The sequence below is a fragment of the Quercus lobata genome, chromosome 8 (assembly GCF_001633185.2).
Source record: "Quercus lobata isolate SW786 chromosome 8, ValleyOak3.0 Primary Assembly, whole genome shotgun sequence".
Classification (NCBI taxonomy): Eukaryota; Viridiplantae; Streptophyta; class Magnoliopsida; order Fagales; family Fagaceae; genus Quercus; species Quercus lobata.
The window spans coordinates 9,411,929-9,474,932 of NC_044911.1; the positions used below are offsets into that span (position 1 = coordinate 9,411,929).

The window sequence follows — 63,004 nt, forward strand, 5'->3', positions numbered from 1 at the left end:
GGTCCTTCCCAATTAGGTCCCAACTTTCCCCAAGATGGGTTCTTAGCAGCACCCATAACTTTCCTCAACACTAGGTCCCCTGGTGCTAGTGGTCTCAACTTCACATTGGCATCATATCCCTACTTGAGCTTCTGGTGATAATAGGCCGACTGGATCACTGCCTTTTCTCTTCGTTCATCGATCAGATCTAGGCTCTTCCCTAGTAGTTCATCATTACTGCTTGGAGTGAAGGAGCTCATCCTCAGCGTTAGGAAGCTTGCCTCTAGAGGGATAACAGCCTCGGCCCCATAGGTCATGGCAAAAGATGTCTCCCCTGTTGAGCGCCGTGGTGTAGTCCGATAAGTTCATAAGACATGTGGCAGCTCTTCTACCCATCTTCCTTTGGCGTCATCCAGTCTCTTCTTAAGCCCATTGACTATAACCTTATTGACAGCCTCAGCCTGTCCATTTCCCTGAGGATAAGCTGGAGTTGAGTACCTGTTTGTGATCCCCAGTCCGCAGCAGTATCTTCTGAAGGCTTTGCTGTCAAATTGGAGTCCATTATCTGAAATGAGGGTACGAGGGACCCCAAATCGTGTAACAATGTTTCTCTAGATGAATTTCTTAGCATCCACATCTCTGATGTTGGCCAATGGCTCAACTTCGACCCATTTGGTGATGTAATTTGTGCCGACCAACAAATATCTCTTATTTCCTGCTGCCTTGGGGAAAGAGCCTACAATATCCAAGCCCCACTAGGCGAACGGCCATGGACTGGACAAAGGATTGAGGACCCCTCCTGGCTAATGAATATTTGGGGCAAACCTTTGGCACTGGTCACATTTCTTAACATATTCTAGGGCTTCCTTCTGCATCCCTAGCCACCAATATCCCTGAGTAATGGCTCAGTGCGACAGAGATCTTCCTCCTATGTGACTCCCACAAATCCCTTCGTGCAGCTCTTCAAGTAGTAATTCTGATGCTTCAAGGTGAATACACAATAAATACGACCTAGAATAGAAGCGCTTATACAATTTGTGGTCCTCGGACAACCAGAACCGAGGAGCGTTTCTTTGTATTTTTTTCAGCCTCTAACTTCTCCTCGGACAGGGTATCATCTTTGAGGAACCTCACTATAGGGTCCATCTAGCTAGGACCCACTCTAACCTCATGGATATGGACCATGCCTTTTGCAACCTCATTTGCTTTATCCAGATGCTCAACAAGAATAATTCGAGGCAGACCCCCTACCGAGGAGGTAGCAAGTGTGGCCAATGAATTTACATGGGTGTTTCCACTTCTAGAGACGTGTGACAAGTTGAAAAGATCGAAGTCTGACTGCAAGCGTTTGACCTAGCTTAAGTACTCTTGTCCTCACATCTCTAGCTTCCAACTCTCCCTTTACTTGGCCCACTACCAATCTCGAGTCCGAGAATATCTCTAGTGTTTTTCCTCCCATTTTCTGCACCATGGTCATTCCTTATAACAAGGTCTCATACTCGGCTTCGTTATTCGTGGCCGAGAACCCAAGTCTCAGGGATTTCTATATGATAGTCTTCTCAGGAGATACTAGGACTAGCCCCACTCCGGACCCCCTTTGATTTGCTATGCCATCAACGTACACCTTCCAACATGGGGGTCCTGGCATAGAGATTACCCCAACCGATTTTCCATCCATGTTTCGCTCCTCTGCTACTACTTCTACTGGTGGTTTAGTAAATTCGGCCACCAAGTCAGTTAGGACCTGGCCCTTTATGGAGGTCTGAGGCATGTACTTGATGTCAAAAGCTCTCAAAATTGTGTTCTATATGGCAATCCTTCCAGTGTAATCAGCAGTCCGAAGTACGGACTTCAAGGGTAGTTGGGTTAAAACAACCACTGTAGAGAATTGGAAATAATAGGGAAGTTTTCGCGTAGCATGGACCACAGCTAGTATGGCTTTTTCCAAGGGTAAGTATCTGACCTCAGCTTCATGCAGCGACTTGCTCACGTAATAGACTGGCTTTTGAAGGCCATTGTCATCTCGTATTAGCACCAAGCTCACAACATGAGGGGCCACAGCAATATATGCGTATAGGACTTCATCGGCCTCAAGACTGGACATGATAGGTGGCCGGGATAGGTATTCCTTGAGTTGCTGGAAGGCCACAATACATTCCTCAAACCACTCAAATTCTTTCCACTTGTTGATCAAGAGATAGAATGGTCTGCATCTATCCGCCGACCTGGAAATGAATCAATTCAGGGCTGCGATCATTCCAGTAAGCTTTTGGACCTCCTTGGCGTTTTGCGGTGGTTTTAAATCATTAATAACCTTGATCTGGTCAGGTTTAACCTCAATTCCCCTATGAGTAACCATGTAGCCTAAAAATTTGTCTGATCCCAAGCTAAATGAGCATTTGGAAGCATTTAGGCGCAGCTTATGCTTCCTTAAGACATCAAAGGTGCTGCCGAGGTCTCCTAAATGCTTGGACACCACTTTACTCTTCATCACCATATCATCAACATAGATTTCGATGCTCTTGCCCAACTGCGGCTTGAATATTCTTGTCATCATCCTTTGATAAGTGGACCCTGTGTTCTTCAGACCGAACGGCATTACCTTGTAGTGGTAGTTCCCAGTAGGTGTCACAAAGGTTGTCTTCTCCTAATCCTCCAGGGCTAGTGGTATTTGATGATAGCCTTGAAAGGCATCTAAGAAGCTTATCCGAGGATGGCCCGCTGTTGCATCCACCAGTTGGTCTATCCGAGGCATGGGGAATGGGTCTTTCGGGCATGCTTTGTTTAGGTCCGTGAAGTCTACACAAACCCGCCATTTTCCACTTTTCTTCTTAACCACCACGATATTGGCCAGCCATCAGGGTAAAAAACCTCTTTGATAGCCTCTGCACGCTTAAACTTCACCACTTCATCCCTAATCGCATCTGCATGCTCTCTTGATGGGCGACGAGGTAGCTGCTTCTTGGGAGTGATGGACGAGTTGACATTGAGATGGTGACAGATGAAGGCTGGATCAATCCCTGGAGCATCGCAGGCATCCCATGCAAATACGTCAATATTTCTTTTGAGAAACTCAATCAACTCCTCCTTCTCCTGAAGAGGCAGCTAAGCCCCTACCTAAAAGAACCTCTCCGGGTCACCACCAATGACCACCTTCTCTAGATCTTCGCATTTTGCCTCCTCGGGAGCTGTATCAGGAGGCGACACTGGGGCCTTTGATTGCTATAAGTTCTTTTCAGAAAAGGTCGAGGACTCCGCATCGAGCCTATGCGAAATGGCAGCCACCACACACTGCCTTGCCGTGGATTGGCAGCCACGGATTTCAAGAACCTGGTCCCCTAACGGAAATTTCACCTTCTGATGCAATGAGGAGGCAACAGCCCCTAAGGTATGGAGCCAGGGTTTGTCGACGATGGCTGTATAGGGAGAGTAGGTGTCCACCACGATAAAGTTCACCTCCATTATATCTAGGGCGGTCTGGATGGGTAGCCTAATCATGCTCTTTGGAATAACAAGCTTCCCGTCGAAGCTCATCAAAGGAGAGTTATAAGGCGTCAAATCTTCCGGTTTTAATCTCAGCCCCTTGTAGAGGTCGGGGTACATAACCTCGGCTCCACTGCCACCATCCACCATCACTCTTTTCACATCGTAGTCCCCGATTCTGAGAGTGATCAACAGCGCATTGTCATAGGATTAGGTGGTTCCGATCTTGTCTTCTTCTGAAAAACTCAAGATTGGATGAAAATTCATTCTGGCCCTCTTCGGCTCTGGCTAGGACTCCTCGTCAGGCCGCTGGGCCACAAATAACACTCTTGAAGGGCGCGTGCCTGTTCTTCCTGGCGCAGCCAAGATTACATTGATCGTCCTTACGAGTGGCCTTAGGGCAGTATCTCTCTAGGGTTCCTGATGGGTCTGGCCTTGATGACCACTGGGATGATGCAGAGGGTGCTTTAACTTTCCTTCTCGAACTAGTTGGTCCAGATAGTTCTAGAGGTTCCTGCAGTTCTCCGTGGTATATCTGTGGTCCTGGTGGTATTGGCAATAAAAGTTCTGATTGCGCCTCGTAGACTCTCCCGCCATCGTATTCGGCCACTTAAAGTATGGCTCATTCTTGATTTTCTCCAACACCCGATGTACTGGTTCTCAGAATACAGTATTGTCAGTCTGTGTGTTGGTTACTCCGGATTGCCCTACGAAATCTCTCCTCGGGCGATTGCTGTTATATCGGTTCGACCTAAAATCCCTCCTCTCCTAAGGGATAACCTTCTCTTTTCCCTTATCTTGCAGCTGGTCTTTCTCTACTCGCTTATACTTATCGATCCGATCCATCAGTTGGCACACACTGGTGGCAGACTTGCCAGTCAGAGACTTCCTCAAGTTATGCTCGGCTGGGAGACTATTTTTGAAGGTGCTGATAGTGACATCATCAAAATTGTCATCCATTTCATTATATATCTCCCAATATCTGTCCGAGTAGGCCTTTAGAGTTTGTCCATCATGCATGGATAACGACAATAAAGCACTCAAGGGCCAAGGAGCTCTGCTGTTTGTAACAAAACGGGAGCCAAAGGCTTGGGTTAGCTGCCTATACGAATCTATGGAATTTGTCTTTAAGCCATTGAACCACCTCATCACCACTGGTCCCAAGCTAGATGGGAAAACCTTGCACATCAGCGCCTCGTTTTTAGAGTGGACGGCCATCCTTTGGTTAAACTGGCTCACGTGCTCCACGGGGTCTATTTTGCCATTATAAATGGCAAAGGTTGGCTGCTGGAATCGTCGAAGAAGTGTAGCCCCTTCTATATGGCGTGTGAAAGGTGATTTGGAGAGTTGATCTAGTGCCCTGCTCGTGGCATTGTTTCCCAAGCCCCGAGGAGATGGGCTTTTACGTTTATGCCTCCGGTAGTGCTCTTTTTCATGAGAAAAGGTCTTGCTTGGGGGAGTTCTCAATCTTCGCCTATAGTCATCATCGCTTTCATCATCGCTTTCATCATCGAAGGGCATGTCAGGGCTAGAATGAGATTGCCTTCGTTGTGCATGGCGCAGCTTTCTCTTCAAATTGTCTATCTCTCGCTGCATGGCCTGCTTATCATTCTATCTCTGGGATACGTGACTCCTAACTTCTTCTGGTTGCATGGCCCGGTTGTTATTTTGTCTCTGGAGCACGTGACTGCCCACACGAGAATAACTTCAGCTAATTTGAGTGGTGTGCACACTTCCCTCTCGAAACCTTCCATTCTCTTCATTTCGATCACGCTCAGGGTTGGGAAAGTTACCCTATTGTTGGGATCTAGCCGGTTCAAGCTGATGGGAGCCTGCTTGATGAGAACCTAATCCTACCATGCTTGATTGTTGCCTTTTTCTAACACACAAATTCTTTCCCATAGACAACGCCAATAGTAGGGACTAGGTTTGAGCACTTCTTCTATTAGATGTGTGGACTCAGGCCCAACTAGCCAAATATAATAAATTTGTAGAGAATGGGTTTAAAAACTAGGCCTTAGTGAGGGTTACAACAACTAGACATGGTTATGAATGGATCGAATAACAAGGACGTGGATTGAAGTGTGAAATTCTGTCCTCAGCCCTCATCCGAGGAGCTTGTTGTTCTTATTATTTCTTCGATGCTTGGTTACAAAGGTTTCAAATATCATACAAATTGCTCCTGTATTCTCTCTTTCTCATTGCCGCCCCTTTTTCTAGAAGATTTGTCACATTATATATTCCCTTCCAGTCGATCTTGGTCCTCCATCTGTTGATCATGCAGGTCACTACTCTAGTGTTTGTCCCATCAGCCACCTTCCCAAACCTTCTGTGAGTTGCAGCAACCAAGACAGCACTGTTCAGGGGTCATTTCCTCATTAATGCGGCCAGAACGTTAGTTGTGGGCATTTAATGCGGAGGTGATAGTTTCTCCTTGAATTGCTCTTACATCATGCTCTCATGGCTGTCCTACTATACTTATCCTTCTTCTTGGGATGCTCTGGGAGGCTGCTTTCGATGGCGTGCCGTTCTTCCCTTCTAGGATTTGGGTTGGCCGAGAACAAGATTGTCCTCGGCGATGTTTCTAGGCAATTTGGGCTTTCTTCGTTCGTCCTCGGGCATTTCTTCCTCCTCAGCGTGGGCCTTGGGCTTAGTGTAAAGTGGGTCGAGGTTGTCAAATTCTTTGACCCCACAATACTATAATAGTGTCTACTTCAAATTTGATTATAGGTTCTGTCATGTCATATGATAACATATGTTTCTTTACACACACACACACACACACACACACACACACACATATATATATGTGTGTGTGTGTGTGTGTGTGTGTGTGCGTGTGTGTGTGTCCTTCTAAACAAATAACTTTGTCACATTTGCTAATAACTGTGAGGATACTAATTGTTTTCCTAAAAAAAAAAAAGCTCGTTTTCTTAAGATTTGGGCCCTCGTAGGTGTGATTACTCAGTTGGACATATGTTACCTATTAGATCGAGGGTTTTATAATGAAATCGCCACTTATTTTGTTTAAAATGAAAAATAAGAAAACGTTCATAAAATACATGATTATTGAATAACTTTAAAGATTACATCATAAAGAAGAAAATTACATAGTTTTGGTTGTGGATACCATCTAGGAAGAAATAAAGATTACAACGCTTTGATCCCTAGTTCCAACCTAGAAAAAGGGAAAATTGCAATACTCCAATTCTAAGTTTTGAGATCGGTTAGCATACAACACGGTTTTTGGGATTAGTTTGAGATTATTCTCACTTATTTCTAAGCAAACAACATCGTTTTCAGTTTAGTTTAGTTTAGTTTTTTTTTTTTTTTTTTTTTTTGTCCAAGAGTTGAGTGATGTGGCAATTTGTGATATTGTATTTGGCACTTAACAGGAGGACTGCTAGGCTGCTAGCAGAGATGGACACTTTTGAAAATAGATCCAAAAAAAAAAAAAAAAAAACCTAAACGTTAAGGGTCAAAAATGTACTTCAGCCAATAAATTGGTGTTGAAATTTAAAATATGGCCTTGTGAACTTTTGATGTCCTCCAAGATGGTTTCGCTGTTACTTCTTGTGTACCAGTAATTTCCTTTAGAAGGGTAGCCACCTTCATTTACTCCACCATTATTAGCATAATTGTTTTGTATCCTTGTCTGTTGTCCCCATGCTGTGTATAAAGGCTTTCCTGATGGTTAAAAGGGTTGCGGTGTCTTTTCCTCTAGGATGCCAGGAATAACGTTTTGATGGATTTGCATGTCTTGTCATTTATGACAAAAATACAGCAAGAGTGTATATGACAGTATATAATTTAGCGTAGTGTATATGACAGTGTATAGTTTAGCGTATGCAACATAATTAACATTAGATGACTTGTGAAAGAATGTAAAATTTTGAGGGCAAGTAAAAAATAGAAATTTTCAGTTTGACACTTGCTTCAACTTTCTCTGAGAGCAAGTAATTGTCCTAGCCTAAAAAAACAAAAAAGGAAAAAGAAAGAAAAACAGACACGTGAAGATAAGTATTCCCTTCTACCCAATTAAAACATTATCTGAGCTTAATTGGCTGGATAACATTCGAAGAGGAGAGTTGTCTGAAAGGGGGAATCTTCTGCTACACTGCTGCTTTGCAACTCGGAGTTTTACAATGTTGTGCATCCAATTCCATGCTCAATTGCTTCCCTTACAATCACAGCTCAAACACAAGAAACATCCAAGGACACCTCAGCTGCTTTGGCTCTCTAGCTGTGAAGCTACCCAGTTTTTTCCACACAGGCCAAACAACTTTTCTCTACTGGCTCCGAGGACCAACGCCATCCCCTATTCTCTTCTTCTTGGTGTCTCGTCCGAAGCCGAGCCCGCTGACATAAAGGGCCAGCTCCAAATCATCAGGTTGGTCCTTTTCACTCTCCAATGCCCTCAGCTCATGAGAGTGTAGTGTTCCACCAAGATTCAGATTAGTGCATTTCAATTACAATTGTTCACTCTTTCTTTCATGTATCTGTCACAGTGCGGTAATTCTCTCTGCATTATTCATAGCAAATATCCTCTTGCCGATATTCATCTCGAAGGATTTAAGCTTTGACATGGAAAATGAAGAGCAGAAGGGTAAGTGATAATTCCAATTAAGATGATATCACCAGCACAACTAGCAGTCAAGCAAGCTCAGAGACTAAGGTGAGCGCAAGAGGTTAAAAAAGAGGGGCATTCTTTCATGTGATATCATCATTATAACTGTGATTGTAATAATAATACTTTCGCTCCAAAACATCTGTTCATGATTTACAACTCTCCAAATTTACATTCATATTACTTGTAGACACATTTTTAAATACATGGGATCCTATACGACATCCCAATCTCACAAAACTCAATTAACAAGTTGAACTAACTTTCAAGGACTCGAAAGAGCCATTCCATTTTCTCATTCCTTCTGTGTAATCAAACAAGAAATTCTTTCAAATGTTGCTAATGGTATCTAAAGTAGCAGGTTTTTCAAAATAATTTACAGTTACCTGCAATATCAAAGCATGATGCTTAATCTGGACCACTCCCCCACCCCCCCCCCCCCCCCACCCCAAAAAAAAAAGGTATTACTAAACAACCATCCAATCATTTTCAACTGGATGAAGAGGTTCAGCAGGGGGAGCAGTTTCTGGCTTAGGAGGCTTCTTAGAAAATAAAGATGACTTGGTGTCAAAGAAATTTGAGAATGGTTGGCGACCTGGGTTCTCTTCTACATCCTTCTGATTGTTTGAAGCTAGTTTTCTTGAGTGTTTATCCTTGCCACCAAAGTTGAAGCCAAGTCTCTTAAATCGACGTTTTAATTCACCTGTGGTGGCAGTTGTTTCATCTGGCTGCTTCATCATTGTTAGGACTTCGTCTGGATTGAGTAACATTGTCTCCACTGTATCATATACCTAGAGTAGGATTTCAACAGATCAGCTTCAAGCAACTTCCTCACTATCATTCCTTTGTTTTCATAAGGTTCATATGAATTTTATAAATGGGTCACAGAAAGCACACCAACATACAAAATTTTACATTCATGCACAAGTCATCTACACACTATGCTTTATGGGATATGGCTAATGCATAAATGGAATAAAACTCTTAACTAATAAATGAAGTTGTAATTAAAATTTTCAAATGCAATAACATATTATATTTTGAGTTTTGAGGAGTATAGGAGAAAATGATGGAGCAGATTGTGTTTATACACACACGTTCTCAATAACATGTATGCTTGCATGTAATGAGAATATTTTGTTTATCACAACATTAAATGTAAGTCTATGACCTTTTTATTACTTGTTGGCAAAGTTATATTTCACAATAATCACTCTTGTATATAGTTGTTTGTAGATTCGCTCCCCTCTTGTATATAGTTGTTGTTTTCTTTTTCCTTTTTTGTAACCTTTGGCTGCTTTTTTTTTTTTTTTTGGTGCATAATGCAGACCTTTTATAATACTTTTTCTTTTACCTATCAAAAAAAATACACTAATTATTGCATAAAATCCACTTTTGCATTTCTGTAGTGCCATTTATAGAGCTGTCCACTAAAATACCATGGAAAGCACAAATGGTTTTCACTTCTGTGACACATCCTAGACCTATATGATCAGTCATCATTCTGCTGTCAAATGACACTTATAATGGCTAATAAAAGTTTCTGGTCCAACCAAATTATTTCACATATATCAGTGTCTTGCAGTCTTATAAAACCTACCTGGCAAAGGTCATCAACTTTCTCACTCCAGAATCTGCCTTGACAAGTGGCAACAACATAGTCTTTACACTCATAGAACAGCTTTGACAAATTATTATTAGTTGACAGCATAGATTCGGCCATTACAAATCCCAAACCAAGCTGAATATTTCAGAATAAAAGACATGATTAGCACAGCATAAAAGTGATAAATGAAGGTTGAATTTGCAAAACGTGCATAAGAATAAATTGCTACCACTAATCTTGTTAATAATGTAGAGATGCTTATACCAAATTGCAGGATCATAGATCTGCTCAAACAAAATCAAGATGAAATATATATTTTATGGAAGGATGGTCCTCGACCAGACAATAACAGGTGAATTGCCAATTATTCCTTCCTTTTTAAAAAAAAGAAAGGGAAAAACAAATATCTATATCCAAATTTAGCCAGGTACATCAGTATTAATTTAAACAGTCCTAATTTCTTGACATGAATGATGATATAAAATCTTGATATCTGAAATTGTAACTAATACATTTAATACATCTGGTATCCAAGAATGAAGACTTCTCAGTTTTCCTACAGAGCTCTAGTTTGAAGTATATGGTTTGGTTGAATGATTTTCCAGTAAATAAATATATGAAAAACTATTATATAGACACAATATGAATAACAGTTAAACTGGAAAAAGCAATCCTGCATCATCAAATAAAGAACTTACTAAAGAAACAAACAGTTGCTCAAAAAGCTCAGAGGGTGGCATGTCCTCTAAAACATTCAGTATACCTTCCCTACAGAACCAATGTACAATGTTTTCTAGTCAAATAGCTATCTTTATAAAGGAATAAATCTAGACTAATAATATTAGTGATGTTCTTCCAACTTACACAGCCAAATCCTCCTCAAAGATGGGTGTTTGTTTGACAGCTGGTATTGCTTTAGCTGTTTCCCACAGCTCACGCCATAAATTACCTATAAGAATAACGAAATACCAATAAAGCAGCAGCTTGTAAAACTTCTAGATGCCAGTATGAATTATAAGGTACAGACTCATTACAAGAACAATAACAAACTTAGTTTTCCATTTGCCTAGTGCATTCTACAGGGCACATGCTACACAAATTCAAGACAAGCAAAAGTTACAAAACCAGAACTATAGCATGCCCCACAATTTTCTAAGCCTTTCAGATGCTAATAAACTCTCATAAATTGCAACTACAAACTATATGCTCACATCACCAATAAATAAATAATCTATTTACAGTTCTCACACTCCAAAAAGGCATATTTAAACCTTAAGCCCTGAAGACCAGGTTACAGACTGACTACAGTTTAATTCATCTGACTATAATGCAGCACGTCCCATTCATCACCTACCCACAAGCTACCCATGTCAAAGAATCTTTATAAAACATGTACACCAATGAAGGAAAAGTTTCCCACACATCTGGTTTGATTCCTTAGCAGACTAGTCTGCTCGAACAGAAGTGATAAGATGCCATTCAAGTAATTCAAGGCTTTGAAAAAATCCTTTTAATAGCACAAGGCAACACCCATAACAGCCCATGCAGATCCATTCTGATGCCACATGGTCTGCACTCAATACCCATCAAATTGATAAGTTAGAGAACAACCCACAAAAGGAGAATAACATAGTTCGCAAAACACGTAGGGGGTAGGGTCAAGCAGGTGATGGCTACAAAGCACACAATATACACCCGATGTCATTATCCATTGTATAAACATAAAATATACATATCATATATATCATCCATCACAATGATAATCAAATTAGTCTCGTAACATCTTTTTAGGAATTTCACTCACACATAGCAAGTGTTGCCATTAAAACTAAATCAACGACAAGGAAAATAAAGTAAAACATTTTCTTAAGAAGCAAAACAAATCCACACCCTGCTCATATGTATTTATTTTCCTGAAACAAAGCTTAAAAAAACTAATCTGCTGCTCGTATGTATTTAATTTCCTGGAACAAAGCCAAAAAAAAAAAAAAAAACCCCAATGCAGCAAAAATAATATAGCAATGGATGACGGAGAATGATTTCCACCTTCTTTTTGCATTCGACTACTTAGTTGACCTTTTGTGGACGATATGTCAACACCAGCTGAAGTCTCTTGACCCTCCGTAATTGGCTCAGTTTCTAACCAATCAGGAGGGGAGTGCCATCTTACGAAATCTTCCAAAATACAACCAGGATTTGCAGCCTGACACATGATAATTAACATAATCTAGTTAAATTAAACATTAGACAACATTCTTACTAAATTTAAGCGTCCAGTGTATAGAAAAATTGAAGAGACTTTCTACGTCATAGAACTTAACCTTGAAAGCCTGCATGTCAGAGAGGAGTTGAGAACACCCAGCACCAACACTGATGAATGATGATAAAAGGTAAGGAAATTTGTCAAAGAATGCCAAAAAGAATAAGAATAAATGTACTTTAAACAAGATAAAATCATACTGAGCATTTTTAATATAAGTAGTCATGAGGAGAAAATAATTAGCAAAACAAAAGGTCGTTTCTTTTTTATTCGTAAGTTACACACACGCACATCTGGTGGGTCTTGAACCCACCACCTCACCCTCCATCTTGCTTTTACAAGAAAGGGGTGCCCTTTGAGCTAGAGCTCATTGCCAAAACAAAAGGTCCATATATGACTAGCCTTTATTAAATATACAGCATCTTATAGGAGTGCCACCAAGAATTAATAAAGTATTTTTTTTTTATATGTAAATGATATTATGATCTAAATGATAATAATATGCATAAATTGACTTCTCTTCAGCCACATTTATGTATTTCACTTCTGCAGTTAAAATAACATTTTTTAAACGTTTGAATCACAAGGAAAAAGCTTGGGAACCTATACACACATTTACGTGTGTGCAGACAGTAAGCCTTTTTCTAATTAAAAAAATATTAGCTGCCTTAATCCTGTGACAGGTTGAATTTGAAAACAACAATCAAATACTGCCAGCAGAGATGAAGAAAAACATGTTTGCATAGCTTTTCAAATGAAGAAAAGCTATTTAAGGCCCACTGAACATAAAGAATATAGCTCCAAGGCCCCGGCTCAGGGGATAATGGGGTGAGGTGGAATGAATGAATGCAGGTCAAGCATATGAAAGGCACAGAGATGATACTTGTATTTAACAGATTACATTCACAAAGGCTACATATCTAAAGGGTACATATAAGGACCATTTAAACAATAATTAAAAAAAAAAAGGCTCAAAACATGAATACAACTGAATGAGTTAGATGAAATTCCTAGTATACTAACCTGCCTGTTCGAAGCACAAATTCCTCAGTTTCTTTGATAAGATCTTCTGTAAGCAAAGGTGCTTCCTACATTTATCAGTACATAAAGATCTCAGGTACAGGAGTATACAATGGGAGTTATTTTTTAGCATAAATTATTAACCAGACCTGGGTCACTGGGGAGTACACAGGTTCACCAGTTTCCAACATTGTAAGATTACTGCATGGACAATCAGCACCTAGTCGAAGGACAAGCTCTCCAGTGCTTATTCTAGCATACAAAATAGGGCTTGAAGGAAGCATGTCTTTAGAAGAAGCTGATTCTGCAGCATCTGTAGTGACCTCCCTCATGACGGAGTCTAATGATTCAGTGGCAATAGCCTGACGCCTTTTCCGGGAAACACAGCAATTAATAACTTGCAACTGCTGATACAATAGACAGGAATTTAGATCCGGAATCTCATCCATAGGAATTCCAGCCACATATTGCCCTTCAGACCAAACTCTTCTCAGCTACATATGCAATAGAATTCAGAACATATGTTATCTGAAGATTAATGATAAAGAAGCATTAATGCATCCTATTCCAATGTATCAAAGCGATGCTATATTGCTATCTCAAAAACTAGTGATAATATACCAAAAACTATGCTCTAGGTGAAAACAGAATAAGAATATTACTTAACAGGAGAAACTTGCACCGATATGTACTGAAAGTGATCATTAACTTTGTAAATATCACTAGAACATGTGCAGTTTTTATTTTCCTTTCCAAAGATGATGGATGAATTTTAATTTAAGATGACAAATTTCACTGCATTGACAACATATCTTTCCACACATGCACCTCGTATACCTCAAAGAAAAGATTCAAAAAACCAGATCCCAATGAATTGTAAAGCATGTATAATATTTATTCTTAAATAGAAACTGTTTTGAAAAGACCAGAAAATTCAAGTTCTGTGAAACTGACTTACTTCCGCAACAACCCTGCTCCAAAACAGCACCATTTTCCGCAGGGTTTTGAAGCTTCCAATAACTTCAGCTAGCTTAACAACAAGGCTTTCAGCAGGAGCACCATGAATATCTCTTGGCAAAGATGTTACTGTGGTTGCCTCTGAATCATAGCTGATCTTCCTTCTGAGAAAATTTCCCTCTGCAAATATCTTGCATATATTACAACAGAAGTGAAAGATCATCACAGGAAAATGCAAAAAAAATAAAAGATAAAAAGTTCATCCAACAGGAAGATTCTGCAACCAGGTCACAAAAAATGTGCACATACCTGCATCAAACAGTGAATTAATCAAAGACAGAACTTTCTCATTATCACCATAATCAAATGTAAGCTTCTCCTCCTTTTCACGAAGCACTAACGACTTGACTGCAGAGAGACTGAGGCCAGCCCTCTCCCTGACAGGTGAAGAACTTGCAGATGATGCCAGACAGTCTTTCAATGACTTCAACTTCTTTCCAGCCCTGTGCAAGATGTGCAAAGGTTGTAGGGAAGCAAGTTCAAAAAACACCGGGAACAAAGAAATGAAATCTCATAATCATCTGTTGAACTATTTTCCAAGCGCTTGGACCACAGATAAAATTTAACTTTTAGAAATTTTATAGTGTCACTTCTAGCATATTATGGTAACTAAAGATTACAGCAATGCATGCACTGCATGTACCCACAGAGTGGGTGGAGGGGGGGGGGGGGGGGGGGGGGGGGGGGGGGGGGGGGTGTGTGAGGGTTGTTTTGAATTGCAAAATGTATTTTCTTCCTCCACAAAAGGGAAAGCCAAAGTTAACAGCAAAAAAAATAGAGGCAAAAAATTTGAACAACAAAAACTTACTCAACAGCTACAGCCAGTTGCTTAATGACAGACGATGGAGGAATACTCTCTGTGCTGACAGCAACAAAACCTTCTACCGTGGGTATCACTTCTGCACTCTAGAAAGAATATCAAATTCCACTTCTCAGTATGAAAATAAATTCCATCCTTAAAAGCAAACAGACATGAAAATGCCATGGACCTTTATTAACAATAACAATTTAGCAATCCCAACCTTTCAGGCTATTAAGTATGTAGAAAGACTATGATTGTGCATTTCTTCATCATCTATCAAAGTACCATATATTGAAGCCCACAGAAACTGTTACTGGCTTCACTTTTATCATTCAAAAGATATTAAATTCACTAGAAAAAGGAGGGGGCAAAAGCCTTCAAAGGATCTGCATTTTTCCTTATGCAGGCAAGGATTAAAGAATGCTCCAAGAACTTCAAAAAATTTCCCTAATAAGTGTGATTCATTTCTATGAACACTCCACCCATACACATGCAGGACAGGTATGAGGGTAATAGTTTTATTTTTCATACATGCCAAAGATTTAGTTATGCATCTTGATCAATCCAACTATTCTTCATTGTCAAAACTGCTTATAGAACTCAAACATATTCTTGATGTTAAATTAAGAGCTTTAGAAAATATTTATGTCATGACAGTATTGGCTTGTATAAATTTTCCCCATTTTTCCATTCTGTTATCTTGCTCTGCCCACACAATTTAGTCCCAGTTTATTATGCCAATTCTTTATTTCATTCTAACAATAAGTAAGTTGTAACACCACTTTGGCAAACTTTCTTACATATTTTATATGTAGCAAAATAGAGTAACCCCACAGACAGGAACCATATGAAGCTGGTTCAACTTCATGCGTAAAACAGTACACATACACAAAGAATGAAGCATATAGATTTTCAAGCATATAGAAAGATACCTTAGCTTCAAGATCATTTTTCATGTTCAGCAGGTACAGATTTTCATCATAAAATGGAACAGACATGGCTGGGTTTTCGACTTTTTCAGTATCTTCAAAGCTTTTCCTCCCAAATTTAATGCTCCTGAGTCTATCCTGCCAATCCTGCTTCGTCCCTATCGGTGCAGGTCTCCACCTCAAGTTCTTCGATTCATTGGAAACCTATACATTATTATTATCCCATCAAAACAATAATAGCAAGTTTTCAACGACCCAATAAATTAAAGAAATTTAAGCATCCTATGAAAGTTCAAATTTTTTTTTTTTTTCATACTATGATTGATTGTAAAAATTTCTTTCGCACACTAAATGGATGCCAAAATTACACACACACAAACATCAATAAATTAAGCAGATTGTGAATGATCAGATAAATTAAGAACATTTAAGCATCCTAAGTAAGATCAAATAATTTTTTTCAGGCTGTGATTGATTGTTAAAATTTCTTTCACGCATTGATTGTATGTTAAACACACACACACACACAACTAATTGCAAAACAACAATTAAGCTTAATCGAGATCAGCACTCCATTTTCTGTTATTTCTACCCCCAAAAAAAAAAAATGCACACAAATCCCGTAGTTTCCTGTAGCTTATTTGTTGAAAGGTGAGACACATATCAACAAGGTAGCTTAATTTCAAGAAAGCTAATTTATTTGGCAAAAAGTTATTCCGCTTCTTTTCTTATTTTCCTCGCGTTTCTTGGGAACCAAACAAAAAAAAATAAAAAAATCGTCATGAATGCATCCACATTCAGTCAAAAACCACAAAACGCATCAAGTTTTTGAACATTTTGATCCTACATTTCCAATTCAGACCGAAACAAAACCAAATCAAATCCAATTCGAAATCTCCTCAGATTGCCAATTCAAACTAACAAAAAAAAAAAAAAAAAGATTTACCTTGGTTTCGCGCTCGTTGCTTGGAGATTCATCGTCCGATTGGCTTGTCGAATTCTTCGGTAATTGTTTATCAGAATCTTCTCGAATTAAAAAAAACGCACAATAAACATTAATAAATAGTAAAAATAGAAATGAAAACTTGTGAAGCATATTCAAAGCAAAAAAAAAAGAGTGGTACCTCGATCGGGTTTAAAATCAGAGAAAACACGCTCCGCTTTCGCAGCAGCAGAATGAAAGGCGGTCCTCGCTTTTGAAACAAAGGACAAAGGTGCCTCCATTTTGCTAAGCTACGCTTGGGATGCGTACGTTACAATAAATAAAATTTTGTGTCAGGTATACGGTAATTTAATATCAAAGCATGTTTGTACAGAAATTTTTGAGAATTTTGAGCTATCACAAAGAGAGTCTCTCTCTCTCTCTCTCTGTTTTTCTGTCTGTCTGTCTGTGCGTTTTGAAAGAAATAAAGAGAGAGATGAGTGGAAGAAATGCCGGAAGGTAGGTAAGTATTTATATTAGCGTTATGTTGCTTGCTGTGTGCCGTTTGCTGTTTGATGTTGCTGTTGCTGTTGGTGGTGCGTGGTGGACCTGTTATGCTATCTCTTAATTTGAAGTTTTCTAATCTCTACTTGTTGTGGCGACCTATATCTTAATTTTAGACTTGGTTCTACCCTTCTCATAACTTCTCCAACCAAGACTCTACCCAAAAATAAAATAGTAATTTGGATAGCATTTTAATCTAAATCCTTTTTCGAGAGGACTAATTAGAGTTTTCGAGATTTTATAGTTGAACTAATTGGAACCTTAAAAAAAATAAAAAATAAAATAAAATTGTCAAGGCCTAATGATAAAATCATAAAGCTTCCTTTAAAGAAATAATAATAATAATACCGATAAAGTTGGTTACAAATTTAGTTATAGCTCAACGCTATAATTTCACTTAATATCTTTTTTATTGAACGTGAATTTTTACAAATCTACCATTGGATTGCATTTTCTTCTTATATCCTCAATGCTTACAACATTTCCAAAATATTAAAAGTCAATAGTTGTGTCATCATTCAATTGTTTAAATTGTAAGTTTTTATATTATAAAATTATGCATGAAAAATAAGTTTATGGATCATATAGTATACAATATCTGATTGACACAAAATTTGATATGTATGTTAATAGAATAAAGAACATGTAATCCAACAATTAAATTTTCAAATTATGTAGTTATGTTAATTTGTTCAATAGAAGTTGTAACCTTAAGCTATAACAAAATTTATAGCCAAACTTTTTACTAATAATATTAGAAGGGAAATGTTATCCAATGCCCTAATTTAGAAATATTTTTAAGGGAAAATGATAAAGCAATTAATTTTGTTGACAACTTTTTATATTTTCAATAAACGTAGTATCAAAACTTTTCTATTATAGTTTATTAACAATTGCCTTAAGGGTATCCCGTTAACATTACCCATATTAGGAATACAACTTTTTTTATAAAAAAATTTAGTGTCGATACATCTCTAATTTCACAAATGGCTTGAGTAGCCAATTGTGAATAGTGAGTCCATATAAATAAAAATAATAATAATGAACGAAAAAGTATCCTCTAATCACCATAGACGACTTCAACGTGTAAAACTTGGTACAAGATTGAATGTGTCCTTAGATTTCACAAAAATATTAATGATTGAGTAAACATGCACGGTCATCAGAACTCCTACGTACTTCTGTTATCCAGATTTGAAGTTTTCTATTTGTAGTGGCGAATTAGAGAGTTAGAGTTAGAGGTTGTTGGGACTAAGAATTTTTAGAATTAGTAAAAGCTTCGGTATCTATATGACTCTCTCAAGCGTCGTGAGAAGAGTCTGTTTAATTTTGAAAGCTATACTTTGAGAAAGTCGTCTCAATTGTTCATTTGACGTTTTCTTTTTTAAAAAGTAATTAACTTCATCAACATTGTGACTGTGAGGAGCTATGGTAAGAAAATAGAAAATAATAATTCACCAAAAGGCTTAAAAGGATCAAAATCCCTTTAAATTATTGTAGCGGTGCCATAAGTTTGCGAAAGCTACTTTTTTGGATATAATAATATAATATTTTGGGAAATGGTTCTTGTAAAGGTCACTTTCTAGGAAAACTATTAAACTGGTTAAGACGGCTACTAATTCCATAATAAGATCTTAATAGAATTTTAAGAGATCTATGAATAGAAATATAAATGGATAAAGATCCATAAGAGAATGAAATTGAAAGTTTTTTTTTGAGGTAAGAATGAAATAGAAAGTTAAAATATAATAATAATAATAATAATTTTTACCAAAAAAATAATAATAATAATAATATGTCTATAGGTAGAAATATAACCATATGTGATCAGATTTATTATTAAAAAAAAAAAAAAAAAAAACTAATAATGGACTCAACCTGGTGACAAGATGCCATGCCCTTCAAATCCCAAACAAAATATTGATACACAAAAGTTGGACATTGATAAAATTATTATAAAAAATAAAAAATAAAAACTTGTAATGCTTTAAGGCCCATTTGGTAAGAGATTTTTAATAATGTTGTTGTTGTTTTATGAAAATACTGAAAAGTGTGTAGAAATACGTGTAATGTTGTTTAAACATTGAAAACTGTTGTTTAAATAACAGTAACAAACATCGCCTTATTAGGCTGCATATATTCAAACCCTATTTAGCAAAAAAATACACATATATTAGCTTCATAATATCCGTGTGGAGAGACCATCCTCAATCACCAATTTAACAATTCTTTGCAATTAAGAACAAAATTAAATGCTAAGGACTTTGTATCTAAATTGACACATCTTCATGCATAAATTATTTGAAAGTTTAAGGGGAAATAGTTTGAACTGCAAGGTTAATGCATCTTGCAATAATCTCAAAAAAATAAACATTAGACAAAATATGAACAATCTTGGAGAGTCCATGCTGAATAGCCCATCATTCAACCTAGATGCTGTTAATGCAACCTATGTGGCTATGTATAAAAGAACATCCTTTAATAGTCGAATTGAACCTCCAATAAGCTTGGAGGAACTTCTAACTATACATAGAAATTCTCAATAGATGTCCAAATGTTTCCTATTATATATCCTCAATGATTTTCCCAAAAGTTAGACAAATCTTGCTCTGAATGACTTGGACGTGTGGAAGATTTCCAAATGAGTCACCTTCAACTTTTTCAAGACCAAAGTCTTTGTATCTCTACGATTTCTGCAAACAAAAGTGCTACCTCAATTTCAGTCCCAGTCCCCACCATCTTGAGTCTTTTCATTACCACTGATCGCTGCTATAAATGCTCCTTTCTCATCTGCTAATTATGCTAGACCCCACCACCGCCTTAATTTTTTTTTTTTTGGGGACAGTGGTAATAATATTTTATTACCAAAATTTCAAGTAAATTATTGATTATTAAGATGGTTAATTTTAGGTAGAACAATTTTATTAAATTTTTAAGAAAATTAAAAGATAATTCATTACAGTATTGTACTAAAATTTTAATTATCTACCTTTTTTCAGTACTTTAGAGTTAAGATATTCTTTTAATTTTTTAGGAACTATTTTATTTTTATTTTTTTCTTAATAAAACAAAAATGGGGATTAGTTAAGTTATGCCAGCTTTTAGGCAAAGCACTCAGGTTAAAACCCATAGGCTAATTTTTATGGGAGATTCTGGCATTTTACCCTTAATTTAAAAAAAAAAAAATTGGCAATATGCCCCTGTTTGCAAACTATATAGGAGTGTGTCCCTATTTCGATACTTGATTATCCTAAAATCGAGTTCAATTAAATACTCGATTTGTAGAAAATCGATTAATGCCCGATCAAACTTAAAAAAAATTAAAAAAAAAAAAAAATTTCCATGGAATTCGAGTTTCAGAAAATCGAGTTCCATGCAAAAAAAATTTTATAAGTGTGATTACCCCATATTCAGGGATCCCTATAATGGCGTTTTTAAGCCCTATAGTGACGTTTTAAAACCCTATAGCAGCGTTTTCCTGCAAATTTTTTTATAAGTGTGATTGGCCCATATTCAGGGTGCCCTATAATGGCGTTTTTCAGCCCTATAGTGACGTTTTAAGTCCCTATAGCAGCGTTTTCCTGCAAAAAATTTTGTAAGTGTAAATCGCCCTGTTCTGGGTGCCCTATAGTGGCGTTTTTAGGCCCTACAGTGACGTTTTAGATCCCTATAGCGGCGTTTTCCTGCAAAAAATTTTGTAAGTGTAAATCGCCTTGTTCTGGGTGCCCTATAGTGGCGTTTTTAGGCCCTATAGTGACGTTTTAGATCCCTATAGCGGCGTTTTCCTGCAAAAAAAAATTTTTTAGTCCAATGCAGGTTCAATGGGCCCTATAGTGGTGTTTTTAAGCCCTATAGTGAGCGGCGTTTTGGAACTCGACTTCCCTAAAATCGAGTTTTATGCTCTTTTTTTTTTTTTTTAGTTTTATTCGATATAACTCGATTTTCTATGAATCGAGTATTTCATTGAAACTCGATTTTATGGTAATCGAGTATTGAAATAGGGGCATATCCCTATATAGTTTCGAAATAGGGGCATATTGCTAATTTTTTTAAAAATTAAGGGCAAAAGGCTAGAATCTCCAATTTTTATGGATGTCTACTAACGAAAGACTACTAGTAGTGGAATTCGAATCTAAGTGAATTAAATGAAATGCCCGAGCCTTACCAACTGTACCATTTCCATTGGTGTATCTATTTAATTGTTCGTGTTTGTACAGTGTATTTCTTTTATTTACATAAGCATCGCACTGCAATTTATGTATAATTTGTCACTTTCATCATAGTTGACTTTTGACTTTTGACCATTGGTAAAGAGATTTGTGACATTAATGATATTTAATTTATCAACTTAGAGACGAATTGATGTTGCTATCTGAAATTAAAAATAAAATAAAAAAAATGTTACCATCTAGCATAAATAAACTAGGAATAGTTGCTATAAGAGGACATTATCTCATAGTTAAACACGCCACGTCAGGTTGGGCTAAAAGTTTGGCTAAAAAAGAAATCCAAAAATCTGTTTCTCAAAAAAAAAAAAAAAAAATCTCATTCATATCCTCACATCGTACTTTGTTCTCTATGAACCCCCTAAAACTTAATGGTCTGTTTGAATTGAAGGAGAAGGAGAGAAAGTAAAGTAGAATAGAGTAATTTTAACACAAAATTAGCTTATTTTTAGCTAACTCTACTCTATTCCCCTTCACTCTCCCTCCTTCCCTCCTCCATCCAAACAAGCCATAAGTTTTTTTGCCATAAATGATAATTTTTACCAATTGCCCTTGAGACTAGGGGTGTCCAACTATGTCCATACATTTTGTGTAGATGACCTCTTTACCCAATCAGAATGGTTGTAGGCGATTTTCAAATAAGCAGATAGGTCGAAATTAGGTTATGAATTTTAAAGTTTTCTATTTATGGGCGGATTACAAGTTTGATAACATTTCACCCGACCCAATCATCTTTAATATTTTCCTTTACACATTGCTAGATTTGATTAGTTGCGGACAACTGTATGCAATTTTATCTTGCACATGGTTGAAAATTATTGGCGATCATCATATGATAAGGCTACCTTGTGTTACTAAAGAAAAGACAGAAGTTTTTGTTGATCCAATGAAATAATTGATTGGTTTCTATAATATATATATATAAATATATATATATATATATATATATATTAATATGTAAAATTTAGAGAAAGTTCAATTAGAATTTGAAATTAGAATCCAATTTTGCACCATGCATCTAAATATATGTAGAGATCACACTAAAATTATCCATTTAAGTTTGTGTCATGTGTCTACTTAAATTTTTTAATTTTTGTACCAAATGAGTTAATGATTGCAAAATACTAAGAATATGATATTAATGAATTATAAATAAAAAAAAAAACTAATCACATATTTTCAATAAAAATCATCACACAACAAAGATCACCTCACATTCTATTATATTAAAAATTAGAAAAAAAAATGATCATAAGTAGTATTAAATTTAGGTAAAAACTTGAATATGTGACTAATTATGTTTACTTTAAAAAATAATATAATTCGACTAATTATTTATATTTTTATGATAAAAATTAAGTTTAATTTTAAATGTATCTATATGTATGCATGTGTTACATGCTATTTTTTTGATAATTTGACTAATTATTTATATTTTTATAATAAAAATTGTGTTTAATTTTAAATGCATCTATGTGTTTGCATGAGTTACATGCTAGTATATATTAATAGTCAAAACTCAGAGAAAATTCAATTTGATTTTAATTTGATTTTCAATTTTGCACCACATGTCCCATTTAATTTTTAATTTTGTGTCAAATGAATTATTGGAGAAGGTATTTGGTATCAAATAATACCATGTCATCGGTATCAAAATCTAATAAGTGTGAGACACGTCAATAAAAAAAAACTACCTCACCAATAAATGAAAGACACGTGTTAGTAGATAGTTATATTTACACACATGTCTCTCATTTATTGGGTTTTTATATGGATGACGTGGTATCATTTAATACAAAATACTTTTTCGAATTATTAAATATAAAAATCAAAGAGTCCAAATCCAATTAGATTCTAAATAGGATTTCAATTGGAGTCCAATTTTCCACCATGTGCCCATTTAAGTTTTTAATTTTTATGGCAAGTAAATTATTGGGTGTAAAAACTAAAAAGTCTAAAACCAATTAAATTCTAAATCATATATATATATATATAAATATATAATGAGAAACCATTACATATATTAGAATGTATGATTTAAAAAAAAAAAAAAGTGTAAGCGAATACCATGTATAATTTAAACGTCTTCTAAAAAAAGGTATAATTTAAACCATATAATTATGATTATTTTTAATTGTACCCATGCATACGCACGGAGCTACACACTAGTAAATAAATAATGTTTCAACTTTCAATCGATTAAACGACAATGACCTAGTGAGCCTATCAACACTTGATTGACTCGAACCTCAAAATAGCCTCTGTCGATAATAAGACCCCCATTCCTTGATCTCTTCAGCAATAAAGGCGTGGGTAGTTTAAGGGGGGGCCAAGTTAGTAGTGGCCATGTGCATTGAGGAGTGATGAGATTAGCAACAACTAGGATCTATAAGATAAAATTTAGAGCGCAACGGAAACAAAACAAACATAAACATACCTCCAATTATAGTTGTTTAAGTGTTTAGAAAGAAGAAAAAAAAATCACTACATGATAATGTATTTATAAAATGTGTCTTCTAGTCTATGGCATTTACCTCACATATTTCCTTTTAATTGAGACAGACTATATATATAGGATAGACTAAGGACCCTTTTAAATTAAGATTTGTTTCATAACCCTCATTCCATCAAAGAGTTTAAAACTTGTAACTTCAAGGTGTTTATTAACCTTTTCTCAAAAAAAAAATTGTTTTTATTAACCAAATGAGTTATATCAACTGAGAGTTAATTAAAAATTATTATTCACCATAACGTTTTTCACAAATAAAATTTTTAAGACACAAGTTTTCATTTATCACTTAAACGTGGGCCATATAAAGTCTTTTTAAAATCTTATATTCTCCCACTTGGCCCACTTGACATTTAAATTACTTGATAAATGATATTAACTTTAACATGACCATGACATTACTCATGTCAACTAGTTGTGAAATGCTCCCACTCAAATAAAGAACCCAAAACATGAATCATGACAGTAATACCCTCAATTATAATAAGTACTTCCTTCCATATATTAGAATATGTGGTAATTTTTACATAAATACTTTATGAGCCATTAATTTTTATGAATTGACTACCTATTAGCCATTCAGGTCCTCTTTTATACATCCCCACGGATATATCATCCTTATATATCTCCACAGATATATCTAACTTAATACATATACTTTATGTGCACAAAATAAAAATCATATATTTTATTCTCCAAAACTAACTAAATATGTGACCAAAACATAGAATAATTAGAGAGAAATTAAACACCAAATGGGCTAACAAGTTCCATATGTCCAAAAGACTTTTATATTGCTTTGCCGATAAATCTTTAGTTATGAAATTAACATATATTAGCTCAATAATTTTAACTCAATGGACACTTCAGTTTCTTAAAATTCTTTCTTAGTCTGAGTTACTTTATGTCGATATGTTTATCTCGGCTTTCACAATCATTGTCCTTAGAGAAGAAAATTATAACCGAGTTATCTTTAAAAATTCTTTAAAGATCTCATCGCAAGACCGACAACCTTAAGACCTATCCATAATGCTTTTCTTATAGCTTTATAGCATATAAGATATCTTATATGAGAAAATCAAACCACTACTTCCAAGTGGTATGTCATTCACATCTAGGCGTAAAAACAATACATTTACTCCCACTGATCTTAAGGTATATACGCCGATTAACAATGTGCCCAGTAAAACCAAATGGCACAACAAAATTGGTGACCCTTTATATACCATTAGTGAGATTTCTATATGCCTAACTTTTGCAACATAAAACTTTTATTGGGAGTCAAACCTAAATGGATCTTGTAAATTAATATTAATAGCTTTCACAAAACCTTTAGCTTTATAGGAATAAATTTCCAAGTTCTTACTCTTGAGCAATCAGATCACTCCCACCCCCATACTTAATTTCTCATTTGACATATTTTATTTAATGAGATAGGTGGTTCATCCACATAAGTACCAAAACAAAGATCCAAAACCTAAAGAAAATAAACTTTAATGCTATGAAACATAAATTTTAATTCTTAATTAACTAATGTCAAGTTTGTAGTAAATTTGACCTTCCTATGGGCAGAGGTGCATCATGCATGAATTTACTATAAAACTTTATTCATAAAACTAGTAAATATAAATACTAAGAATCAAATTTTCCATACCTATGAGCCTAGGAAAAATCTCATCTTAATGCTACATTCACCATCTTATTCCAATTAAATCATAAAAATAATAACATCCCCATGAGGCCAAGTCATTATCTTCATGAATTAATTGTCACTTAGATGCCTTTATTCCTAATGAAGTCTTGTAAAAATTTCATGATGTGATTATCATTATGGCTTAAGATGCTATGGCCATTCCTAAGTCATTTTGATATTCACCACTTCAAATAGCATCATAAAGAACAAGCAATCCTAATATTGATCATGACAGTATGCACTCAAAAATGACATGAAATAATATTTCAATACATGATAAGTGCAAAGAAACCTAAAATGTGCTTAAACAAATTCCTCACTTCAATGATCCAAATCTCATATGTAATAATAAACTTTATAAAATAATTGCAAACTTACATGCAATACATTTATGCTCATAATTTATTGTAAAAACATTATGGTCTCCAAAATGTAAGGATCATTTGTGTTATCATGCCAAATATATTGATGCACAAAAATAGTCTCTAAAGCAATTCACAATTGAAAATTGTATAAATTATTGAGGCATATTTGTCATATGAGCCACCATACTGTCACAAATTATTTTCCAAATAATTAAGATTTTATATCTAGGAAACAAACATAAATACTTGGATGGGTATTTGATGAATATCAAAATCAAATTTATGAATACTTTAAGTGTCCCACTTATCCACATTGGCAAATTGTAAAATACTATATGTGGACAATTTATGATTAGAGAAAACAAGGTCCTTAAGTCACACATGTAATGAAAAAACAGATTGATACAACATATCTACCTTTGAACCTATCTAGTTCTATATAGATAATAATCTTGTGGATTTCAAATTGATTATTTCAATCTCATAACTCAATGGTAATTCATTATACAAATGCCAATAAAAATGCAAAACAAAACTTGTTTTCTAGGGTTTAAAGTACACATGCTTTATATTTGCATTAAGGACAACTTAAATTTCATCCCAAAATTAAATTATTGCATACAAATTTTTACCATAGATGGTACAAATATACCATGATTGGAAATAATAGAAATTTCTCAAACTAAAATCACTAAACAACATAGCAAGAAGGATGGCTTTGATACCAAATGTAAGATAAAATTTGGAGTGCAGCAGAGACAAAATAAACATAAACATACATCTAGCTATAGTTGTTTAAGTGTTTAGAGAAAAAGAAGAATCAATATATGATAGTGTATCTATAAAAGGTGTCTTCTAGTCTATGACCTTTATCTCACATATTTCCTTTTGATATAGACAGGCTATATATAGAGGCTAGACTAGGAATCCCTTTAAATTAAAATTTGTTTCACAACCCTCCTTCCATCAAGGAGTTAAAAAGTTGTAACTTTAAGATGTTAATTAAAAGTTGTAACTTCAAGTTGTTTATTAACCAAATGAGTTATACCAACAGGGAGTTACTTAAAAATTGTTATTTACCATAATGTTTTTCACAAATAAAATCCTTAAAACCTGAGTTTTTATTTATCACTTAAATGTGGGCCACATAAGTCTTTTTAAAATCTTACATGATCAACCTCTTTTGTTCCTTGATCTTGCTATCCTCGTTTTGTTTCATTTTCTAATGTCTTAGTATTAGCAAATCTATAAATTTTATGAATATCAAAATAAAATAAAGATTCTCTGGGATTTAAGTTATAATAGATAAAATCAAGCTTTGTGGGGCTTCTCATTTATTTGAGAATATGAGAAAATGATGAGCTAGTTTCTATCTAGTTCAAATTGTGTGAGGGAAAACTTTTTTTTTTTCTTAAAAATTTAATTTTGTCGGTACTTGACAATACCATCTATTTGACACACGATCATTCTCTCAAAGTGATTTGTAGATAGTTTCACACTTTCAGCCCACATAAATCGATAATTGGTTCAAGTGACAAATTGAGCTATAATGGCACAGTTGGTATACTGTAATGATTATTACATGGGAATGAGAATAAGTATTACAAAGAATACATTAAGTTGGAATGTAATAAGTATTACTATTTATTAGTTTGGTGACCATTTAGGAATAGAATTCTAAATATACATCAACAATTTAGTAGAGTATAAAAAGAATGTGTAATTAAATAATTTTTAAGTCAAATTTCCTAAAATACACTTATTTTAGGGTGTTCAAAATAGAGCTAATAATTAACAAGAAGGAAAATTTATTTTCTTTCCTTTTGAAAATATGGCAACTAATGGCTTTTTAGGAAAAAATTTTAAAAAATTATTACATAAGGTGAAGGAATAGATATTTAGTACTTTTGATAAGGAATAATTATTCCTCATTTTGAAGAATAGCTATTCATAAGGAATAACTATTCATTGTAATAAAAACATAACCAAACAACCGAATAGTTATGCCATAAGAATATCTATTACATTACCGTATCTATTACAGTCTACCAAACGTGCCATAAGCATTCACAATAGAAAATGTCATCCTATCCTATTTTACCATCCCAAAAAACTATTTTATTAATTATACCATACCATTTTACAATACACCTAACATCCCAAAACTCTATATTTTACCGTTTTATTAAAATATTATTTTTTAATCTTTCTTTATTATTTCTTTCCAACAGTCATTTTTTTTTTCAAATTCAACTACTATTCCAACGGTCACATTTTCAATATAATTTTATTAAAATATTATTTTTTAATATTTCTTTATCATTTCTTTCTAACAGTCATTTTTTTTTTTTTTTCAAATTCAACAACTATTCCAACGATGACATTTTCAATAGAGCCTTTGCATCCTGCCAACAGTCATATTTTCAATATATATAGATCCACATCCTACCAACAGTTATATTTTTAACATATATAGATCCACATACATATATTTTCAACAACCTATCAATTTTTTTTTTAGAAAGAACCTACCAAATATCAATATACTCAAACTTGCCAACTTTAAAAATCCACATACAGATATATTCCATCAAACTTGCCAAATATCAATGTAAAATCCACATACATATTTATAGGTACATCCTGCCAAATATCTATATATTCAACCTGCCAACTTTAATGATCCACACACACACACACATATATATAGAACCTGCCATTTTTTTTTTCTTTTTTGAGAAAGAATCTGTCAAATATCAATTTACTCAAACTTGCTAACTTTAAAAATCCACATACATACATACATATATATATATATATATATAACCTACCAAATATCAATGTACTCAACCTGCCAACGTAAAAAATCCACATACATATATATACATTCAACTTGCCAAATATCAATGTACTCAACTTGCCAATTTTAAAAATCCACATACATATATATAGATGCAATCCACATACATAACTATCAATGTTGTCTTTAGAAGACTCGTACATATATCAAATTACAATAAAGTTTTTCTTTTTCATTCATGCCACTTGTATCCATGGTCACTATTCTTCCATCCTCCCTAATAGTTTCAAGACAAAGCCTTTCCTTTTCAATATCAACTCTTTGTGCATCCACTCGAACTGTATCCGCTTTGATGCGAAGAGCCTTTTTGTCTTGTTCATGTGATTCCTGAATATATTGCAATTTTTTCGCCAAATAATTCTCAAAACCCTTATCACAATTTATTCTCCTTCGCTTAACCTTTTTGGCATTTCTACCAATTGGTCTCTCTAGTACCATTGTGTCATCATCATTACTACCAACTTGATCAATTGAACTTGGAGTTTGAGGGAGCCCTTCTGATCTTTCCTTAGGCAAACTCCACTTTGGTTGGTTCTTCAACACAACCCAACAATGTTCAAATGCAAAAACTATTTTTTTGCTAAGTGATGAAGCTTTATATAGAGCCTTTGCATCTTCCAACTAATTTTTTTCTAAAATAAAATAATTAGTGTCTTGAAACTATTCGGAAATTAATATTGTGACACCATTGCAATATAATTTATACCTTTATTTGGTCAGTTGCACCACTTTGATTTCGAGCTTCAACTTTAGCCATGAACCCAACAAACTTACTTGTCTTCCTATTAATTGTTCCCCATCGACCTGATAGAAAGGAAGTAGAATGTGTGGTTCCGTAAGTGTTGTTCTCACAAAAGTATTGTCAAATTTTCTCCCAAAATTTTTCAGCCCTTTGGTCAGTACCATGCATGGCATCCATACTAATGTTAAGCCATGCAGAGACGAGGAGATTGTCCTTATCTACACTGAAGTTGCCACCACGTTTTGTTGGATTAAAGGTGACAATTTCAACTTCCGGTAAAGACTCTTGGATGGGCATTGAAATATTTTGAGACCCACTTAAAAATGGTGCCCCAAAATCGAAATCCCTTTGTAAGATATTAGCATATCATGATATGACTTCTTGTGTATTCATCCCTTTTAAATAGGGAATTTAAAACAGTTAGTGTATGAAGTCAATTAGTATATGAAACAAGTAAAACAACAATAGACTAGGTATGAAGAAAAGGGACCTTTTTAATCATTGCTTATGGATGTTAAAGTTCAACAAGGAGGAAGAGCATATCCCCTTTCCTTGAGTTATACTCTACCTTTTTGCTTAGTCGATGGTAGAGTATGTTGGGGGTTTTGTGCCTTCTCGGTGATTAATCAGTCTCTCATCGGATTAGTGGAGGAGGTTAGGCTATCCCGAGAGCAAGCTTGGTGCTGACCGTAACACAACATTAAAAATCAAATCAAATCAAAATCAAAGCAATATACTAGGTAGGTTTTGATCAATGTATGAGAGTTTTTGTGTTTGTATTTCTTTTCTCTTTCTGCAAGGAAAAGGGGGATTCAACTTGTGTTTGTGTTTGAGTTTTGATCAAAGAATTGTTGTTGATGTTTGTAGAGGTGAGATTCAGCTTCATCACGAGGGGTTTTCGCTCTCTGTTACAAGATTATCATCTTTAGAAAGTTTGGTTCTGTTCAACTTCAATAATCAGTAAGTTTCGCTCTCTATCTATTTCTCTCCCTTCTCTCTTTTCTCTCTGTTTCTGTACCCCTCTATAAAACAGTTCTTTGATAAGCTTTCTTTTTTCCTCACAAATCATTCAACAACTCCTCCTTGCAAAGGTTAATAGATTTGTAACAGTAATTATTTTATTCCTTTCTACAAAAATCTCAATTTTATTAGATAATCGGTGTTCTTGTTTAGTGATTTTTTCTTCAACAAATTAATATGTTGTATGCAAAGGTTCTATCAGTGGTTTTGTTGTGTCCAACTCTATGGTGTTTATTTGATTTCTATTTGTACATATTGGCTATGTATGGGCTGTGTTTGCAGATATATTATGTAGAGTGTATTTTGAGTTATACTTGCTATTGTATTCTATTAATATTTGGCTGTGTAAGTGCTAGTATTTCTGTAAGAAAAATTTACTGTAGTATATATAGTAGAAATATATTGATTAGGAGCTGTCAACAAATATTGTTTTGACAACATACTCTAACTTCGACTGAGCAAAAAGGTAGAGTATAACTCAAGGGAAGGGGATATGTTCTTCCTCGTTGAACTTTAACGTTCACAAGCAATGATTAAAAATGTCCCTTCTCTTCATATCTGGTTTGTTGCTGTTTGATTGGTTTCATATACTAATTGACTCCATACATTAACTATTTTAAGTTCCCTATTTAAAAGGGATGGATACACAAGAAGACACATCACGATATGCTAATATCTTACAAGGCGATTCCGATTTTGGGCACCATTTTTAAGTGGGTCTCAAAATACTTCAGTGCCCATCCAAGAGTCTTTACCGGAAGTTGAAATTGTCACTTTTGATCCAACAAAACGTGGTGGCAACTTCAATGTAGGTGAGGACAACCTCCTCATCTATGCATGGCTTAATATTAGCATAGATGTCATGCATGGTACTAATCAAAGGGCTGAAAAAACTTTGGGAGAAAATTTGGCAATACTTTTGCGAAAACAATACTTACAGAATCACACGTTCTGCTTCCTCCTTATCAAGTTGATGGGGAACAATTAATAGGGAGACAAGTAAGTTTGCTGGGTTCATGGCTAAAGTTGAAGCCCGAAATCAAAGTGGTGCGACTGACCAAATAAATGTATGAATTATATTGCAATGGTGTCACAACAATATTAATTTTCGAATAGTTTCAAGACACTAATTATTTTATTTAAAAACAAAAATTTAGTTAGAAGATACAAAGGCTATATAAAGCTTAATCACTCAGCAAAAAAACAGCTTTTGCATTTAAACATTGTTGGGTTGTGTTGAAGAACCAACCAAAGTGGAGTGTGCCTAAGGAAAGATCAAAAGGTCTCCCTCAAACTCCAAGTTCAATCGATCAGGTTGGTAGTAATGATGAAGACACTAGTGCTAGAGAGACCAATTGGAAGAAAAGCCGAAAAGGCTAAGCGAAAGAGAACAAATGGTGATAAGGGTTTTGAGGATTATTTGGCGAAAAAATTGCAATATATTTAGGAATCACATGAACAAGACAAAGAGGCTTTTCGCATAAAAGCGGATAGGGTTTGAGTGGATGTGCAGAGAGCTGATATTGAAAAGGAAAGACTTTGTCTTGAAACTATTTGGGAGGAGGGAAGAATAATGACCATGGATACAAGCGGCATGAATAAAAAATAAAGACTTTATTGCAATTTGATATATGTACCATTGTTATTAATACCGTTCCATTCAGGTCGGAATGACCGGAATATCTTGTACCAGTGAGTAAACTGGAATAGCGACCACCCCTGTTCCACCTCTGGTGGAATTTCGGCCCATTTCAGGCTATTTCGGGAGTTTTGGTCCGTTTTGGTCAATACCGGCCGAGATTAAAGGTTCGGCCGGTATGAATCTTTGGCCTTTTCCTCTGAATTTCATGTCGGACCCACTGCCTTACTAGAAAAAGAAATTAAAAAAAACAAAAAAAAACTCCACTGCCTTTGTCTTTGTTTAAAACGGAGAAGAAAAAACACAAGAATGAAAAACAATAATGAAGAACAAAATGAAACAAACACAGCAAAGAAAGAAAGAATTAGAGGAAACAAAAAATAGAACAAAGAAGAGAGACCGAGACAGAGCACTAGTGAGTGGTGAGGCTTTAGACTTTTGAAAGTTGAGACTCATGAATAAGAACATTGAGAAGTGTGTGAGACAAAGGAAATAAATGGAGTAGGTGATAAACAGACGGAGAGGTTCTTGTGGGTGGGTTTGGGAAATGGGAAAAGTTGAATTTCAAGAATGTTCTTAGCTATAATTAGTCAACATGTTCACTTTATTTACAAAAATGCAACAATTGATTTTTTAATAACCAAATGCTAACTTTATTTGAGAATTTTTTTTAAAAAGTAAATATATTAAATCCATTATATTATATTTTTATATATTTATATTTATTTATTTGTGGTAATCCGAAACGGTGTAAAACGGTACGCTGAAATAGACCGGTTCTGAAATATTTCATTCCAATAGACAAACCGAAACGGGCTCCGAAACAGTATTCATAACATTGATATGTACGAGTCTTTTAAAGACAACATTGATAGTTATCTATGTGAATTGCATCTATATATATATATATATATATGTGGATTTTTAAAGTTGGCAAGTTGAGTACATTGATATTTGGCAGGTTGCATGTATATATATGTATGTGGATTTTAAAAATTGGCAGGTTGAGTACATTGATATTTGGTAGGTTGCATATATATGTATGTATGTGGATTTTTAAAGTTAGCAAGTTTGAGTAAATTGATATTTGACAAGTTCTTGCTATAATTAAAAAAAAAAAAAATGGCAGGTTATATATATATATACGTGTGTGTGTGTGTGTGTGTGTGTGTATGTGTATGTGTGTGTGTGTGTGTGTGTGTGTGTGGTCATTAAAGTTAGCAGGTTGAATACATTGATATTTGGCAGGATACATCTATAAATATGTATGTAGATTTTACATTGACATTTAGCAGGTTTGATGAAATATATATGTATATGGATTTTTAAAGTTGCAAGTTTGAGTATATTGATATTTGGTAGGTTCTTTCTCAAAAAAAAAAAAAAAAAAGGCAAGTTGTTGAAAATATATAAGTGTTGAAAATATATGTATGTGGATCTATATATGTTGAAAATATGACTGTTGGTAGGATGTGAATCTATATATGTTGAAAATATGACCGTTGGCAGGATGCCAAGGCTCTATTGAAAATGTGACCATTGGAATGGATGTTGAATTTGAAAAAAAATGACTATTGGAAAGAAATGATAAAGAAATATTAAAAAATAATATTTTAATAAAATGGTATTGAAAATGTTAACATTGGAATAGTTGTTGAATTTGAAAAAAAATGATGGTTGGAAAGAAATAATAAAGAAAAATTAAATTTTTTTTTTTAATAAAATGGTAAAATAATAGAGTTTTGGGATGTTGGGTGTATTGTAAAATAGTATGGTATAATTGATAAAGTGGCTTTTTGGGATGGTAAAATAGGATAGGATGACATTTTCCATTGTGAATGCTCTAACCCAAACCCAAAAACCCTTGAGAATCTCGGTTTGAAGAGAGAGTAATAGAGTGAAGAGTTAAATGGGTAGAGCTATTTAGAGTGTTGGTTTATGCTTGCTCACTCCTAAGTGCAGGAGATCGTAATAATATAATTTTCGGAGTACCGAGATGGAACCACAAGGAGCAGGATAGATTCAAAGACAATATAATTAAACAACCATTTGGGTGAAGAAGAAAAGTACTTTTGCTTGGTGATTGTTAACAAGAATAATAATAAAAACTGATTTAAATCAATAATGTAAATACCAGGGCATCGATGTGTTTTTCTATATCGATATGAAATTCTTTGTGATCTAAGAAAATATATATTTCATAAATGATTGTTCTTATAAAATTTAAAATTATTCGGTTGAACTGAGAAAATTCAAGAATGCATGATAACCTAGATTAATAATGCAGTTATAATAGTTTTTAGAAAATCCCGTTCACTTTAAAACATGATTTCTGTTTGAAACTATTAGAAATTCATCTAAACAATAAGAAAAACATGATTGAACTTATTGAAAGTATGAAAGAACTAATACATCAAAAGAAATCTAATTGAACAATCAAATATGTTATTTTCTAAAATCTTAGAAAAAATCATATTGAATATTCATACCATATAAAAGAAACATAACCCTTAGCCGTAGCAAAAAGTTTAGGTAGCCATTAGAGAAAGGAAAATACAAGGTTTTCTCTCCCAAATTCGTTCTACACAACCTCCCTTCAAAACCCTACGTCAAAAGTGTCCAAAGAAAATAAAACTTTTTCTATTTTAATTTTCATCCAGATTTACAGCAATAACTTGTGAGTTAATTTCAGCTTTCAAAAATTGAGAATTATGAAAAACTCAAAATTGAAAAGTTGTAGATATTTAAGTCACGGTTCCAACCCATCTAGTCTTGTGTCAATTGGATTTTTAAGGAGAGAGATGCACCCAAAATACTGATCAGTGCTCAAATTTGATTTTTCATTTTCAGATTCTGCCTCTTTGATTTCTTTCCTTATTTGAAGTTTCCAAATATGGTAGACGACCCAAGCACTCCAGCTACATCTCCTTAGACATTTAAGCATGGTCCTTTAACTCCTCTTTAATTCTAGTTTGGTTTTCATTCTCTCACAGACTCTTATAAACTCATCTTTTTCACATGATTTCCTGAAAGTAGAAAATTACACGCAATGAATGACATCTTATTCAAGAAATTATGTAAAGATAAATAATAGAGACTAATGTAAATCATGGCTTAATTATACAAATTAAGCATAGTAGTAAGGAGATAACGCCCACATAAATATATAACAAGTATATATTTTAAGGCGTTATCAATTTATGAGATGAGTAAATTGGTAAAGGGATTTGGAGATGAGTGATGGTGAATTGGCATTCAGCAGAGACATTCGGAGAGAAAGAGAGAGGCTTAGTGATAGCGATGGTGATTTGATGAGAAAGAGAGAGGCTTGGTGATTCGGAGAGAAAGAGAGAAGCTTGGCAATGATGGCGAGAGAGAGAGGGGAACAGAGAGCTCAAACAGTGTGAAGAGAGACCTTAGACCAAATATCAATGAGAGCTTCAGCACTGATTAAATTATTATTATTATTTTGTTTTGGCATAGTGCTACAGTACCATCATACATTTACAATGGTACTGTAGCACTATGCCAAAAAAATTTACATTTTTCCCTGTTTAGCCTTCTAGCTGTTGAGACAAATTGGGCCTAAATGCTAAATTTTGATTACATTTGGCATATCCCTGACCCATTGCGAATGCTCTAACCTGACCCATCATCACCATTCACCCCAACATGAGTCATCACTCCCAAGAGAATCGGTGTCGTTTTGGACCATTCACATTTCACCCCACCTTGGTCATTAGCTTTTACGCAGTGTCGTTTGAGTTTGAGCACCACAATTTTAAAATTTTGTTTCTATTTTTTCAAAGAATTTCATCCAAGTCCTCCGTGGATGACCTATATATAAACAATTTCCCATCATTTAAAAACTCAGAATTCTCTCTCTCTCCCTCTCTAACACGCACACAGAAATTTGAAATTTGAAATTTGAGCGCCAAAGATGGAGGAGATGGACGAAACCGAAGCCGTACCTCAGGTCCATTCTCGACATTTTTATCCTCTCATTTGTTGCGTTTCTTTGCGTTCTGTTTGGTTGCCGAGAAAAACGAAGGAAACAAAGAGATAGAAGAAAAACGAAATTCTAGGCCGTTTGCTTTCCGGTGATTTTGATTTCGAAAACTGAAAAATCCACATCTGAACTGAGACAAAAACTCTGTTCGCTTAAATTTAAGTAGAGATTCTCGTTTTTTCTCGTCCTAATTAACGAAATATTTTACGGCTCAAAAATTAGTAATCCTCTGTTTGGTTGCCGAGAAAATTTGAGAAAAGATCAGAAACATTAACTTATTCATGTAAATGCATTACGCTGTTCTCATTTCTGAAAATAGAGTACACTGAACCGAACTCGACTGAGTCAAAACGTTCCGAGTAGACTCAGTTGAGTGGACTCAATAAATTTTATTAAATTCGTTTTGAATGCAGGAGACTATAAGATTCATTACCTTGATTTCTTGAATTTCCTGCTTATTGATTTTTTTTTTTTAAATTCAATTTATTTATCATTGACAAAATGGCATATACATAAAAATTTTAGCAAATGAGTTGATTGTATTTGGAGACATCTTCTGCTATTGTATATGCCGAAAATGCTTGACCATTTATGTGAAATTATATCCACTTCTGTATTGATGTTGTGTGAATTAACTATGCATGCTAGAACTGTGACAAATTGAAACTTGCAATAAAAGAAATATTAAAAAATTTATTCATTTTTTTGAATTATATGTATATATATTCGTATATAGATCTTCTACATTCTTGGAACTCTTCAATTTAAACAAACCTCTGGTAGTGGTTAGTATTTACTATATATGATCTGTTATATATATTTTTGATAAATGAGAGAGAGAGAGAGAGAGAGAGAGAGAGTTGAGAGGTTAATTTTGATAATAACATTGGGGAAGGGGCACATGGGAGTATTTGAACTCTAGACGTCTCTGTTGGAAACGCTAGGGAATGTCAATTACAAGGTTCTTGGAAAAAATTATACTAATACTTTTGTTTTTTAAAAATTATAACCACAAACTACAACAAAAAGACTACATGTTAAGCATATGTCAATTTGTATTAACATGATGGGATTTGAGAATTTACTTACTGTCTATTACCTGTGCTAATATGGTTGTTAACTCTTAAGATGCATGTTCTTCTCTTGAGGAGTGGATAGTGTAAATATCCTTAAATCTGTACCACCCACATACTATCTTTCCAAATTGATCGGTTTGTTTTAGGATCTAATTGCAGGTTTACATGGCATGCATTCAACATGGTCATCGGTGAGCTTCCTCCTGCATGGAATTGTTGTGAAATAAGATAAATAACAGAAAATAATTTTTTTTCTACATCGGTGGTGTTTTTATGAAGATTGGTGACTAATGGAACCTTATTTAGATAATTGATGTACCGAGTTGATTTTAAGATTAAAAAAAAAAAAAAAAAAAGAAGTGGTGCAGGAAACGCCAATGAGTATATGGCATACTTGACTTAAGCAACTTTATACTGTCAGGTGTGCAATTTAGGAAGATGTAGGTTTACTCTGGTTATCAATGCTGGGACTTGTTTATGCAAGGCTTAACACCAGGACATTATGAGATTAATTAATCAAGCTGGATTTGGATAGGTGCTAAAACTGAATCATGGGTTAAATTCTGATGACACATTCAGCCTTTTCTCTTAATTGGAAACTGGCATAAAGTGATGTAATGTTGGAAATAAGACATAATTATCTCTTTATGTTAGTTTTTTTTGATTTTGATGAAACTTGAGAGTAAAGAAGAGGAGAAAACAAAAAACAGGAATTTTCTAGAAGTATGGGTCTTTCAATCCTTAGGGAGCAGATACTATAATTGATTTTTTGTTTTTTTAATTGAACTAAGTTAGTAGTGAAATGTAGTTGTGGCTAGGGGTTTTGGTTGTGCTTCATTCTTCTTACTTTTATTGAAATTGAATAGGATTTTCACTTATCTAAAAGTAAAATAAATAAATAAAAAAGAAGAAGAGATTTTATATCTACAATTAATGACGTTGCAAAATATTTGTTCCATGGTTGATTTTATGTTTACAATTATTGACTCTGCAAAATATTTGTTCCAGAGTTGGAATTTCCTATTATGATTCCAGTATTCGCCAACTTCATGTGCTGGAAGTTTGGGAAGATGGTAGCAAAGATTTTCCCTTGGTTGATCTGGGTATGAGTTTCAAGTTCTTTTTTTTATGGAATGGATTCTATTTCTTTTAGTCTCATTTTTTTGGTATTGTGTCTCTTGATAGTTGAAATAAAAAGAACTTTAGGTTGGTTGGTTTCTCCTCTCTCAAACTATCTTCACGTGCAATAATTATCTTATGCATTGAATATATGCATCCTCCCTTTTATGGGCTGTGGGACCCCCACATTGTGAGAGGGAGGCAACATATATTTGATACATGAGACACCTTCTACTTCATGTGCTGTAGTAATCTTTTCTTATTTTCTGTGGGTTGAAAATATGATTTAACAATATAGCTTATGCCTTATTTTATTCTCTTTGGCTGAATCATTGGTTCAGTAAAATATCAAGCTAAGCCCGTGATCATTTACACGAGCACTAAAAGTGAAGATTCCTTTTTGTGTGCTTTACAACGTAGTGGTATGCTGCTCATCTCCTGGTTGAATTATGAAACCTGCTTGTAGTCCTTGTTTTACTCTCTAAATTGATGCAGATGGAACAACTGAGGCTCCTACTGTGAAGCTTGTGAAAAGTTCAATCTTCAGTTATGAGCAAGCATGGCACAGGTATAAAAGCATTCATAAAATGTTTAATGTTGCGTTTGTGAACTTTGTAGATATCAAACTTGGCTTAATCTAATGGTAAAAAGGGTATTCCAAAGTAAAGCATTTGCAGAGTGTCCCTGTAAAACAAATGCCAAAGTAATTTAATAAGTGTTGTTTGGAAGCCTGGCAAAAGTGCTGTTGCATGATTCTTTCATATCGTTGAATGTTTTAAATATTATATGATGGAATTTTATCGTTAAAAACTTCAAACTGATGTGATCCAGCGAAAGGAAAAAGAAAAGAAAAATCATATTGATGTGTCATATCTCTGCAACCATTTAATGCAACCACACAAACCTACCATGTTTGTGCAGTTTTCCTGTGGTGATATTACAGACTGAAACTCTATCAGCATATCTATTGAATAGTACAAACTTGTATGCGTGTCATCAAAATGAATTTTATGGAGTAAAATAAAGTCTGTGAGGTTTCTAATTTGACTAATTTCTACCATACAAAGACTTTTTTCTAAGTCATATCTTTTGTCAAATAGGCCATCATTTTTTTCTCCCTTATTTACAGTTGATACACATGTTTATTAGCCTTCAAACCTAAAGAGTACACTGCCTAATCAGAATTCTCATTAGGCCTTTTCTTTTGATGAGTATTAGTCCCTTCCAACAATCTTCCCATTCTTTTCATTCCCTTAGTCAAACTGAATCAAGATGTTTGAGGATATTATTTGTTAATTGTTATTGGTAGTACACTACGTATAAACCGTTCTATGTGATGCTTTTACCATTTTGAGGAACTGGATGTATTCTCTCTTGGTATCCTGCTGATTCCACTCTAATTTTTTGTTCTCTTTGGGGTATTACAGATTGATATACCTTCGAGTAACAGGAATGGATGATGGATTAAACATTAAGGAGAGGGTTTGTTATGTAAGTCAAAAAGTAACATATTATCTTCTATGTATTGTTATTCTATGTTGTTTCAATTTTAAATTATTGAATGCAGAATGTGCATATCACTTAACCCTGATGTCTGCTAGTCACATATTCTTATGTGGGTTCTGTTATGTTTCTGCCTTTCTTTGGTTTTTTTTTTTCTCTTTCTTGTTTCTCCCCCCACAGTGCTAGCAACTGCAAAACCCATCTTTGTGAAGCAACAGTCTGAATGCAGCTTATAGATCTGTTTATCCTAATCTCTACATTAAGCTTTCTTGTTCTCTCATCAACTGCAGTTGAGTTCTATGATGGACATGGGAAGTGATATTCAAGTTCGTGCAAGTGGGGGTCTCCTTGCCATATTAGAAAATGAAAGGATTGTAGATACCCTTGAAGAAAAGGAATGTGGGAATGCATCAATCACAGTGGATTCTGTGGTAGAAATTTCATTGTATCTTTTTTTGTATTGACTTTATGCATAAATTCTTAAATTTTCCTGCAATTTCCCTTCTCTTTCTTTCAAGAATGATATTTTCTGGAAATGAAACTTGGACCAAGATGTACTCCTTTACAACCAGAAATAGAAACAAGTTTCTTAAACTTGATGCAGCATCTCATGAGTCATTGCAGATTTTCCAAATAGACAAACATCCTAGCCATATGGGCATAGGTCGAGCAAAAGAAGGGTAATTGATGAATAGTCTCTTTGTTGTTTCCTTGCAAAGATGACTAACATATTTTCTAATCTCAGGTTCTCTGTCTTTGGCATGATGAATAAGGTTTGTAAAAGTTATTTAGTCTTTAATTTTGTGTTATCTTTGCATATTGTACTGATTGTTTCGCCTGTAATTCAGTGTGTAACTCCAATGGGTAGACGTCTCTTGAGGTAAAGTTGAACAGATAAATGTTTTATGCTATGACTTCTTATGTAATTTATAACTCAATTAATAGTCTTTTTTTCCTCTCATTTTAGAAGCTGGTTTCTGAGGCCTATACTGGACCTTGAAAATTTAAACAGGCGTCTCAATGCTGTATCCTTTCATTATATAAAAGTTTGAGGACTTCCTTTGCTTAAATATCCTGAGTGGATTGAGGAAAGAACTAAAAGAGGATTAATGTAATCTGGCAGCACCATGAGATAGGCTAGCTAGAAGATGATTTAGCTGCAGGTCTGGAGCATGTAAGAACCAGAAAAGAGCTCTTAAAACTATTGAATTAAAGATGATTTGCCTGAGTAATAAGTAGAATAAACTTTCAGAAATATTAAAGTTCTTGCATTAAATTACCCTTAACTAAGCTCGTTTTCTTTAATGGGATAAAGATATCATTCTTTCTTTGCTCTGAAGATCTGATGGCTTCTTTACGTGAAACTCTGAAGTCTGTAAAGGATGTTCCTCACATACTCAAGGTACAATAATATCTGTTCTTCATGCTTACTCTGCCCACTTTTTAATAGGTAAGTTACACTTGCACCTAGTTGGTCTTGAATCCACTAAATCACCCTCCACCTAATGTCTTTCTACAGCATTCTGTATTATTTCTCCTCCAAAATGATGATTTACATCTGTATTTTGTAGTTACATTTACAGCCAGGTTTGTTAGCGGTTGAGATCAGATACATAAGAACTTTACATACTGTTAGCACTTAGCAGATTATATTTGCCAACGGTCTTGATTATGAAACTTTATCTAATCTTGAAAAATTACCACATCATTTCTTTTTTTTACTGGAACTATTAAACACTTAGACACTGGCTTGGCATATATGTCACACTAATAAAATATCATAGTTTGACAAACGTTTTCCAAGATGTGGTTGGCATTAATGATAATTCTGATTGTTCTTGTCATAGGCCTTTTAGAAAAATGATTGACTTATATTACAGTGTCTCTTTTGCACGTGTATTTCTTGAGTTCTATAATTTTGAAGTATTTTTTTTTTTTGGAAGAAATTCAACGCTCCAAGCTCTGTATGCTCCTGTAGTGACTGGATAGCTTTTCTAAAGGTATGTTGGTTCAATATGATATGCTCTCAAATCTTAATCCTGTCTTAGTTAATAAGTATGTATAAGTTCTGGAAAGCTGAGATAAGGATGTATTCTGACTGCAAGATTGTTGCCCTTATTAACTTTAGTATGTAGATTTAAGGCAAAAGAACCTGGGAGAGTGTTATGGCTTGGTTATAAGCACAAAAAGAAAATGAAGAAGAGATATAATTATTTGAGAAGTGCTCCTTTATTGAGCTCAAGATATGCAGTCATATCTGTCAAGATGACGAACAAGATATAACTGAGTCACTGATATGAAACGAATCTTCATGTCATTTTTACTAAAACATGCCACTCTCTTATGGGTGATTAGTCTGCTGGAAGCAAGTCTTGCCTCTACATAGACAAGTAGAAATTTTCATTCTCTGTGTTGTTTACTGTGAAAGTGTTTTAGGGTTTGATAAGTCAACCCTAACACATAAAATATTATTTATATATAAAGTACATGATATTACTGTTTTGCCCCTATTACTCATAACACTCCCCCTCAAGCTAGAGAGTATATATCATACAATCCTAGCTTGTTACATAATAAACCCAAATGAGTCTTACATAAAGCTTTAGTAAACATATTAGCAATCTGGACTCTTGTAGAAACATATGGAGTGGCAATTACACCATCTTCTACTTTCTCCCGAGTAATATGACAATCTACTTCAATATGCTTGGTTCGTTCATGGAACACAGGATTGGAGGCAATGTAAATTGCTGCTTGATTATCACAATGCATAGTCATAGGCAGCTTCACAACAAATCTTAATTCCTCAAGTAAATGCTTAATCCACATAAGCTCACATGATGTGTGTGCTATGGCTCTATACTCAGCCTCTACACTAGATCTGGCAACAACAGTTTGTTTCTTACTTCTCCAAGTAATCAGATTTCCTCCCAGAAAAGTGCAATACCCAGTAGTGGATTTTCTATCTAACGGTGATCCAACCCAATCAGCATCAGTGTAGGCTTCTACCCGTAGGTGACCATTAGCTTTATACAAAAGACCATGACTTGGATGTGCTTTAAGATACCTCACAATTCGAATAACTGCCTCCCAATGTGGAAGGCAAGGATCTTTCATAAACTGGCTCAAAACACTAACTGCAAATGATATATCTGGGCGAGTAATTGTGAGATAATTTAGTTTACCAACCAAACGACGATATCTCTCAGGATTAGATAACAGCTCCTCCTGATCTTCATACAATTTGACATTAAGATCCATAGGAGTCTCCACTGGTTTAGACCCTATCAAGCTAGTTTCTTCCAAAATATCCAACACATACTTCCTTTGTGATAAATTGATGCCTTCTTTAGATCGTGCTACCTCAATACCCAAGAAATAACGAAGTTTACCCAGATCCTTAGTTCGAAAGGAGTTTTGAAGGTATATTTTCAAATCATCAATACCCTGCTTGTCATCTCCAGTTATTATAATATCATCAACATATACTATCAACAAAATCTTTCCTCTATTAGAGGTATGAGAAAACACAGAGTGATCAAAATGGCAACGTCGCAATCCAAACTTAAACACTACTTCACTGAATTTACCAAACCAAGCTCTGGGAGATTGTTTAAGACCATAGATGGCCTTATGCAACCTACACACTTTTCCAGACTCCCCCTGAGCAACAAACCCAGGTGGTTGCTCCATATACACCTCTTCCTTCAAATCGCCATTCAAGAATACATTTTTAACATCTAACTGAAATAATGGCCAACCCAAATTAGCAGCCAAGGAGATCAAAATCCGAACAGAAGAAATTTTAGTAACAGGTGAGAATGTCTTGGCATAGTCAACACCGTATGTCTGGGTATAACCTTTGGCAACCAAGCGAGCCTTCAAATGCTCAATAGAACCATCAGGCAAATACTTCACAGTATACACCCAACGACAACCAACAATAGTTTTCCCTGGAGGACGAGTAACTAAAGACCAAGTAGCATTTTCAGACAGGACAGACATTTCTGCCTCCATAGCAGATTTCCAACCCGAGATGGACATAGCCTCCTGGACAGACTTAGGAACAATAGTAGAATTCAAGGATGTGGTAAAGACATAAAGAGATGGAGACAAGTGACCATAAGAGACAAACTGAGAAATAGGGTGAGAGGTACAAGAACGCTTACCTTTGCGCAAAGCAATTGGAAGAGAGGCAGGATCAGGAGTCGGATCACTAGGCGGGGTGGAGGTCTCTGTTGGAGGTTTCTGCCAGCGACAATATACTTGGAGTGGTTTATGAGGAGATTCAATAGGAGACACAGGTGGTAGGAGAGGAAGACAAGGAGGAGAACTGTCACTAACAACCGAAGGAGAGAAATAGGATTGAGATTCATCAAATGTGACATCAACATTAATGAAACGACGCCGAAGAGTAGGTGAGTAACATCGGTATCCTTTCTGAGTACGAGAATACCCAAGAAAAACACATTTAATGGATCTAGGATCAAGTTTGTCACTCCCTGGACCTAAGATATGAACATAGCACACACAACCAAAGATCTTAAGAGGTAGATGAAACAAAGGTGTATCAGGAGACAGCACAGTATAAGGGATCTGACCACCTAGAACAGTGGAAGACATACAATTAATTAGGTGACAGGCAGTGAGAACAACATCACTCCAATATGGTTTGGGAACATGCATATGAAATTTTAAAGCACAAGTGACCTCTAACAAATGAAGCATTTTGCGTTCAGCAACACCATTTTGTTGTGGAGTATGGGGGCATGAAGATTGGTGAATTATACCATGATCATCAAAAAATTGAGACAAAGATGTATGAAAATATTAACGAGTATTATCAGACCGAAAAATATGAAGCAAAGCATTAAACTGAGTCTTTATTTCCATATAAAATGATTTGAAAATTGAGTACAATTCAGACCGTTCTTTCATAAGATAAAGATAGGTGACTCTAGAATAATCATTAACAAAAATGACAAAATATCTAAATCCCAACAATGAGGGAGTGTTTATTGGACCCCAAATATCAGAATGAACTAAATGAAAAGGACTACTAACACGACTCTCACGCCTAGGGGCAAAAGGCACCCTATGGTGTTTACCCAACTGACATGCTTCACATTGTAAAGACTCAATTTGACGACACGACGGAACTAATGACTTCAAATTCTTGAGAGATGGATGACCAAGGCGACAATGATGCTGAAGAGGTGAGATAGACAAATGAGAAGCCACTAAACGGGAAGAACCACATCGATCCAAGTAATAAAGTCCACCGGCTTCATGCCCTCCACCAATAATCTTCCCTGTCTTGAGATCCTGAAAGATACAATGAGTGGATAAAAAAATGGCAGCACAATTCAAAATTTTAGTAAGCTTACTAATTGACAAAATGTTAAAAGGAAAATCAGGAATATATAAGACAGAAGAGAGAGAAAGATTAGGACTAAGATTGGCAGTGCCCAAACCAGAGACTGTAGTGGCTGAGCCATTTGCCAATGTAACATTGGGAAGACTACTACATTGCTCAAGGTCAGAGAGTAAACTTGAGGTACCTGTCATATGATCAGTAGCACCTGAGTCAATGACCCAGTCTTGAGTGGCAAGACAAGCAGCGGAAGTACCTTGTTGAGCCAAAGTAGCAGTAGAATCAGACCCAACAAAGTTGGAATGTAGAGACAAGAGGTGATTGTACTCTTCCTCAGGAATAGAGACTACTCTAGATGTCGGTGGTAGTGACTGTGAAGGTGGTTCTTGAACTTGAAAACTAGCTTGATTAGCCGAGGGTTTACCATACAACTCCCAACAAAAATCTACTGTATGATTCTCATCATGACAATAAGTGCACTTATGAAGACCACGTCCTTTACCACGACCCCCTAGGTCACGACCTCCACGGCCTCGGCCCCTACAACCTTGACCTCCACAACCACCTCTATTACTCCCCATATAAGTGGTAAAGGCAGATTTATTACCAGAAGGTAATGCATCAGTATGGGAGGAAGAGAAAGGGTCAATACTCGAATCAGATAATGTGGCCTGTCGAAGTCTACCAAAAACTTCACTCAATGAAGGGAGGTCTGGACTAGCTAAGATTTGTGATTTTACTGGATTCAAACTTTAATCTCATTGTTTATTCATAATTTTAACATCAGAGGAGATAGGCTGATAAATATTGAGTTCTTCACATACACCCTTAAACTTGTTATAATAGTCTTCTAAAGACACATCACCCAAACTCAAGGAGAAATAATTTTGATGAAGATCATAAATCTGCTTCAAATTGTTAACACCAGAGTAAAGTTCCTTGGCTTGTTCCCAAACAAGTTTAGCAGTTGGTAAGAAAGCCAAACTACAATTGATCTTAGACTCCATGCTATTCCACAAACAACTCCTAATTTGTGCATCTTCGGCTCTCCAATCAGCAAATTTAGGGTTTGTAGGTACAGGAGGTTCCTTAATCACGTAATCAAACTTCTTTCCACTAAGAAGAAAGACTTCAACTGCCTGTGCCCACTGAGCATAATTACTACCATTTAGACGAATGGAGGTAATTGATAACATATCAGGAGATAAGAAATAATTAGGGGGCTGAGCACTGTCTTTGGACTCCATAATAGCAATCTGAAGTGCAAACTAACACTAAATAAATAAGCTGGACTGAATTAAAACAAACTCCAACCAGCAATCAATGTACTTCAACCAATCAGCCACGTCAACAGTAACTCATCTATCAACGAATCAACACCAAACTATTCCAAAAAACAAGGCAACAACAAATCCATACCAACACCAAAAAAAAAAAAAAAAAAAATTGCCCAATCCACCACTAAACATCAACCTAAGGCTGCCTGAACAGATACGTAGAGAACGTATTGAAGAAGAGAAGAAAATCAGACCATGGTTGAAACCCTCAACTGAAAAGCTCTGGCGGCGGCGCTAGGGTGCAGGAGCGGCGGCGCGAGGATCGGCGAGTAAACTAGGATGGTCACCGGAGGAGGGCGAGTAAAACCCCGCCTCTCTTGCGATCAGACGACGTCGATTTGGTGTCGCGAGACCGGAGGACCGGCGCTGGACAACTCCTTTAGCCATTAAATCGAGATCGTCGGAGTCTCTATTAGGGTTGTCGGAGCTAGCGAGTAAGGATATGGTTGCCGGCGACAACAATATCGGTGGGTGGTTGTCGGAGGGTTAACGGCAGTGGCGGCTTGGTGGCTCTGATACCATCTTGTTTACTGTGAAAGTGTTTTAGGGTTTGATAAGTCAACCCTAACACATAAAATATTATTTATATATAAAGTACATGATATTACTGTTTTGCCCCTATTACTCGTAACGCTCTGTTTACTTCAAAGCTTGCTAAGAATCCTACTGTTTGTAGACAAAAGAGACATTCATTACTCATATCTTCCCACTGTCATTTCTAGATAAATTTTACATTCCATTTGCTTAACTTAGTATCTAGAGAAAATGGAGAGTAGGAAATAAAAAAGGTGAAAACTATATAACTTTTGTTATGTGGAAAGTAGAGGGACAACAAAAGGAAGAATGAAAGTTCTAATTACTTTTTGTTCTGTGCCTCTCCTACTTTCAAATTTCAAGTTTCAACAGATAATTTTGGGGATGGGTAGAAATTTAAGTTATTTTCTTCTTTCTTTCTTTTCATTTGCCTCTTATATAATGAACCAAACAGTGCAAATGAAGAGAAATTTGAAAATATGGTGATCCTGACAAAGTGTTGGTTCATAGGCTCTTCTCACCTTGTAAGATTGCTGGGTGGCATTGTGAAAATCATTAGCTATTCTAGTGCTATGAGTATACCATTATTCTAAAAGAGTTACTTTGTATCCCATGATGATACCTTTCAGTTGGTGGGTTGATTCTATTGAAAATAGAAGTGTTGTTGAAGAACCAAAAGATATTTATTCAGGTTTCATATTCACTTCTGATTATAGATTTAATAATGCTAATACTTGACCCTTAAGCCACACTATTCTTGTGGATAAGTTAACCTTTATATGCAGTGCAACAGCATTGCTTCTTCTTCTTTTGGTTTTAAACAGTGTGATCCTTTAAATTCTAAATAAACTTGCAAAAAAAAAGAATAGAACTTTTGGACAATCCTGCGTCAGAATATCTTATAAATCTCTCTTTTCTTTTTTTTTTTTTTTTTAATCTTGTAGAGTGTTTGCTCACTCTTGCATGTGAACAAGATCTTTGGAGTAGGGATTTCTGAAAGTCTAAGAGAACATGTGAAGCAATTGAACTTGGACATTGTTGAGGAGGTATTAAACTAGTTCCATCAACTGCATTATCTGTTAGTGTATATTATTGATTTTTTATGTGGCTGTTTTGGATGTGCCCCAGCCCCCCCCCCCCCCCCCAAAAAAAAAAAAAATTATTCTGTGTGTATGTACGTGTACTTTTGTTGCAGGCTACTTCATGCATTACAACAGAGCTGGCTTATGTCTATGAATTGGTTAGTCTATATTACATCCTCAAGATTTTGCTACAGTCAGATACAATTGGTATTGATGCTTGTGTGTTTCTTTTTTTTCTGAAAGTTGTCAACCATTTGACTGGTTCCCTCCTCCTCTTCTACTTTTTCTGGTCTTATCCTTACATATAACACTGTCTTTTGTAGGTAATTGGTGTTCTTGATGTCAATAGAAGTAAAGAGAAGGGATATGAGACGATAGTGAAAGAGGGTTTCTGTGATGAGGTTAGATCCTTGTCTTGTCAGGCATAAGCACACTTACTTATTGGAATTAGTAAAAAATAAACTCATTTGATCCATCCACCCTGTCCAATTGGAATGGAAAGTATAGAAGCCTTGCTATCGAATTTGATACTGAGATGATGATTTTTTTTTCTCTGTTTAAACTTTCATCCTTCAGCATCAAATGGTTTTCATTTATCTTTACCACACTAACATCCCAAATTTTCTTAGCAAATCATTCTTTTTGTTTACATATAGTTGGATGAGTTGAGGCAAATATACGAAGAATTACCAGAGTTTCTGGAACAGGTGCCTTTATGCTTTTATGCATCAACTGAGAGTAAGAGAGTCAAGTCCACAAATACCTTGTTTTAACCATACTACTACTGTCTAGCAGGTGTCATCATTTGAACTTGCACAACTTCCTCATATAGCTAAAGACAAGCTTGTTCCTTGTATTGTTTATATACAACAAATAGGTTAGCTTGCGTATTTTAAGAATTTTATACAAGAATTTTTCAAGGATGATACAATTTCTGTATATATTTTCCTACGATTGCATTTTGTTTGTTAGATTCAATATTAGTGTTCTCTAATTTCTTTTCTGCACTGTTATTTGTTATCCTTCTTCTTGTGTATCAGATAGTCAGTAGATGATGTAGCTTTAGTTTGAAATTGAATTATTGTTTCTCATATCATAGTCACTAAATGATGAGAATTGACTCATGGCATTCATTGTTGCATTACTATCAAATTCCTGTTAATGCGTTAAGAACAATGTGGATAGCCGTAGGGATGACTAAAGAATCAGGATTTTATAAGGCATTGAAGCACACATTGTCAACTGTTCAACCCAAGTGGGGCAGAACTAGAATCTAGCTGAATGCCCCAAACTTTAAGGTCTCTCTATTTCCTTTAAAAATGACATCTACAATAATAATAAATAACATTGTAATGATCCAAAAGATTTTCTTTGTGATAATGCAACTTCAAATGATATGATGACTAGAACTTTTACACACATATGCAGCTCACACAGACACATGTAAGACAAATATAAGGATATATGGAACTACCAATTTTATTTACAGTGTCACGTTTAAATTTCATTCACTCAAGATTCCTTGCATTCAAAAGCCTAAAACAACCTGATTTCTTTTGCTTTATAGAAACTACATTATTTAGAGCCTCTAATGAAATAATATGGAATTATGGGTGCATTTCCATGATGTTTATCTTGATTCCAAGTTGTTCTTTATCTAGTACAATGCCATTTTAAATTCCATGACAGATTGTGATTTACTTATCAGCTTTAAGTTAATTACCATATCTTATGAGTGCCTGTTGATTTTTCATTTGGTTCATTTCTAGGATACTTGCTGTGCTTTTTTGAAGAAAAACTTGATGAAATCACACTAGAGAAACTTCAAGATTTTGAATTTGCAGTAAGTTGAAGCGTCATTTAATTAAATTGAATTAGTTTGTTAGCATGTGTGCACTAAAGATGTAGCTGTCAAATGTAGTTCTCTGATGTGGATGGAGAGAAAAACAGATTCTTTTATCGTACCCCAAAGACACGAGAATTGGATGATCTTCTTGGAGATATCTATCATAAAATCCTAGGTATGTGCTATAAACTGCTCTTCTGTTAAGTTACTCTTAGTTTCTTGGAGTTTTACATCGATTATAGCATATACTTGGGATAATGCATGCCAATGACCTTTAGGTCAGCTGATACCTCGTGTTTCCAACAAAAACATCCAGGGTTGGAATCCCCTCTCCCCACATAAAATGTATGAAAAAAATAATTAGGATAGTGCTTGTTGTTTGATATTTTGAAAAAGTGTGTAGTTTCATAATCTGAGAACTGGACTCTGATCTGTACTAGAATAGACATTGAGAATAGTTAGAGAACCCATTCTAGTCGTTCTAATTATAATTCTTAAATTGTGCTCATATCTAATCTGTTGCTCAAATTTTCATTGCTCTAATTTATTGTTGAAGATTAGGAGAGGGTATATAATTTGACAATTATCTACAATCTGACACTAAGAACATTGCTTGAGCCCTTGTTTTACTAGTTCTGAGTGCAATGCTTGATGGGTTGACTATGTCGTATCTAACCTATTTATAAATTTTTTAATCTGAATTTATCGTTGAAGATATGGAGAGGGTAATTACTAGAGATTTGGTGACACATGTACTTCTATTCTCAACCCATTTGCTTAAGGCTGTCAATTTTGCAGCTGAACTTGATAGGTGAGAATCCTTTCAACAAGTGCTCCTCTGTCTCTCTCGTGAAAAGACCCTATCTGTTATTTCTCTCTCTCTTAAAACTTATGAATAACTGTTTTATTTCAGCTTTTTGTCATTGGCTCTTGTTGCTCATCAGAACAATTATGTTAGGCCTACTTTAACTACAGAAAATTTGCTTGATATACAAAATGGAAGGTGAGAGCTGTCTGGATTTATTGCATAGTCTGTGATCCCTTCAGAAAATTGAAATTTACCAATGCATTAGTAACAAATGTTAATACCATTACCAGACATGTTCTGCAGGAAATGACAGTAGACACATTTATTCCCAATGATACAAAGATTCTTGATGATGGTAAATGGAAGATACATTCAATCTTAGCACATCAAATGAATCTATGCTTCTTAGCATTTTTCTTATGAAAATTTCGAAATTGTATTGTTTCAGGAAGAATTCATATCATCACTGGACCTAATTATTCAGGGAAAAGTATCTATATAAAGCAGGTCAGTCGATATTTTTTGTTTCATTTCAAGAGACAATCCATCCCCTTTTTGGTGTAGCATATTTTCAGTGACAAATAGATTTTACTCTATCTACCTAGCTGTGTCAATTTACTGATAATATTTACATGTAGTTCATGCACTTTTGTTTTGGTGTACAAATCCATAATTCTTTTAAAAATCCTTCTCTAGAGTAAAAATTTAATTTTTATGGCTTTTAAACATGTTAAAATTCCTTTTATAGCTCGGACTATTTAAGCTAGTGCCATCTATGTAACAATAACATTTCATTGCTATCATCCTTATTGTTCTCGCTGAAACACCTGCACATTTATGTATGAAAAACCAATTTGGGTGTTGACAAATAACAACTCTGTTGAGCTTAGATCGATTTTGAGGTGAATTTCTTACTGACACCCTAGTCTTTGTCACAGAGGTGGGCATTGAATGTTGATGTTGTAACTATAGTGCAGCATCATGAATTAAGGAATATTGAAAATTTATTTTTCCAGGTAGCTTTAATTGTTTTCCTTTCCCACATCGGAAGTTTTGTCCCAGCAGATGCTGCAACTGTGGGTTTGACTGATAGGTTTGACCTTCATATTTCCAATATCTTTCTTCAAACAGCAGTTATACAATAAGTTATCATTGATTTTTCTGACCACAGCCCAATGGTAACAGGATATTCTGCGCAATGGGAAGCAAGCTTTTGGCTGCTGAGCAGTCAACATTTATGATTGATCTACATCAAGTAGGGATGATGCTAAGGTATACCAAAATGTGGGTGGCTAGATACCTTCAAAAACTCATTAAAAAAAAGTTCCAAAAAAGAACTTCAAACTACTAAACAAGTGGGCTGTGGTTTGTAGCGTCTGCATCTCATGTTCCTTGGTGTTTGGACTTTGCCAAATTGTGTAATAATTTAATAAACCATCTTTGGCTAAGAAGGTGATTCAGACTGCCCGAATGTTCAAAAAGATTTTCTAAATGTTCAAAAAGATGGAAGCTTTCGTATTAGGAGTAATATTTCAATGAAAGAACTTTAAATATTCTTCTTTCTTTCTATATTGCTGATGTTTGAAAAATTGTACAGGCATGCAACTTCACGATCTTTGTGTCTATTGGATGAATTTGGTAAAGGTACTCTTACAGAAGGTTAGTCTCTGCAAGAGAAATAAACGTTCTATTTCTTGGATATGCTATGTCTGTAGTAATTGGAATATTACGGATGTTATGCATTGCATAAATGTTAGTGTTATTTCAGATGGCATTGGCCTACTTGGAGGAACCATAAATCACTTTGTCACATGTGATGACCCCCCAAAGGTTGGAAGTTCTTCTCTTACTGGCCATAATAATATCATGCTAATTATAATTTTGATGCGGTTGGGAGCATGGGGAGAGAAGCATTCACTTTGATTTTCCATTGAAGCCTATGTTTCTTACAAGGCCAGGTTCCCAACTGCCTCAAATTATTATTTTTTCTTTCTGCCCCCTTTTCTTTCCTCAGAACTATTTAGATCCTTTTGATTAGATTAATTTCTGTTTAACATTACTGTCGAGACCATTTTATTTTAATAAGTTAATCATTTCGAAACATGAATTTGGTGATTGTTTGGATGTTATTTGCCGAATTTTTTTATGTTTTCAAACAATGGAATTAACTTTCCATGTAATAGCCCCTAAAAATAGCAAATATTTCTCAGAAAAATTGAGCAAGCACTACATCTAGCTTTAGTCCAACAATGCCACATTATTTTGCAGGTTCTGGTGTGCACTCATTTGACTGAATTACTTGATAAGAGTTGCCTACCAAAGGTTAAGGCTATGTAGCTTTATTAGCTCAGTTATTCACACTTTCTCAGTCTGGTTATCATGAGAGTTTTGATTAAATATATATTTTTTAATAACGAATTTCAGTCAGAGATGCTCAACTTTTACACCATGAGTGTGCTGAGGCCTGACAACAATTCTACAGATATTGAAGATATCGTATTTTTATATCGGTATATTTTCCTTGCTTTCTGCATCGCATTTCTGTAACGAGAATGTGATCCATGACCATTATTGGGATGGTGGAGTTTATTTGTTACTACCAAATTTATTTTTGGAGGCCTCCATCTGTCCCATTTCTTCTGGTGAGCAATTACAAATGATGTTGGGAAAACATATATTGCCTCTTAAATTTGCTTTACTAAATATTTCTAGAGCCCAAATCTTGTTTGTCCATGGGAAATTTTTTATGGAAAGTGTTTTTTGAACAAATGCATCAATAAAACTTTTTATTATGTTCAATTATTCCAATAATATGTTCCATCATGTTCTCTTAACTGCTCAACATGCATCAGTATGGTGCCGTTTATTCCAGTACAGTAATTTGCTGTTGTGGATTTACGAATAATAATATCAGTAGGCAGTCTTTGTGTCTCCATCTCTTTGTGCACGTAAAATGCTATATATATTTCTGAATTCTTGGTTTTTATTGCTTGCAGGCTTGTTCCTGGACATGCACTTCTTAGCTATGGTGAGTATAAAATTGCTTCTCTAAGTTGGGGATTCCTCCCTAAAATTAATACTGGAAATCACTCATGGAAGTTTATGTCCTGCAGGGCTGCATTGTGCGCTGCTTGCTGGTACATCTAAAACATCATTGAACTTAAGTTACGTAGGACTCAGAAAAACAAAAAGGGAAAATTCATTAGTTTCTTCTGTTTTTGTATTCTATGGTGGTTGTTTTATGGGTAAATGCAAAATATGGTTTCAGAATTTAGCTAATAAACACATTTATGTGGGTCTCAAGTCTCAACTAATCTTTGAGTACCTACTGTGGGTGATTAGATATGCAGATTAAACAATTCCAGAATTTGTGAGATTAATTATAGATGAAATCATGAAATTAGAATTAGAACATCTTGCTTTATTAAAACTGGAACGCTTGAACGTAAATAGCATTAACAATCTCATTATGAAAGTGGGGCCAGATTGAAGCAATCAACAAAACGTCTTCTATGTGCTGCTTTACTGACTATGAGTTTTCCAATGGAAACGATTTGCATTGATTATGTAGGTGTCCTTGAGGAAGTTATTCAGAGAGCAGCATTTGTGTTGGATGCTCTTGGAAATGATAAACATGTTGAGCGATTGTGCAATGAGAATATATCAAGCCAAGATCAGCAATACAAGGTGTTAAAGGGGATTAATCTTAGATATGGCATATGGGGAATCTGTGTTCCTGTTCTTATATATACAATTTTCATTATTTATTATTTATTTTTTTATTTTTGGGAGCTAAATGCAGGATGCAGTGGACAAGATGCTGGCGTTTGATGTTTACAAGGGGGACCTCGACCTTTTCTTTCAGGATATATTTCCATCTTAGTCAAAGACATTGAAGGTATCACATTCTATGGATACTTGTACCTGGGCTTGATATTCTCCAGAAAATTCAGGTTTAGTTTACAGATATGACATAGTAAATATGGAAAATTGGGTCTCAGCTGTCAATATTGGACATCACCATGCTAACGTGGACTACATTATCATTTTGGCTGTGACACAGATTGCAAATTATCAGAGTAAAGAAAATAAATAAGAGGAACAGAGGATATGCATAATGCATGCCATTGCCCCTACTATTGCATAATGTGTAAATTTTTTATTTTGGCTATAGTTGTATCCTTGAAATATGTATCAAAAAACCTAAGCCCTCAATTTTTTTTTTTTTTTCCAGATTTCTTTTTTCTACTAGGCTACGTAATAAGTTGTAGCTTTCTTGCAGCCAAATGGCTTCAACACCTGATGAATTCTGTATTGCTCTTTGATAATTTAGGCCCCTGTGAGAATCTCACACTTCTGCATCATGAATGTAGCATTATGTAGGGGCTTTCCGGGTTGCTGAGCCTAAACTGCAATTAGCTGTTTCACATTCATGGGGAATGTGTATTGTGAAGAACCATAAAAAATGTCATCTAGAAGGATGCGATGAGCTGCCTCTGTAGGATGGTATAAATCCCAAAAGACATGATCCCTTCTGTTGGAGCAATATTTTGCAATCGGCAGGCAAGCAACCCTGGCATTAAGATTCCCGAGCCCGCAGCATGCAGCTTTAACCTCTGCAAATCCTGAAATGAGATAGGCAAATAGGTTCATAAACATATTAACAGGGAATGGAACAAAGGTAGAAATATGTTATACCAAAAATAAGTATTTCTGGAACAAATTTGAGAAACCGAACTATTTTTCCTGAGTGATAAGTTTTTTTAGTAAGTGACATAATTTTTGCTTCATTTCTCAGTAGGAAAAAGAACAGTTGTGTACCATAAGCTGTTGGATTCTGAATGAGGCTTAGCAAGACACTGTATGTATCAAAGTAGGAGTAGTTAATGTCCTTGAACTCTGATTTCAATTTCTGCAACATTGACTTAAGGCCTTCATTGTATTTGGCAGACCAGTAGTTTGTTTCTTCACTGCATTCATCCGTTTTGTTCTTATACCTTAGTGAAGGGCAGCAGCCGATTGGCCCAATCCCAGTAATCACAAATTTGCGTGCACCACCATTGTATATACGCTGTTAAATATTAAAAAAAAGAAAAAAAGAAAAAAAAAAGAAACATTGAGAAAATGGTTAAAAATTAAATTTCATTATATACTTGACATGCACATGACGTGAAGGAAATTAGACAAGCTAAATACATTCTTACTAATATATATATATATATATATATTTACTATTTTTTTAAGTGATATGCCAAAAAGCTATCTTCTCCAGTCCATATATACCGGTTGAAAAAATTGTTGGGCTTGAACTAGAATTATCAAAATCTCTTCAGAAAATTAAATTGTCAACTGTGAAGCAGCCCAAGAAAACAAAAACAAAATTCCCTACTTATATATATATATATATATATATATATATATTACCTGTAACTGAACTTTTAGTGTGGTAGCCATCAAGTCCACGTACTGTTGTGGTGTGTTCTTCTTGCGAAGATCAGAAGAGTCGAAGTAGCCGAAGATATCATTGCTTCCAATGACAACGGCAATAAGAGATTTGGATAAAAGCTTTTGTGCACCAGAGGATCCTAGCTGTTGATTCAACTTTTCAATCACTGTTGAATAGTAGTCGACTTGTTTGGTCAAAGGAAGTGACTGGCGCTGTAATTTAAAAAAAAACACACACAGAGATATCGTCAGCGGGGATAGCTCAGTTGGGAGAGCGTCAGACTGAAGATCTGAAGGTCGCGTGTTCGATCCACGCTCACCGCATTTTTGTTTTCCATTTTTTTCTTGTGCTTTTAGTTCTTTGCTTTGTAAATATATGGGACATTTTGTACGAGCTCAACTTGGGCCCATCCATATTTTTGTATTTTTCTTTAAAATTACGCAATTATGAGAATGAGAATTATTATTATTATTTTTTTCAAGGAGTAGTGCACAAGAAAGAGGAAAAAGTAGTTATAGTTTTTGTTTCACTTACATATCGTTCATCTGTGCCAACAAAGATTCCAGCACCTCCAGATGCAAAGCTAACACCAGTTAAAAATGATCCATTGTTTGATGCCAGTGATAGATATGGTGGTGAAGTTGGCAGACCCACTTTCTCAGCTGCTCACAAATTTTATTTATGTTAAATTTGATATTTTGATAAACCAAATAATATTAGCATAATGAAAATGATAATCCCATATTGTAATAACAGGCAATGCATAATACACACTCATGACTTTTGAGCAATGAAAAATGTGAATGTTGATATAGGTTTCAAATGCTGTCAATTCTTGGAAAAAGTTTTATGACACGAAAAGGAAGAAGAAGAAAGAAGTCAATTAATGATACACATAATAGAGTAAAGATGTGTAATCACATGGGAAAAGAAAAAAAAGCTCCCAAAAGGAAAAAAGTGTATACACGGAAAGAGTAGTACAAAGGTGTAATCGCATTCAGAGTTAATATTGATGCACCAAAAAGTTTTAACTTTAGAAAACAAGTACGAACTAGCAGAACTAGGGACTATCTTCTCAAAAAAAGCAAAACTAGGGACTAACCATTTACCAAAAACAAAAAAAAAACAACACACACCAGGGACTAACCACCAAATTGTGGCCATTTTGCTTTTGGAATTTCAATTACCTAAAAAGATGCACCCAATCAGAAAATCTTGGAACGAGATTATTAACATTTGATTATCCCCATTTTAGGTATAAACTAATGACATTGCTCCTTTTCCATTGTGTGATTGATATTCGTTTTCTTTTCTGTCCAAGTGTTTGCTTCTTTTTCTTTCTTCTTTCTTCTCTGATAGAGATGCCAAGTCACTAACACTTATATTCATGAATCATGACCATGAGTTAGCTAACTGTCACGGCAGTTTTGAAAAGGCCTGTTTTAGTTATCAAGTGTCTTGTACAAAAACATGTTTGATAGATGGGGTCCACACACACACACACACACACACACATATACATATTATTTGATCCTTTGTGAATAGAGATTGAAGAAACTATCTCAGCACATGAAACCTGACTATATGTGAGGCCAAGGGTTCAATTAGCCATATTTCTTATAAATTCTTTCACTGTCTTCCTATATTTGTAGTAATTATTGTAAATATTTTTTTCTTCTAAGCAACAATAAAGGGATAGAAATTATTTATAGAGCATGCATACTAATATACTATTCGTTACATATATTATTTTGAATTAATATTAAATTGGTCATAGTCAATTTTATATATATATATATATTTTATATTAATTAAATTTTTATTTAAATATTGATTATGTGATAAAATCCAATTAATCCATTTTAAAATTAATAGGTAGGATTATAGACATTCTATAATGAAGTTATCTTAAAAATCTAGAAGATCATACACATACACATACTGACATGGTACCTCTCTCTCTCTCTTTCTCTCTCGCAGACACACAATACAGATAAAATTAAAAAAAAAAAAAAATCGAAAGTTAAAGGAAATTAAGGATAGTAAAGAATATATTGATAAGAAAATGCTTGGAATTATGGGCAATAACAATAGAGACTTGGGAGGAACTTTATAACTTAATTAAATATGATTGCATAAAGGTATGGTGTTGAAGATGTTTGGATAAACTTACCAAGGAAATCCGCAGCATTCTTGCCATTAGTAAACCTTCCAGTTGGTTTTTTGGTGGGAAAGTCGACGCCGTTGTGTGGAAAATCAGCTTTGGCAAGAGAAAGCTTTAGGTGGTTGTTGTTTCCAACATCTACAAGAGAATCCCCAAACACAAATACGGCTGGAACCATCTGAGCCTCCAAGAAATTGAAGCTCAAAATAAAGGAAGAGAGAAAGAGAAGCAGAACATTGTGAGCCATTGTATGAGTGCAACAGAACTCTCTCTCTCTCTCTCTCAAATGAATTTTGGTAGGTGCTATGTGGGGGCAGAGAATTGTTGGTTTTTATAGAGGGAGTAAAGTTAATGATGCGTACTTAACCCAAAAAAAAAAAAAAAGTAAATGATGCGTACATTTTTGTGTGTGAAAACAAAGACATTAAAGACTACTTGGTATTATTTTGTTATTAAAAGATAGAAGACATCAAAGACTACTTGAGCAGAAGTACTCAAGAAACATTCAACTCATTACACATGGCACTTAAAAAAAAAAAAATTCCTTTAACTTTTTCTAATATTTAAGATGTACGTATTTTAAGTAGATTAAATTTCAGTCTTTTTCGGTAATGATATTCTTACTCTAGTCTTCTCTGATTGTGTGACAAAAATCCGCATACTTAGAGAGCACTCCCATGCAGACACAAACCATAAATTAAGATTTGGTTTTATAGTTTTTTTTTTTTTTAAAGGATGGTTCAGTACATGTGATTGCATGTTCGGAATGTATAAATGAGTCCAATTCAAGAAAAATGTGGACACAGATTATCGGATTTTTTAGGTTTAACATGATATATAGTAGGTCCCAGTCAGTCCCACACTCCCACCACACACAGCACGCTAGTGGGCTCGGTATCAATCTTCTACTTTTCCTTTTTCTTTTTGTTTTGATACTTTGTCGTAGTAACTTGCAAAGTAGTGAGATTTTTGATGTCACAGCTCACATGTCTGGTCAGGAGGGCATGCTGTCTTACTGCACTGTGCCACATGCCATTGCCACATACTCGACCGACTTCCACTGTTTAAAAAAAAAAAAAAATTTCAACCCGACCTTTTTAACGAACGCGTTCTTTATTATAGTAAAACATTAATTCAATTTTTGGTACTCTTATTTATCTGTTAAAAGTTTTATCAGTTGAGCTAACGAAAATTCACTATTGTTATCCATTTTTTGTTGCGCAGAATTCTCTTCTAAAAAACACCCTTCAAATTAAAAAAACACCTTTCATTGTTAAATTGTATTTTCTTATTATATTTTCAATACTTGTAAAATTTTAAGAAAATAAAAAATAAATAACTATGTTATTATTTTTAATATAAAAAAATTATGTTATTAATCAAATGTTTAATTTTTTTTGTAATATTAAATTATGCATAAAATACGTTTAATTAATAGATTGAATAGTAATTAACATTCGATTTGAACAAAATTTGACATGCATATGTTAAGAACATGCAATTTAACAGTTAAAATTTTAAAATACATATCTTTTAAATGGGAGTTCGAAGGGCTTCCTTATCTTTCTCTTTTTTTCCCTTGTCATATAGTTCCTGTATGGCTGTACTGACTATTTTTTTTTTTTCTTTCTTAAATTATTGGGCTTAGAATCCAAGTTTTTGTTTTTGTTTTTTTCCTCAAGTTGCATGATTTAACAATAATTTAAAGCAAATTTAAATTCTATTCAAATTCAAAGTCTATTATAAAAAATTTCTAAACTTAAATCCCATACAAATCACGTTTTTGTTTTTGTTTTGTTTTGTTTTGTTTTTTTTCCCCCCTTAAGTTGCATCTTATTAAATTAATGTTTTATTAAGATATTAAGCTACAAAGCTCTTGACTAAGGGTTAAGATTTAAAAATAATTTAATTTAGATAAAGTTTTATCATCTAAGTTTTATAAATTTAAATTCTATTCCAATTAAAAATCTATTATCAAAATTTTCAGAACTCAATATATATTTAGCCATGTCTTTTCGATACAATCCATCTTAACCAATAAACCATCCCTATAATTAAATCCCACACAATACACTCCACGTTGTTGTATTTATTAATTTTTTATTCTTTCAAAATGCAACTTATACTTATATTTTAGTCTAATAAATTCATCTTCCTTATTGTTCTTTACTTCTGAATTGCATGCAAGATTTTATGCCAAATGAAGAATACTATAAAGAAGCAAAACATTGGACATTCATTTAAGTTCTTGGTTCTCTTATGTAAGTTTTTATTTATTTTTTTAATATTCTCAATTTTTGAACTCTTTTGATATGTTTTGATTTTGGTTATTGTATTTAATTTGTGAGTGTGTTTATTTTTTCAATTAGACTATTACTAGTTAGGAAAAAATCAGTATTGAAGAACTATTTTGTTTATTAATATTTATGCTAGTTAGGGCATAGATTAAACATAACCCAAATAGGAATGATCAAACTCATTCCATATCTCATATTAAGAAATTAACACAAAATACAAAGAGAATTTTCAAATATAAAAATAGATAAAAAATTATTTACTTATTTTATCATTTATTATTACTATTTTTTTGATAATCTAATTTTAATTTTTTAAAATTTTGAGTTTTCATATGAATCTTCATCAAGTTATGCATTGCACGGAAATAATACTAATATAAATAAATACAGTCTATTGCACTTCTTTAGTTGTGGGCCACGTCGCATTCTATCATTATTGGAAAATCGTGATTTTACAAACAAGCATATAATGTTTTTATTTTTATTTTTTAATGAAAAAGCAGATAATGTTATTATCATATTATGCATATGACAATTGACAAACAAGGGTAGATTTATGCTATAATTTATTTTTTTGGGACTAGCAATCACTGAAGAGATTTTTTTTTTTTTTTGGATAAACTTTAAACTCACACGCTACAAACCAAAACTGCATGCAATCACTCAAAGTGATTAAGTAAGAAATCAAGATAAGTTTCATGACTTCGTGTGACATCTCACGTGGACAAAATCACAGTAAGAAGTAATTCGTTTTTTTTTTTTTTTTTCGGGGGAAGAAAACTAAGTTTTAAAGTTAAATTTCACTCAATAAATAAGTTCTTTTAGCCTTGATTCTTATTCAGATCAAGCTGTATAAAAATATTCTTCTAAAAAAAAGTTATATAAAAATATGAATTTTCAAGATAAATATAATGCTCAAAAAAAAAAAAATTCATCCTTAAGTAAATCCCAACTTAAAATACTTAAAAACTTATCTCACCCTCATCTTTTTATCTAAATCCTAATAAGAAATATACAAACTTAAAATGATTTAAACAAAATAAAATAGAGCCACATAAAAAAGAGACGTGAGCTGATTTTATTTCATTTCAGTCAACCATTTATAATATCTTTTTTTTTTTTTTTTTTAAGGCAACCATTTATAATATCATCTTATTATACTTTTTATAATAGGTCAGAAAACAGAAACTGATAATAATCCTATAAGTCGGCGGCCGTGTTGAATACATAGTCCAAAGGATTTTTTGATTTACTTCCAAAGGAAATATTGTGTATACAGATGCACATACAAATATAATTTAATTCCTCTGCTCAAAAGAAAAGGAAAACCTTTTCACTAGAATTCAGCATTAATTAGACATGTGGCTAGCTAGCTATGCATTTATGATGCAAATCCAAAACTTGGATGAATGGGAAATCATAATTTCAGTTTCGTGATGTGAATTATTGCGACATTTTTTTCCCACATTTCTTAAAGTGACCTTTTTTTTTTTTTTTTTTTTTTTGGTTGTAAGAAGGGAATTTTATTTATATAAAAAAGTTTGTACATCAGATTTGTTCAAGAGACACCTGTGAAAGGTGTCCAGTTACAGGAACTAAAGGGCACTCATGTGAAGTCCCTATACACAAAAAGTCTCATACATATTTACAGAACACAAAAATGGACAATTAGTAAATGTTTCCAAAAAGCTAGCTTGCATCCTCCCCCTCTTCGTGAGACCATCTGCTACAGAGTTTGCCTCATGGTATATGTGATGTAGATGGATCATCCATTCCCTATTGAGGAGCATCCTGCACTCAGAAATTATGGGAAACATTCTGAAGCCAAGTTCCCATAAGAAGTTAGACATGTAAGAACAAAAGTGGAATCAACATTAACATTTAAAAATTTAATACTCATGTTCCAAGCAGTAATTAAACAATTCAGCCTTATTATTAGAAGCAAACTCAATGTGACAAGAAAAACTTGCCACCCATTTTCCTAAGTGATTACGGATAACACCCCCCTCCTGCAATACCAACGTTACTTAATGAGCTGCCATCCGTGTTTAGCAATGAAAAAGGAAAAAGAGGGGGTTGCCATGCTATATATTTCACACATGTAGATGTTTTAGTTTTTCTTGGAGATGTGATGAAGAAGAATTCC

General features: G+C 34.5%; 5 protein-coding genes, 1 long non-coding RNA gene and 1 other non-coding gene across 15 annotated transcripts; 3 read left to right on the top strand and 4 right to left on the bottom strand.

Moving 5' to 3' along the window:
* Positions 1–2,778: 2,778 nt before the first annotated feature.
* Positions 2,779–3,612, bottom strand: LOC115956307. The gene is made up of 2 exons (XM_031074727.1): positions 3,310–3,612; positions 2,779–3,072 (listed from the first exon to the last, which is right to left on the bottom strand). The coding sequence occupies exons 1-2, from the start codon at positions 3,610–3,612 to the stop codon at positions 2,779–2,781; spliced, it is 597 nt and encodes a 198-aa protein (XP_030930587.1).
* Positions 3,613–4,230: 618 nt separating this feature from the next.
* LOC115956308 lies at positions 4,231–5,058 on the bottom strand. Its single transcript, XM_031074728.1, has one exon. It carries the CDS (start codon positions 5,056–5,058, stop codon positions 4,231–4,233), a length of 828 nt encoding a protein of 275 aa, XP_030930588.1.
* Positions 5,059–7,395: 2,337 nt separating this feature from the next.
* Positions 7,396–8,387, top strand: LOC115955884. The gene is made up of 2 exons (XR_004084224.1): positions 7,396–7,852; positions 7,971–8,387. It is a non-coding gene; the product is annotated as an uncharacterized LOC115955884 (long non-coding RNA).
* Positions 8,388–8,519: 132 nt separating this feature from the next.
* Positions 8,520–17,236, bottom strand: LOC115955883. The gene is made up of 14 exons (XM_031074277.1): positions 16,848–17,236; positions 16,670–16,746; positions 15,727–15,927; positions 14,801–14,898; positions 14,242–14,435; positions 13,934–14,112; positions 13,125–13,469; positions 12,979–13,043; positions 12,017–12,065; positions 11,742–11,898; positions 10,560–10,644; positions 10,394–10,463; positions 9,690–9,830; positions 8,520–8,880 (listed from the first exon to the last, which is right to left on the bottom strand). The coding sequence occupies exons 1-14, from the start codon at positions 16,945–16,947 to the stop codon at positions 8,557–8,559; spliced, it is 2,085 nt and encodes a 694-aa protein (XP_030930137.1). The 5' UTR covers positions 16,948–17,236; the 3' UTR covers positions 8,520–8,556.
* An 18,917-nt stretch (positions 17,237–36,153) lies between these two features.
* Positions 36,154–55,411, top strand: LOC115955721 (DNA mismatch repair protein MSH5). Of its 8 annotated transcripts, none has more exons than XM_031073995.1 (35): positions 36,154–36,239; positions 37,508–37,539; positions 38,357–38,451; positions 38,809–38,889; positions 38,963–39,035; positions 39,895–39,958; positions 40,261–40,415; positions 40,549–40,650; positions 40,716–40,743; positions 40,819–40,850; positions 40,938–40,995; positions 41,286–41,372; positions 41,914–41,970; positions 48,160–48,261; positions 48,411–48,455; positions 48,621–48,698; positions 48,954–49,004; positions 49,093–49,174; positions 50,067–50,140; positions 50,219–50,318; positions 50,858–50,954; positions 51,057–51,146; positions 51,242–51,306; positions 51,400–51,458; positions 51,968–52,044; positions 52,137–52,223; positions 52,549–52,610; positions 52,720–52,781; positions 53,220–53,273; positions 53,376–53,461; positions 53,948–53,979; positions 54,065–54,088; positions 54,523–54,638; positions 54,754–54,904; positions 55,015–55,411. In XM_031073995.1, exons 1-34 carry the CDS (start codon positions 36,204–36,206, stop codon positions 54,832–54,834), a joined length of 2,424 nt encoding a protein of 807 aa, XP_030929855.1. In that variant the 5' UTR covers positions 36,154–36,203; the 3' UTR covers positions 54,835–54,904; positions 55,015–55,411. The 8 variants fall into 8 exon arrangements, with proteins under 8 accessions (XP_030929855.1, XP_030929857.1, XP_030929854.1 ...); XM_031073997.1 differs by having other exon boundaries at positions 48,190–48,261; XM_031073998.1 differs by having other exon boundaries at positions 36,175–36,239; positions 37,495–37,539.
* On the bottom strand, positions 54,835–58,862 carry LOC115955723 (GDSL esterase/lipase At5g55050-like). Of its 2 annotated transcripts, none has more exons than XM_031074002.1 (5): positions 58,571–58,862; positions 56,932–57,059; positions 56,376–56,609; positions 55,773–56,022; positions 54,835–55,576 (listed from the first exon to the last, which is right to left on the bottom strand). In XM_031074002.1, the coding sequence occupies exons 1-5, from the start codon at positions 58,806–58,808 to the stop codon at positions 55,356–55,358; spliced, it is 1,071 nt and encodes a 356-aa protein (XP_030929862.1). In that variant the 5' UTR covers positions 58,809–58,862; the 3' UTR covers positions 54,835–55,355. The 2 variants fall into 2 exon arrangements, with proteins under 2 accessions (XP_030929862.1, XP_030929863.1); XM_031074003.1 differs by having other exon boundaries at positions 54,933–55,576; positions 56,376–56,603.
* TRNAF-GAA lies at positions 56,648–56,720 on the top strand. Its single transcript has one exon. It is a non-coding gene; the product is annotated as a tRNA-Phe (tRNA).
* Positions 58,863–63,004: the final 4,142 nt, after the last annotated feature.

Coding starts and splice junctions, on each gene's coding strand:
- LOC115955721 (XM_031073994.1), top strand. CDS start 36,204: ATGGAGGAGATGGACGAAACCGAAGCCGTACCTCAG. Junction 40,416..40,548: donor TCTGTGGTAGAAATTTCATT/GTATCTTTTTTT, acceptor AACCAGAAATAG/AAACAAGTTTCTTAAACTTG. Junction 54,089..54,522: donor GCATTGTGCGCTGCTTGCTG/GTACATCTAAAA, acceptor TTGATTATGTAG/GTGTCCTTGAGGAAGTTATT.
- LOC115955723 (XM_031074002.1), bottom strand. CDS start 58,808: ATGGCTCACAATGTTCTGCTTCTCTTTCTCTCTTCCTTTATTTTGAGC. Junction 56,610..56,931: donor TTGGCACAGATGAACGATAT/GTAAGTGAAACA, acceptor TTTAAATTACAG/CGCCAGTCACTTCCTTTGAC. Junction 55,577..55,772: donor TCAGAATCCAACAGCTTATG/GTACACAACTGT, acceptor ATCTCATTTCAG/GATTTGCAGAGGTTAAAGCT.
- LOC115956307 (XM_031074727.1), bottom strand. CDS start 3,612: ATGGTGGATGGTGGCAGTGGAGCCGAGGTTATGTACCCCGACCTCTAC. Junction 3,073..3,309: donor AATTTCCGTTAGGGGACCAG/GTTCTTGAAATC, acceptor CTGCCTCTTCAG/GAGAAGGAGGAGTTGATTGA.
- LOC115956308 (XM_031074728.1), bottom strand. CDS start 5,058: ATGCAGCGAGAGATAGACAATTTGAAGAGAAAGCTGCGCCATGCACAA.
- LOC115955883 (XM_031074277.1), bottom strand. CDS start 16,947: ATGGAGGCACCTTTGTCCTTTGTTTCAAAAGCGAGGACCGCCTTTCAT. Junction 16,747..16,847: donor TGATTTTAAACCCGATCGAG/GTACCACTCTTT, acceptor TAATTCGAGAAG/ATTCTGATAAACAATTACCG. Junction 13,470..13,933: donor GGAGCAGGGTTGTTGCGGAA/GTAAGTCAGTTT, acceptor TTGCATATGTAG/CTGAGAAGAGTTTGGTCTGA.